Below are 72,089 nucleotides of genomic sequence, written 5' to 3'. Positions count from 1 at the left end.
AAATAAGGAATACTCCCCATTCATTCCTATGGGCCTTTTGGCCCATAGGAATGAATGGGGAGTTATTCGTTATTTGCGATTAGCAATTTGCTAATCGCAAATAAGGAATGTGTAGGAATCGCAATTCTTTTTTGCGATTCCTACATGAATCCCGTTTTGCGAGTCTGTAATAGTGATTCCTTATGATTCGCTAATATAGACTCGCAAAACGGGTCTTTGATGAATCAGGCTGAATGTCTGGTAAACCTGTGACTTTGGTGCAGTGGAGATTACTAGCATATTTTAAAAGTCGGTAAAAGTATAAGGGGCCAATGCATAATAAACCAGTTATTAGGCAGGTGAATGGACGTAAGCATATCTTCAGCAATAGAAAAATGTTTTGCGTGCTGAAACTATTTAAATAACTTTTTGGGAAAGTTCTGTGTATTCGGCAATGTCACTATCAATTACTGTACTCATAAATATCACTCTGTGCTTAGGCTTACACATACCATGTTAACACTTATATGGCTAAAGAGAACAGAAAGAAATACATGCTAATAATATAGGTGCAGAACATTGCACATTTTTGAATACATATCTATTCATAAAATACAATGTATTTTTCAAGCAAATATTCGTTCTGGAATATAAATGGGTTTCATAACGCAAGTCAGGTTTTGAATTGATGATTTGTGACATACCTAAAATATCCTTTAAATGAGAAGAATATTTATACCTGTATAAAACACTCTGTGAAAACGACTTTGAGATTACATTTAGTTCAGAGTTTCAATAGAAAGGGCATCTTTTTTTTAATTTAATGAATTTGCCACCTTTCGAAAAATCTGATTGAACCTTCATCGGATTTGGGCTCAGGACAGCAGGAAACATGCACATCCGTCAAACAGGCAGGAGGAGTGACAAAAGCAACATTTCAAATTTTAACTCCCACAGGAATCTTTGCTCTCCAATTTAGATGCTGACAGGAATTGCACCAAAGGTTGATGTCTCAGGGAAGTGATTTTAGGCCTGATTATTGGTTTGGGGGTCTTACCGCCATACCGCTGCGGTATCCCGCCTGTCTTATTATGATGGCAACGCTGGCCCAGTGGTGGTGTTTCTAACGGCAAAGAATATTTTTTCATATGTGTCGATGCAGGTGTGTATATTTTGACTGCACAAGTGTTACATTGACAAATACGCATGGCACATAAAAAAAATCCCTAGTACGAGTACTTTCCCCATTGCTGAGGTCAGGACTATATGTGCCCAGACCAAAGTGCAAATCGGACTTACCTGGATTTTGGCATCAACAGGGTTGTTTTCTTAGGGATCAATATGCTACTGTGAAGGGGTGCCCAGGAGGAAGGGATCCATGTGGAAGACTGAAAGTAAGAAAAGGAAATGGGTGAGTTTGCACCCCAATTCCTCCGATTCCTCTGACTTGAAGCAGGCAGACTCACTGCCACGGGCGGCTCGAAGGGAAGCCTGCTCATAATTCTGACAGCGGTGACCTTGTCTGTACTGCCCTTTGGCAGCTGCTTCCCCCTACCACCGTCCTGGCGGTCTGTGAATGGCTCTCACATCGGTGGGACTCCAGCGGTCTTTCTTTCAACAGACCTCCAACATCATAATTCGGCAGACGGACCGCCAACTGAGCAGCAGTGAATCAGATGTCGTTTCAATAGCAGATCCCTTACCGCTGAACTCGTAATCAGGCCCTTTGTTTGGTTTGGCATAAATCCATTTAATAGTTTTTGAGAAATAAATCAGGTTACAAATTGTTTCAGGATGGGCTTGAAGAGGTAATAAATGTAGAGATATCTGTACATGTTATTGTCAGTTGCCCAAAGCAGGGTCCACAGACCTGAAGGATCTGATTGGTTGGAAACAAGAGAAAGTTTTCTCTAGTGGGTGCATTTACAGAATGAATGAATGAATGAAATGAAATTTATAACGCGCGACGAAGCCCATAGGCATCAAGGCGCCTAACCAAAGAAAATAAAAAAAGGCAAAACCAGAGCTAAGGATAGGCTTTGGCAAATAGCCATGTCTTAAGAGCCTTTCTAAAGGCTTGCTTTGAGGGAAGGGATTTAATCTCAGACGGCAGAGAGTTTCACAACCTTGGAGCCAAAGTTGAAAAGGCTCTGCCACCCCACCTAGCTCTACGGACACAGGGGATTGATAGCAAGAATTTGTTAGCAGAGCGCAAGGATCTGGAAGGGGTATATGGAATTAAAAGATCCCTCAGGCCTCCGGATTTGTTAGTGGCCAGGGCCCCATAGATCAGACAAAGGGAATTAAAAGAAATCCTGGCCTCAATCGGAAGCCAATGCAATGCTTTCCTGGCAGCCGTGGCAGAGGCCCGCCTAGGGAGATCTAGCACAAACTTCGCGGCGGCATTCTGCACCATTTGAAGTCGCATTATCAGACTCTTGTTAATGCCAAGATATAAGGCATTACAATAATCGAGTCTTGAGCCTATTAATGCTATTACAATTTGCTTTCTGGCTTGAGGGGACAGGTAATGTTTTATCTTCCTCAGGATGTTTATTATGCCCCAGCAGGTGGAAATGGTCCTACTTACTTGCTGACCCAACCCCAAAATAGGGTCAATCATGACTCCTAGGTTCCTGGCCAGGGCAGTGGGTGTTGGGCACACGCCCAAAGATGAAGGCCACCATTCCGCCGACCAAATGTCCTCCTTACCTCCGAACACCAGAATTTCTGTCTTCTCGCCATTGAGCTTCACTGAATTGCAAATCATCCATGTCTAAAATTGGAGGCAGCCAAGATGGCAGGTTGGGCGAGAGACATCAATATCTGCGTGTCGTCGGCGTAGGAGACTACCTCCATCCCGTAAGATCTAATGAGCCTGGCAAGTGGGGTCACATAAATGTTAAAAAGGGTTGGACTTAATGCCGACCCCTGAGGGACCCCACACTGCACAGGAAGGGATGGAGATAGGAACTCCCCCAGCTTAACTCTCTGTTCCCTCTGGCCGAGGAAGGAGGTCAGCAAACTAAGTGCGGACCCCTCAACCCCTATCTCCCTAAGACGAGATGTTAACACTGAGGGAGACAGGGTATCAAACGCAGCTGTAAGATCTAGCAGGATGAGGAGCGTAGTCTAGCCCTTATCCACTCTAGTGCGGATGTTATCAAGCACGGTGGTAAGGGCCGACTCCGTACTATGCTCTCTCCGGAAGCCATGCTCCGAGTGATCTAAAAGGCCAGAGGTTTCTCTTACGCTGACGATACTCAGCTGCTGTTTCCTTTTCAAACCATTACACCTGCAGTCATGCAATCTTTCCAAGACGGCATGAGAGCGGTGGCAGGTTGGATGGCCCAGAACTTCCTCCAATGCAACGTGGCCAAAACGGAGGTCATGTTGTTTGGAGGGGCCACCCTGCTCTGGTCCCCGGAATGGTGGCCACCTGAGCTTGGACCTGTCCCAGCGCCCAAACAAACCATCAAAAACCTGGGGGTACGCCTAGACCAAACTCTGATTATGAAAGATCACGTCAGCCAGGTCACGGGAACGTGTTTCCGTACAATTGGTCTTTTACGGCGTATCTTCCCTTTCCTACCAAACATCTATAGGAAAACGCTGGTTCAGGCACTAGTCCTTGGACGGGTAGACTATTGTAATAGTCTACTCATTTCCGCCAACCAGGAACAACTGCGCAGACTGCAGGTGGTGCAGAACACCGCCGCAAGACTCATCCTAAATGCCCCTCCCTGTACCCCCTCCCGTCCTCTCCTTTCCCACCTTCACTGGCTTCCAGTGCAACAGCGGGTACATTTTAAACTCTGCTGCATCATGCATAAATGCATCTATGGGTTTGGTCCCAAATATCTGAAAGATATCTTCTTCCCCTACTCTCCCGGACGCACTCTACGCTCCAGCAACACTATGCTGCTATATGTACCTAAAGTTACCAGAGCGAGACAGGGTGGCCGTGCCCCCTCCCTTAAAGGTCCCTTGCTGTGGAATTCCCTCCCTCCTCAGCTAAGACGAACTCCCAACCTCTTCAACTTTAGGAAGAAACTAAAAACTTACTTGTTCACACAAGATTAATTTAGCCTTCCCTCTGCCACTTCTTAACTATAGTTTGTCCAACTCACACAGAAGCTACGCGCGGAGATACCCCTTCGGGGCTGATTCAGGCGCGCTATAAGATTATAAATAAATAAATAAATAAAGAAGGCAGCAAGATGCTGGTCGAGATGTGTTTCCAACATCTTTGCTGGGGCTGGGAGTAGCGAAATGGGGCGGAAGTTTTTGAGAACACCCGGGTCCAATGTAGGCTTTTTTAACAGTGGTTTCACCACCGCTCTTTTCCATTGTAGCGGGAAGGTCCCATCCCTCATTGCCCTGTTCATGATCTCTAATAACAGAGGCAGGAGAGTCTCCTTGCATTGTTTAAGAAGTTTCAGAGGGCAAGGGTCTAGGGGAGACCCCGACCTAGTCTTGAGCAGGAGAACTTCAAGTTCCTGTAGGGAAAGGGGTGGAAAGCTGGAAAAACACCCTGACGGTACCTCCTTGGAAGATGTTAATGAGGGGACAGGAAAGCACGGAGAGGAAGATAGTGCCGACCTCTGAGATTCTAAAGCATGGCAAGGTCCTCGTGTCATGAAAAAAATGACAAATGCCACATCACGGGGCAAGGAGAAAAAACATGCCTCTCTAGGCCTTACTTGGGCATTCCTCAAAGACTAACCAGCAATAGTTTAAAAATAAGCTAAAACAAGTTTTCCACGGACCACTTTAGGCACGGGCTCCATGAGTTCGAGGTCCATAGACCGTGGTCTCAGTACTGACACTACAGCCTATGGAAAAGATTCCAGCATGGATTCACAGGTTTCACAGTCTGCTGCTCCAGTACCAGGAATATGAACTATGGTTGCCATTTTGGATGTATGGGATCATGGCCTTGTTAAAGAAACTCATAAACAAGTACATGTGTATCTGCCTCCAACGCCTGGGCATTGCTGCAATGGGAGACACACGAGTACCCCTTGGAGACGATTTATTCATGAAAAGGTAATCAGGTGTGGCTTTACCTATAGCTGAAATCTCTGCAAAAATACCTTTGTGATATGAGCCAGTTGACACTATTACTGTGACCTGTTATACCTTTAGCTGGTTCAGCAATAACCTGTCAGGTTTTTTGCACAGCCACTGTTTTTTGATCCATAAATCAGGTGACTGGCATTATTTTTCAACCCTTGTAATTTGTCAGCATTACTTTTTGGGCAAAATGCACATATGCAAATGTTTCGTCCATGGTGCTTGTGCACTAAAGAAGGATTTCGCTGGATCATAAAGAGTCAATTCTCCAATCTCTCTGTAAATTTCTCCTATTGTGATTCAGTCTTTAAGCAATGGCCAACACATTCTACTGCTTAACTGCTGTGATTTGAAAGACCTTTATCCAACTTTCACTGATTTAAAATTAAAAGGGGGTATACAGATATTACATTGAGTAGAAAATCCCATCGGTGCTTTGGATGATATCATTAAACAATGCTACCAAATATCTTTCAAAATTATGTGGCACAGACACCATACCAGACAAGTAGAGAGTAGAGGAGCAGGAGAAAATAGCTAATCAGCTGCTTCTATCCACGGACACACACATCTACCCTCTTTCTCCTCAAAGCCTCCCAGAGTATGGTTGATCCTCTATCACCTGTCCCTTGTAATGTAATGTAAGGTGGATTTGGCTTCCTTGAGAGTATCCATTGGCATCCCTTCCCTCCCCAAGACTTCCTGATGCTCTCATGTGTCCCTTGTCCAGGCCCCTCAATGACCACCCCTCCCTTTACCCAGCAACACTTTTTGTTGTCCTCTCTCCATACTTCTCATCCACAGAGGTTCACAATGTCAGGCACTTCTACCCAACCACCATAAGCATGGAAGGGTATATTCAGATGTGAGTCCCTTGCTCATTGCACCATCAGGATTCAAGCAAGCCGGGCTGAAGACGGCTGAAATGCCAGAAACCGGTCCCCGGAAGCTTGTTTCCTTCCCAGTATAAGAATTGGCTTGGTAGTTTGGTCTGCCCTGTTCCCATGATGCACTGGGCCAGGGTCAGACTAATTTGCATATAGCCAAGTTCTGAGCTGGGATGGTGCAGTGAGCTAAAAAACGGTGATGGATCAAGCCCTGATCCTTGGACTGGGTAAGAGTGGTCTGCTTAATTCAGACACTCTGTTCATCACCACCCCCCCTTTTCTGAATCAACCACTGCCATAGGCACTCATGGGAATAATCCCCACCCTTAAGTCCTCACTAGAGCGCCAATCAGGATCAGCAGCGGGGTTGTGCATGGCAAACTGGAGCACCTGCATAGCTCAGATTAATAGTGGAAGACAAGTATGAAAAAAGTTAATGTTTTGTGTGTACTATGTGGTTGATTATATTTGTGAAATTGTGTGCACCATGCACATCTGTGTCAATGACTGCATTTGTGCATGTAATAGGACTGTGTAGTGCTAAGTAGTGATTGGCACCACTGCCCACCCTGTTAAAATGCAGAACCTGGCTGAATGATGGTAATTTTTGTCAACTTATGGGCATCTACGTGAGGATGACCATGGTAAGATGAGGGCCTTTGAAAAATTGCGGTATTTCTTAGCAACTTAATGGCCTATTGTTCACCTCTGGTAAAATGCTTGCCCTGGCAAAATGGTGGTAATTTCTAGCTTACTGTAGCAATCCATCGTTTAATGGCGGCTTATGAGCATCAGAATGCCAACCAATGCCTTTGGAGGCACTTCATGTCCATGCGATGGGGTATCTTCAAAATCACTAATGCACTATGGGCCAGATGTAAGTAGTGAATTAGCGATCACAAACGCTGAAATTAGCAAAATTTCCACGTTTGCGATCGCTAAAACCCCATGCGTAATGTAAAGGCAAAAACACTGAATGGCAAAATAAAGAATCGCTAAAAAGAATGGAATAAACCTAGCAATTCCTTATTTAGCAAATATCCCACATGACTCACTATTTAGCGAATCGCTAAATAAGGAATCGCTAAATAAAGTTGTCGAACAATGTACCTAAAATCGCTAATACCGATTCAATGAAAAATTGTTAAATAAGAGTCGCAAATTACCACTAACTCAAAGCAGGTGGTAACCAGGTGCAGAGCACATAAACAGCCCCAGAATGCATCTGCATGAACACAATGGCATGTATGTCAAGGAGAGAGGTAGGGAGAGTATATGACACTCTTGTTCCCCGGTCAAATATCAATAAACAAAAGAAGAGTGTCTGGGAGGAGGCTAGGCCGTTCTAGGGAGCACAGTAACAACCACACTGGGATGTTTTAGAAGGCCCTCACTCACCACCTAGTGATGACATGCTTCATCATCGGGCCCCACCAAAGAGACCGAGTGTCTCTTTGGTGTGCTGCAACGCCAGGATTACTGCGGAGCAGGTTGGTGAGTTTAGGGCGTGTTGGATGGAAATGAACATTTAGTGAGTGATGAGGGTATTTAAAATTGTCATCACTAGGTGGTGAGTGAGGGCGAAGCATGGGCGAATTTTGCGAATCTCGCGTTCGCGAATTTTGCGGATTTGCGAACTCGCAATCCGCAAAATCCGCGAATTCTCGCGAATTTGCGGATTTTTTTTTTTTGTGTTTGCACGGGTTTCTGCCAGTTCGCGAGGGTTTTGTACAATTTCGCAAATTGCGAACTTACCCGTCGGGTCGCAAGTTTCGCGAACTTGTTGTTTCTACGTGTCCAGCCTGTTTGGGACACTCTTCTTCATCACTGCCACTCTCTGTCACCACTGCCACTCTCTGACTACTCATGCCACCCTCTGGCCCACCCATGCCACCCTCTGTTTCATCACAGCACCCTCTGGTTGTCCAGTCAGTGTACATTATTGTGGCAACGCAAGCACACCTTCCCTGCCTCAAGTGACCTGAATTAATTTGGGGCTGATTAATGTGTCACAGAATATTTTTTTAGCTGGCACCGGCTTCCTTAGTGCTTCCTGATTAGTGATCTTTTGCACTTGCTAAGTGCTTTCATTGTTGCAAAATTAGTTACAACACCTGCCCTGCCCCAACTGACAATAATGAATTAGGGGCTGATTAATGGATTTGAACTTCCAGCCTGGCTCCTGCTTGTCTCCCTTAGCTGTAATTCAGGACCTTTGTGGCATATGTGTAACTATTCTGAGGTTCAGAGCAGGGTCACATAATAGTTTCAACTGGCAACTGAACTCTGGAGGGGCCCCTCAGGAAGCACTACAGGAAATGGCTACTAATGATGAGCCTGAACTTTTGAACCTGGTAAGTAGTTTCAGTTTTGCTAAGATAGTATTTCTGCAATTTTGCACTTATTCGCGGGGCGCGAACTCACGCGAACAGTGCGAACAGTGCGAGCAAAATCCGCTGCTCGCGGATTTGCGGATTTTGCGGGAGATTCGCAAATCTCGCGGATTGCGAATTTACCGAAAATCCGCAAAATCCGCGAGCGAAACGGATTTTCCGCCCATGCTTAGTGAGGGCCTTCTAAAACATCCCAGTGTGGTTGTTACTGTGCTCCCTAGAATGGCCTAGCCTCCTCCCAGACACTCTTCTTTTGTTTATTGAACACAATGGCAGCCATCTCTATGTCTTTGCAAGGCGTATATGGATTCAAGCTGCAGCTCAAAGGATCTGGAGACGACAGAAACGCGTATTCAGACTGCGCATCTCACTATTCCAACTCACAGAGGCAGAAATCCATGAGAGGTACAGGCTTTACCCAACCACCATCCTGGACCTGATACGTGACCTGCACCCACTCCTGGAGCACCAGACATCAAGGGCGCACGCAATGCCTCCACAAGTGCAGGTCCTCTGTTGCCTGCACCTACTAGCATCCAGCAGTTACCAGGGGTAATAGCTGTGGCTGGTGGTGTCTCACAGAGTTGCCTGTCACGCTTCTTCAACAAATTCCTGGATGCCATGATGCAAAGGATGCACCACTATATCCGGTTCTCCAGCTCACAGTCAGAACTGCACAAGACAAAGATGGACTTTTATCAGAAGGCCAAGCTACTGAGTACTGAGTACATCTACCGCAACCACAAATCAACACATTCAATCAACGTACAGGTCATATGTGATGTGTCCCGCATCATTGTTGCCAAATTCCCAGGGAGCACGCATGATTCCTACATCTTCAGGAACAGTGGGATCTATACCTGTCTTGCTGGAGGTAAATTTGGAGAGGGATACCTGCTAGGTAAATAAATGTGACACACCCTGATGTTTATCTTTGATGTATCTATTGCTGACTGTGAATAACCTTTCTTCCTTTAACACCTAGGTGATAGAGCATATGCGTTGCGAGCATTCTTCCTGACTCCTTACCTCAACCCATCTACCCCAAGTGAAAGGTGATTTAATGTTGCACATAAATCAACGCGGAATGTGGTGGAGCGTACATTTGGACTCCTCAAAAGCAGGTTCCGTTGCCTCCACAAAAGTGGAGGTGCACGGCAGTACAGCCCTCTGACCTGCTGCAAAATAATAGCAACATGTGCCATGCTGCATAACCTGGCTACAAGAAAAGGAACACCCGTGGAACTCACTGAATCAGAGGGTGAGGGAGAGTATTGTCCACAGCCACAGAACAGTGCAGCAGGTGTCGCAGCAGCACCAGATGGGTGACATAGATGGGCTGAGATCACACACAACTATTTCTGAGTAAGTAATGAGACAAAGTTAGAAACTGCAATAGCGTAACAGTGTTTAATTGACCTTAAGTCAGGCAATAGGAGGGCACACTCACACGCCATGATGGCCTCACAGTGCCTCAAAAACCCCAACATAGCATAGATACTCCCGATGCAATGTTCACAATCGATTTCAGTGATCTGCAGCACCTCCAGGGCACTGAAGACTGTGACCAATCCCCCTGTGACGTCATGGCTGCACTTGGCCATCTCCATCTGCATGGCCACCGAGCGCCTGCTGAGGACATGGGTGACATTGCATAGCCGGTTTGCTGCCTTTGTGTACCCATCCAATCTCTGTCTGTCCCTGCACCTTGCCTCACGGTCGCTTTTCATCTTGCTGCATAACAGCCTGACAGCCTCTGACATGTCCCGCATGCCCTCAGCCACGGTGTTGTTGAGGCAGTATATGGCCTCCTTCATGTCGCGCATGTGCTTGTTGTTGGCCACCATCTGGCATTGCATTGCCCTCATTGTTTTGCCTTGCAGGCGCTGCACTTTTATCATCTGCCCCTTCAGCCCTGCAAAGACATTGGACTCCTCTACCTCAGGATTATGTGCCCTTGGTTGTCGTGTGTTGCCAAGCTCCAAGGGGGACTGTGTTTCTGCTGTGTGTCCATCTTCATCCTGCGGGGTCTGTTGGGCTCCCATGCTCTCTTCCTCTGAGCCCTCCATCTCCTGGAGGCTAGCCACTGTGTGCCTCCTGGCTCTCGGTGGTGATGGTGGTGGTGGTGGTGATGGTGGTGATGGTGGTGTGACCTCAGCAGGTGACAGGACATCCTCCTCCAGTGTGTGGGGCTCCATGGGTGCCTCTTCTGTCTCCCCTCCTGCAGCCTGGCACGATGGCTTGCCTGTGGATACAGAATGTCCATTTACTCACTTGTCCAACAGCATTTGCCTTACAATAAATGTAATGACTGCCAATCTAACTGTCTGTCCCCCACTTGCTTATCTACTGATGTGTGTGACATGCATTTGGGTTCAGTGGACTGACTGCTATGCTATTAGTTGATTGGGACTACATCTCCCATGATGCATTACTGATTATTGGCAAAGTATGGACTGGAGTGGGATTCTTGCAGGGTAATTGGGATTGGGGTTAGGAAGGGGGGCACAGCATACTGTGCATGCATCTTACCATGTCTGTTGGCTGAACTGTCCACGTCTACAATGCCACTGACGCTCTCCGGCTGGAGGGTGGACTCAACCATTTGTTCCAAAGCAGTCGGTGCAGGCGCTGTTGATGTCCCCCCACCTGTTTTTATGGCTTGTTTTAGCCTGTCAGCCACCCTCTCATTGGAACGTTTGTGGAGATCGTACCAGCGCTTCTTAAGTTCCTCTGTCGAGCCCTGGGTGACGCCGATGGCATTTATTTTCTGCTGGATCACAAGTCATATTTTCCTTTTTTGCGATTCGGGAACGTGCAGTGATTTTTTCCCAAAAAGCTGGTCGTGATCCTTCACCACCTCCTCAATGAGTACCTCTAACTCCCTCTCACTGAACTTATGTTTTCTCTTCCTCTCTCTGGCATCCTTTCCCTTCTACTGTGTGTTCAAGGTATTTTTGGTGTGTCAGCAAGGTGGTTGCTGTGCAGCTGATGGGGTTTTGCTTCTGCTCCCTGCCTCTCCCACAGCTTCAAGATCAGTGTAACTGCATGGGTAGGGCCACTTCCTGGTTGTGAGATCATTAGGTAGCACAGGAATGGCTGATTCACATATTTACTGTATTTTGAAATACCGGATTCGCTAAATACCAAATCGGTATTAAGGAATCACTTATGCTGAATCAGTAATAAGGATTCAGTATTTATTTTAGCGGATATTACGGAATCGTTATCTTTTAGCGATTTTTTAGCTACATCGGGAATTGCGAGTTCTTAATAGCAATTCGGTAAAAATCGCTATTAAGAACTCGCAATTTGTGTTTTACCTACATCTGGCCCTATATGTTTTATTGTAACTATTTTAGCTATCCACAATTTTTTTTTCTTAAAGGTCTTTTAAAATCATTGGGACATCATAGATGTGAACTGTCTTTGCACAACCTGCAATTACTCAATACCCCAAGTATTTGTTCCAGGATGAGTTCCTTTCTTAAAGCTGCTATTTGTGCAATGAGATCTATGGAGAATAATAGCGCGTGCTTCGACAGATCACCATTATAGTCTGAGATATTTATTTTCCTTGATCAGACTACATTTTATAGATGTACTATACACTTTATATGTAAACTGTTTTTTTATTCTATTCATATGCTGTAGTTTTTCCCTCGCTGAGTGTTTGCTGCTGTGTTCTATCATCATTTTGTTATTTGTTTTTAGTGTCAAGTAGCTGTGCAGTGGACAATGACGTTATTAAAAATTATCTTTATGACTATTTAAATTGTTCTGTATTGTTCTAGTCTTTCGTGGCCATATATGGCTGAATAAACAATAAAGATTGATTCATGGTATATATATATATATCTGATATATTGCTGTTCCTGACAGCAGTGGTCATTCTCGACATGTTGTGTGCATTTGTGGCACTTTGTGGCTCGATCATGGCATAAGGAAAATCCTGGAAGTAAGGTGTAAAATGATGGCATATTGTGGGAGTCCATTGCAAATAATGTTCGCCCTGGTATTAATGTGAGCATATATGGTGCAGTGATGCTTTTGACAGTGCAGTGATAATTATTGCCATATTGTGGGCATCCATGGCAACATACCAGTAAGGCTTGACATATTGTAGGCATTATTTATTTATTTATTTATTTAAGATCTTTATTTCGGCAGGATAGCCATAAAAGACACATATATATACATACATAAAACAGGGATCAATCAATTACACACATCAGTTCATAAAATAATTCTTTTGTTTTTTTTAAATAAAGTGCAAAATCAAGATTCATCAGTCTCCTTATAACATGGTTCATTTAGCATAATTCATTTAGCAGCAGGAGTGGAATATAAAATGGACCTCCTCAAAGCATCTGACCCAATTTCTCAAAGCATCTGACCCAATTTCTTTCGAACAATAAACACTGAATGAAGGAATCTACTGATACTGAATACAATAAACTGGGCAGTATTGGTTTTAACAATCCTATATGCTGTAAGGCAAGTTCTAGTTCCTAGGAGAACACACATAGGTTTTAACCATTTTTTCCGAGCTTTCGAATACGCTTTACATACGAACAGCATGTGAACTTCGTTCTCCGTACAGGAAGCTAAACACATAGGACATTTTCCACTACTGCCAATTATACATGCCCCGTTTTTCTTTGACCAGCGTTCTAAATTAGAGTTTAACATGAGATTCCCATACCTGAATTTCAGGTAGAGAGTCTTAGCAGCAGGGGGCTCTATTTCATCCAGAAATGATTCAAAGCAGGGTTCGCCTTTGAACAATAAAAAGTCTTTAGTTAAGGTCCCAATTCTGCTCTCATGTACAAACCTATTGTTCATATAGGACCAAAAAGCTCTCTTCACCAGCAAAGGGTGGTAAGTTCTCTGGGTATTCCCATAGTGAATACAGACCCAACATTCTGAACCATTTTTGAATATGCCCAAACCATAGGATAGAGTTAAAAGAGTCAAGGTTTAATACCTCACGGAGGCTGTTCCTGTAGTCTAACAATTCTGGAGTGGCCCAAATCCTAATCCAGAACATTAGTGGTCTTATAATTGTAAAATAATCAGTTAGTTTAAAATTAAAATCAAATTGGAGGGGAATTAAAGGGGTGCTAGTTGGGACCCTTACAATTGATCTCATAAATTTATTATCCAATCCTTGGAAGCTCTCCCTGGCCCATGGACCCCATATTTCGGCCCCGTATAGGGTGGCAGATTGGATTTTAAATTTAAGGAGTTCAAGAACAGGTGTTACACTCTTGCTTGTACTAGCATTCAGTTTGTTCATTATAGGTTTAACATTTTGAGCATATAACACCTTACTTTTCTCAATTTGGGCCTTCCATGTTAACTTTGAGTCGAGTACCACCCCCAAATAAGAAAAATTATCAACAGTTCCAAGAGTTTGTCCATTCAGGGTCAATTTCCCTCTGTCCGGTCTGCTAGGGTTCAATGCCATACATTTAGTTTTGTCAATATTGATTTCTAAGCCTTTTTTTTCACAGTAGCTACTAAAGGAGTTTAAGAGTGCCTGGAGGCCCTTCTTAGTCTGGGATATTAAGATGGTATCATCCGCGAAGAGCAACGCAGGCACTCTCTCTCCATTTAGCTGGGGTGAATCGTTTTTGCAGGCATTCAGATGTTCTGGGACGTCATTAACAAATATGGAAAATAAGGTGGGGGCCAGGACACATCCTTGCCGGACGCCGCGCTCGATTGGAATATCGCGCGTCAATTCTCCATTTGGGCCCCATCTAATGTTGGCATGGTTTCTAGCATGTAGCTCAATTACCTGTATCAAGAGACTCCCTGGCATGCCGGCTTTATTTAAGGATCTCCAGAGCAAATTTCTAGGAACAAGATCAAATGCAGCTCTAAGGTCAACGAACGCTACATACAGGTGACCTTTCCTAATATGTACATACTTCCAGTAAATACAACAGAATCTGAAGACCTGATCCAAAGTACTGGTCTTGGACCTAAAGCCTGCCTGAAATTTAGAAAGTATTGTTGACTCCTCCAGCCAATCATTTATTCGGTATAGCAAATGCTTGGCATAGAGTTTTTGCAGGGTGTCCATTAGACTAATGGGTCTATAATTTGAGGGGACAGATCTATTACCTTAGGCATTATTGACAATCATACGTGCTATAATGGTGGACCCTACATTAACTGATTATTCATTGCATATTGTGAGCATGTATGGCATGATTGACACCACCCTAACATAATGCTGGGCCTGGCTTAATGGTGCTGTTGCCTAGCATATTGTGTGCAGCCAGATATACATGCGCCAGGGCAAGATTGGATACACTTTGAACTGGGTAACAACAAGGGGTATGCAGTTCATAAAGAAACTAAGAGAAAGAACAAAACAGGTCGGTGCTTAACAGCTGAGGACCCAGATGTGGGCCATCTGAATGCTCAGCAGCTGGAGCCCTCACACATGCAGATGTGTATGCTTCTCATCAAGCCAGCGCTGCAATGTCCAATGGGCACCCACAAAGGGGCTCTTTGCTGGAGATCTTTTTTTGACGTATGTGAACTGAGTGTGTACGTGTATGGGCTTTCAAGTGTAGATTGGTGTAGAAGTGAGTGAGTTCAGATAGGCCAAGGAGTACCCTAATAATGTTTTTATTTAGTGGGTCCCCTTGTCTAGGTTCAAATCCGAAGTGCTGAATATAACCAGAAATAATTGTCTGTTTCAGCTCATAGGATAGTGCATAAGTTGGTCAACATGTTTCCCGCCATAGTAGTCAAAATTGATCAAGGGCAGTTATTCAGGACCTAAATTCCTAATCTACCGCGTCATTGGGAATATGAGTAAAGTGACCCCTTACTGGAGGAAGAACCCAAAGAGGGTCATGTACATACCTTGTGGATTTCAGTGGTCTTGTATGGGCAATCACGTCTTTTAAATTACTTGTGCATTTGCAGGTATACCTAGATCTCGGAAATATCAGTCTGCCCTTCCCTAAAATAGCCTAATGTTTTCTGATGATTTTTAGTATCTTGTTAGATTTAGGTGTGAATATGGTGATGCATGTTATCACATCTTCCTGTGTGCGGGTACGTGGTTCCAGCAAGACTCACCTGTTGTTATTTCTTGCCCTCTTGCATGCTCTTTTAGACCATGTGGTGGATAGTCATGTGCCATTAGAGTCATGGCCAGAGATTGTGCTTGTATCTCTAAGTCTTGCATCGTACTGCAATTGCTGCAGAACTGCAGAAATTGACCAAACAGGAGGTAGTCCCTGAGGGATTTTGGGTGATGGCTACTATATAAGTGCAGACTGTTACTATCTGTGGGTTTTTTATATGTAGGGGTTGTCAATCTGCCCTCCCTACTGGTGAAACAAAAGATCTAAGAATGGTGGTTCATTGTCTGAGATGTTCTTCGTGAATTTTAGGTAGGGGTTGAGCGTATTCACCCAGTTTCAAAATTTTTCACACTCAATTCTGTCCCCTTTCCAGAAGATTATAATATCATCTATAATTTGCACCAAAGCAAAATATCAGCAGTATAAGGGTTGGCAGTACACAGAATATGGTCTTTCTTGAAGTTGGCCATGTAGAAAAAGGCCAAACATGGGGCAAAAGTGCGTCCCCTAGAGGTACCCTGGATTTGGTGGTCAGTTGGTATCCATTTTGAAGAAATTCTCTGTAAGAGCCAATGTAGCGCATTCCATGATAAATCTCACTGGTGTGGGGGCTGACTATTATTCAAATGGTAGGATCCTTTCAACCACATCCAGGGTGGCGAGCTGAGGAATATTGGTTTACAGGGCCTCTACATCTAAGGTCACCAAAAGGGCAATCTGGTTAGTGTTATTGGTCTGTTCAATCAAATTCAGTATGTCCCTAGTATCTTTAAGGAATGAGGGAGTTTTGGTTATTAATGGCTGAAAAATATTATCACAACATTTTTAGAATGGTTCCAAAAGTGAACCTATCCCCAATATAATGGGTCTGCCCCGAGTAGAGATTATTCATTTGTGGATTTTATGGAGGATATAGAAGTATGGGATTTGGGACTTGTATTCACCAGCAAATCAGCCTAATTTTTACTAGTCCACCCATTGGCTTACGCAGAGGATACCATTACAGTGATCTGTGCACTCAATCCTCCTGTGGGATCAAGGTTGATCACTGTGTAGTAGGTCCGATCAGCTACCTGAGAGAGGCATTTGGTATTGTAATCTGCTGTGGACATGATTACAACTGCTCCCCCCTTATCTGCTTGCTTGGTCATGATCTGGATATCATTGGCAAGTGATTTCATTGCTTGTAACTCACAGTTAGATATGTTGTGAAACGTGGGTTCCTCAGTGCATTTTTCAACGTCTGTAAGTACCGTCTGTTCCAAGGTCAGGAATTTGTGAAGTATCATCCCAGCTGAGGGTGTAAACCGAGATGGGTTACGTAAATCAGAATCCCATTGTTCCATTGAAGGTTTATCATGAAAAAAAGCTCTTCAGCACATTTTCCTGAAAAAACGTGTAACTCGCAATTCATACTGTATTTATTGTTCTTTCTTAAGGACCTTGGTTTCTATGTTGGAGAGAGGTCTTTGAGATAGGTTTACAATCAATTTGTCTCTGTCTCCTCAATTGTATTGGTGGCGTTGGTACCTGTCAATGCACTCTTTTTGACCACTTCTCCTTCTTCCTCTGCCTTTACCCCAGCCTCTGCCAATAAAAGTGGGGTTTTTAGGCCGTGGGTAGAACTGCTAAAGAGAGGGTATTGTTGGTGCAACATCGGGTGTGGACCCTGAAAAGGGGGATGCTGTATCCGAACATCGGAGTGGCGGGCCCCTTTTACTATCATTGCTACCACAGCTGTCTGAAATAGAGTTACTATTAAATGATGTATTTCTTGTCCGTGTGGGTTGACTTTCGTCAGAGGAGGTCTCACCTCCTGTGATCACAAAATCTTCCTTGAGACAGGGGTACAGTTTTTCTTTATCTAATGTTTTAATGTCTTTTTGAAGCTTAGAGATCTTTAGCTTCATAAGGTAATCCTTATTTTCAGTAATCATACCGTTAATTTCTGCCAGCCTAGTACACTTCCAGGCCACCTGGGACCATTAACGTTTGAAAATGGCATCTTCAAGGAAAATGCGTGGCATGTTGGATACTATAAAGCCATTTGGTGATATGTTGGCTCTTAGATTTTACATCATTAGGGCTCATTGGAGTGTTATTTTTACTAGTTGTTTGTTCATAGCTATTGAAGAGTTCCAGTCATTCCCCTGGCTACCCGATTGGGTAGTTCCATTTGACCCTAACAAGGAAGGAGTTTTTAGGATTTCTGTCACAATGTCGTCTCCGAACCTCAATTCCTGGCTGTCAGCCATTGTAGGAGCCCTAGGTGTGTCAATCTGTCAGGAGTGGTGAGTGATCAGATGGGTCACACAAAAAACAAAGAGAAGGAAACAACTGTAATAGTAAAAACTGCTATTTCTGAAGAGTCTTTGAGACTGGCATGACTGGCATACATGAAGCTACCTACAAAGGAGGGACAAGTAGCACATGAAGGTCCAGCATACATGCTCTAATTTATATTTGGGTAACAACAAGGGGTATGCAGTTCCTTAAGAAATGAAGAGAAAGAACAAAAACAGGTCAGTGCTTAAGAGTTGAGGACCCAGATGGGAGGCATCTGAAAGCTCAGGAACAAGATCCCTCACACACCACAATGGGTATCATGCTTCGTCATAGGGCATGCTCCTCATCAGGCGCTGGTACTGCACTGCTCGAAGGGCACCTACGAGGAGGGACTTTGCGGGAGATATTTTGTTTTTTGCCTTTTGTGAATTGAGGGTGTACCTGTATGGGCTCTCAAGTGTAGATTGGTGTCGATATTTGTGTTTAGTGGGTTCCCTTTGTTTAGGTTAAATTCAGAAATGATGACTGTGACCAGAAGTAAAGGTCTGTATCAGCTAGGATAGTGCATAAGTTGTTTGACATCTTTCTTGCCATAGTAGTCAAAATTGATTCAGGGCAATTCATCAGGACCTAAATTCATAATCTACACAGTGATTGGGAATATTATCATGATAATTGCGTATGTATCCAATCACTGTCATCAAATTGTAGAAGAAAAATCATGCCTTCAAAAGTGGTAAAACAAAGATCTGTAAGAGAAATATAAAAAGAACTAAACAACTACCATATAGTTGAATCATAGTCATATGTAGCCGAGGAAGTATAAGTGCTACCAATGAAACATAAGTACTTGCAAGCCAGCCCTGAATAGTGAATGTGCAAACATCGCAAGAGTGAAGACCAATTAAAACCACAGAAACAAACTAACATACATGAAGACACCACATGATAGTTTAAACAAGCACTGCATCCGTTAGTTACACTCACCCAATTACGGAAAGCAGAGGGCCCCCCTCGGGTGGATGCAGAGACCAAGCTAAATTTTATCTGGCTGGAGTCACAACTCTAAAAAGTACTGCAAATGTATTCATTAGCTTGGGACAAATGTCTCGGGTGCGGCTGGGCAGAGTCTTCCAGGAGGAGAGAAGCAATTGTACTCATTGTGTCCTGCCGCAAAGTGAGGATGTGAATCTACCCCGTCTCTGCTACCTCGCAGGTGAGGGGCCGGCGATCGGTGCAGGAATAAGAATTTGCAAATCATGGTAACAAGTGTCCAATTACACCTGCCCATAACTGCGTGTGGAGCGTAACTGAAGAAGCGCTGGTGCAATGAAAAGGTCAAAATACATTGATTGCCATGCCTCGCAATCAGACCCAAACGGGGTGGTGAGTGGTGAGGGCACCACCTTGAACATACTGAAGAACAAGCATGCGCAGAGAAGAGACTAACCAAGACATATGAACATATGTAACATGCACATTAGTGTGCATTCTTAGCCAGGCTTCTCTCCACAACCCAAGTATTTACCTTTAACAGTCCCAAAGTTTTGGAGAGAAGGCTAGGCAGGACAAAACCTATTGCTCTTGAAATACCCGTTTATATAAGGGCCTTTATAAAGGGATAGCACATCACGTTTTCGACACTTCAGAGCAATTAATGCTAGTTCGTCACAGAATTTGATGAATAGCACTGCAATGAAGGGGCTACAACCTAACCCTGTTGGTCCTAGTAAGTGATCAGGAAAGATTTAGGCATCATGCAAGGATTTAAAGAAGTAAGTAGGATGTACAAGTCATGGTGTGCTTGAATAGGTCATTGGCTGATGGTCAAACAAATGCCATCTTAATGCTCTCTTTTCCATATGTTCCCTGTGACCAACAATTACCCCATGGAGTTGATTGATGGTTTAAAAAAAGTTAGTTTTGAGAGTTTATTCTCAGTGTTAGCTGGTCCCAGCTCAAAATATTTAGCTGCCTTCAACCTGCCACCAATGAAACTGTTTACTTAGGAGGAGTTGCAGGGAAGCAAATGTGAGAACATTTATTTCCAAAAGAATAATTATAATGAAGGTAAATAGTTGCATTGCAGCAAAATGTGAAGAACAATTTATATTAATCCTACCTGGGATCAGGCTATTGGCCTTTGTCTGTCTATTTGCAGTTCTTTGTTGTCACTCAAAGTCACTCTTGCATGAATTTGTATGAGATCTCATCTCTCACAAAAACTGGATGTTCATTTTAGCTGCATAACTATTTTAACCCAACCATTGATGGTATAACCACTTTTCTTTGTGGTTGTAGAAATGGCTGGAGCAATGTAGTGCTCATCCAGAGAATCAAAACCACGAAGATGTAGTCATATCATGATTGTGGGGTCTAGCTAAACGTTTGGCTGGAAATGATCAGAGTGCAGATTAAGCTAGTCAACAACACTACAGACAGTGTTGCTTTAATCAGATACAGAGTCTCAAAATGGTATTAAAGAAGGCTATTCAAAGGGCCAGAATTAACCCTCCATGAGACAAATGTATTAGATCAACAGCGAGTGCAAACTGTGAGCTTAATCGGGCAGCTATTTTAGACTATGGAAATTTCCAGTTCGCTAATCAAAGTTTATTGATACAACTGGTATAGAAATTCACTGGCAATTGAGTACCAATCTTTCAACTAAGTACTATATGAACAGTGGGGCTGATTCACAGAATTAAGTTACGACAAAATCCTAGACTTACTACTTTTGGTATTCACAGAAGTCATTTAGTAGTCTTAAATTAGGATTTTGTCTTAAAATGGGATTTTGTCCTAAATTAGGATTTTGTCTTAAATTAGGATTTTGTCCTAAATTAGGATTTTGTCTTAAATTAGGATTTTGTCTTAAGTTAGGATTTTGTCTTAAATTAGGATTTTGTCTTAAGTAAGGATGTTGTCTTAAGTTGAATTTAAGACAAACTTAAGTTAAATTTATGTTTAATTTAAGACAACATCCTAATTTAGGACAAAATCCTAATTCAAGACAAAATCCTAATTTAAGACAAAATCCTAATTCAGGACAAAATCCTAACTTTAGACAAAATCCTAACTTAAGACTACTATATGCCTTCTGTGAATGCCAAAAGTAGTAAGTTTAGGATTTTGTTGTAAGTTAGTACTGTGAATCCGGCCCAGTCATATCAATACCTATGAATAATGCCAGATCTCACAGGAAAATATATAAAGCACTAATTACACTGTACAAGAATTTTTCACAGAAAACTGATATGTTACTTTGATACTACCTTTGGAGTTACCTTCTTACTACCTTCCGTTGTATGTCAAAATATTGAATACAGAAATATCTGCCCCAAACTATGTCTTAATTATTGATTACCAAAATATATTTCAATTTGGGATAGCTTTTCTTTTTTTGTTTAAATGTTTTTATTGACATTTTAATTTTCATGTACAATACATATGATGCAGTGACATCATATCTCATAGCAGTATTTAGCTAATGTAGTTTTTGGTACAGTGTTTGGGTGAGATATCTTTTTAGTTATAAACATTTTGTCATCAAATCTCATGGTATCGAATTATATGTGGAATTGGTTTCAGTTCAAGTGATGATCAAGATTGAGTGCCGCAATCCTCTCTCTGGATAAACATCTATTTTGCACTTAATATAATTGTTTTGGTAACTAATGTCAACCTTAAACTAGGGGAAAAAACCGGGGTAGTAATCTGTGGACTTTGGGCATGCTGGACTGACGGGATACCAGAGCTATTGTATTACTGTTGGTAGATATGATAGAGGTCTGCTAGAGGGGGTCTGCCCAGTAGTCGTTATCCGTCTAGCTGTCTTGCGTGGTATTAGATCGCCGTGTTGTGTTGCGTTAAGTGTCTATTGCTACTTATGTGGCAATATGTGTACTTCCAGTTTGGGTTTGCAAGTGCAAGTCTACTGGTGCTTGTGTGGAGTTGGCTGACTCTGTATGTGTGGGATGTTATTTGAATTGATGCCATAGTAAGGCCCCCACCATGGATATGAGGTGTTTGCACATCCCTTTTACCTCCTCTTCCCTGAGTGTTTCCTCCTCTGCTGCTGCCCACTTGTGTACTGCTCCCACCCATGCCGCTATCGGGGGACCCGTGGGGGATCGCCAGTGCATTGCTATGTCTTCGGGAGACTCCCAGTGCGCACACAGCTCAAGTGTCCATGTGTGGTAGCCCCGTAATATTCCTGAGCATCACGTGGATCGTTTGTCAGTATGATTGTAGTGTAGGGCAACTCCAGAACATATGTTGGAAGTTGGCATCTGGTGACGGACATCTGGGACATAGGAATTGGGTGTCGGGTAAAACCGTGGGAGACAAGTGGGTGTTTGGTATGCTCTGTGTAGGATATAAAATTGGATATTTTTGAAACAAGCATTTCTAGATACCTTTTTAGGGTATTCAAGGCTATTTCCCATTCTTTGTTGTGCAATTGACGCCCCAACTCTTCCTCCCATGTGACCTGCAGGGCATCTAGGGGTTTGTGTAGGAGTTCCCATATGGCTTCATAAAGCCAGGTGATTAGGTGTCGTCCACCCCCATGCGTAGGATTGTGTGAACGACAGGATGTGTGGCTGGCTCCCATGATGATAGATCATGGTATGGCAGAAAGCTTTCTATGAGCTGTCTGTGGAGCAAAAATTATCCGGGCGGGAGGTCATATTCGTTTATTTTTTGAGGAAATTGTCTTAGATGTCCATACTCAAACAAGGACTCTATCTCAGTCAGAGAGTTGTCTGTCCAAAGGTGCAGCATGCCTGGTGTGTAGTACATTTCTCGTTTGGGCCAGCGAACATGTGGTAGTAGAGGAGAGTATAGTGGCATCCCCACCGATATCCAATGTATCCTCAACATACATCTGCAGGGCTACCTACACTTGTATTGGGTATGTGCTTTGCGGTTTGGTACTTAGTAGTAGTAGACAGCCGATTTCCGGGATGGGAGTCCGACTGAATGTTGTATGCATCTTAACCATGTATCTGCCAGCTGTCCAGGAGGACAACCACTGCAATTGTGCCGCCAGGAAGTATGCCTCAAAAGAGGGTGTGCCTGGTCCTCCCGGTGCGGTGGGTAATTGAAGTTTAGCGAGTGCTATCCTGTGTCTGCCTGCTCCCCATATTAGTGTATGGATGAGTGAGTCTAGCTCACGGAAGAATGCTCTGGATGGGATTACCGGCAGGTTCGTGAAGTGATACAGTAGCCGTGGGACTATTATCATCTTGGCTAACGCCACTCGACCAATCAGGTCTAGTGGGAGGTTCTTCAAGAACCCAACCTCCGTTCTGATTCCAGCCAACACCCTTCGATGATTGCCCTCAAATATTTTGGATGGGGAATGGCACAGGCATACCCCGAGGTAGCGGGGGCATACATACTCCAGTGTAGGCACTGCTCGCCCATCCTAACGTCCTGTGGAGCAGGGTCGTGGTGCAGCGGATAGACTGTGGACTTGTCCCAGTTTACCCTGAGGCCAGATGCTTCTGCAAATTCCTCCAGTGACGTCAGGTCTGTGGTGATGTCCCGGATATATAATAATAGGTCGTCCGTGTGCATGGTGTCCACTATGAGAATGCCCCAATGTTCCCCTTCTTGGCACAGTCGTATGGCCAGGGGCTCTAGTGTTAGGGCAAATAGCAGGGGCGAGAGTGGGCAGTCCTGCCTCCTGCCCCTCTCCACCGCAAAGGGTGATGATATTTATCGTCCCAAGCGGATACGCGAGGTAGGTTTAGGGTATAGGAGCCCCATATATGCTAAGAGGTTGGGACCTATCCCCGTCCGGTTTAGGGCTGAGAAAAGGTATGGCCACGTGAGAGTGTCGAAGGCCTTCTCAAGGTCTCAGATGAGACCGGACGCTCTAGGGAACAAGGCACTTACTTGATCTTGGATGTAGAATAATCGGCGTATATTTTGAGACGTGCTTCTGCCTGGAACAAAACCACACTGATCCGGGTGGACCAGGGGTCGTAGAATTTGCATGTACCGGTCTGCTAGTATCTTTCCTAGCACCTTACAATAGGTTGATAGCAGTGTGATGGGGCAGTAGGAGGCTAGCTGGCGTGGGTCACGGTTGAGTTGGGCATGTTACGATAACTAAATCTCGAAGGGATCTTGGCAATTCACCCTTCTTTAGCGTGGCTGCAAACATTTCTGAGAGGCAGGGAACCAACAGGGGGGAGAAGGTTGTGTAGTATTCTAAGGGGAAGCCATCAAATCCTGGTGCTTTGTTGCACGCCAATGGGCGGTGTGCTTGGGTGATATCAGTAGCTTGTATCACTGAATCTAGCACAGTTTGCTCTGTCTTAGTGATTTGTGGGATTGTAAGTAGGTGAAGGAAGTGATCAATTGCTTCTAGTCCGGCTGGTTCTGGTGTGCGGTATATCTTTGTGTAATACTGTTGGAATGCTAGTAGGATTTCTGTTTGTGAGCGTAATACATTTCTGAGGGGATCTAGCACTTCGGTGATGGGTTTTACTTCTGTATTTTGTTTTGCCAGCCAAGCGAGCAATGTGCCTGTTTTATCTCTCTCTTTGTGCACCCAGGTTGCATACGCCTTAAAATTGTACCTACGTAAGTCTGTGACAGCCGCTTGGTGGTCTGTCCTTGCCTTTGCTACTTGAGCGACAGTCGCCTCATTTATATCTTCCTGTTTGGTGAGTGTGGCTAACGTCATTTCAGCTAGTGTGGGCGCACGTTCCAACGTCCGCTTTACCCCTACTATTTGTTGGATACATTCTCCCCGGGCCACTACTTCAAACGCGTCCCACTCTATTAGTTTAGACGTCATCGTGCCCGTGTTATGAGCGAAATATTCCTGTATGCTTAGCTCTTGCTCGTGTTGAAAAACATGATCTGTCAAGCAGAGTGCGGTAGTCTGCATGTGGGAATGGCGGGGTGGGAGGGCCTCTAGTGTAGGCATATTATGTGACCGTCATGATCTTAGATAACCCGGCCGAGGTAATCTGCATGCTGAATTGTGGGTATTAGTGACGCTGTGCAGAAGAATCTGTCTAGCCTGACTCGTAAGTTGTGTGGGATGGAGTGGAACAAGTATAGCCGGGCTTGTGGGTGGTGTGCTCTCCACGCATCTATTAGTGCCCAGTGTGTGACCCAGTTTTGGAAGCGTTCTGTTTGCGTATGGGCAGGAGAATGTGAGGATGGGGGTGAGATCGGTCTATGGCGAGATTTAGTGTACAGTTATAATCGCCCCCCAATATCCATGGCATGGATGCTAAATGGGCCAATATTCCTCTGAGGCAGTCCCAGCACCTGTCTTGCTCGACGTTTGGGGCGTATATGCTACCTAAGAGAATTGGTTGCCCGTCTACGAGCCCTTCCACTAGGGCATACCTTCCCTCCTTGTCTATCACTCTCCTCATCTCCTGGAATGGGGTGCCAGGTCTAATCCAGATCAGCGCTACTCGTGCATATGCGGAGTAGGACGTGGCATATATGGTTCCACGCCATTTGGCCCGCAGCTTTTCTATTTCCGGTGTAGTTAAATGTGTCTCTTGTAAGAGTACGAATTACGCGTCCTGGCGTTTTGTGTAGGAGTATACAGCATAACGTTTGCTTGGTGTATGAAGGGCTCTAACATTTATTGTAAGAATACTGACATCAGTGTGCTGTGTTCTGACGGACTTTTTGTGTTATCTATGCAGACTGAAATCATGAGTCCTGACTGGAGAAGAGTGCCCGTGGAGTGCACAGTAGTGTAGCAGTCATAGGTGTAGCTCGGTGTCGCCTGTCCGTGTGATATAGTAACCTTGTTGTGTTTACGTCCATGGGGGAAGGGGAGTGAAGGCATCTAGGAAAGTGAACAAACAACAGGGGTTGGGAAATAGTCTCAATACCAAGGACCTATCGCTCGGGGCGATACGGCCAAACTGACTCCTAGAATAGAGGGGAGTGGTAATACATTATGTGGAGGTGTTGGGGTATGGCTGCGAGGTGGGTCCACACAAGGGCTTTTGCAGGATCAGTGTTTGTGGTCTGGGCTGTGTACAAGCGGGTATATGTTATGTGTACTGTGGTAGTGTGTGTGGTAGTGCAGGGTTGCATGGGATTGCCGGCCGGGCTGCCGTATTTCGAGAGGCAATTAGTGTCTTCATCAGTTCATCTGATGATGGTGTCTGCAGTCTGGGAGTTAACCAGGGGGGAGTGATTGAGTCCACCCTCAAAGGAGATCCTTCGCTGTCACCGTCACCGTCCCCATGACGTAAATAATTAATTTACTCTCTTAATTTCTATGCAGGTAAGTACTTAATCAATAATAACTCAATCAGAATGAAAAAAAACAGAGTCCGTGGTGTTAGAGTTTCTAAGGGTTTTATTCCTCATAAAGGAATCAGGATATCATGTTCTGACCACCACAGGGGTGTCAGAAGGGATAGATGAGCGCGCTCTCGTTTATTGACATTACATAGCTTATATACTTGATTTACATCATAAGTTTCAATGTGAGAGGCGTAACAGCTGAGAGAAGACAAGATAACAGTATACACGTGGTACCAATACATCATCAAGAGGCGTAAACTAGGCGTGAACTAGAGGTGTGTGCTAGAAACGTCACTGATAGGTGACGCAAGTGGGTGGCACCAAGGGGTGGCGCTAACAGAATGTTGCAATGTCAGCAGAAATCGGAAGCTTGGATGCGCGCGCAGCTGCATGACGTGTGACTGACGGGGTGCAGGGGTCTTGACATTTACACTGACGGAAAGAGACAGAAGTCTGGCATGTCAGATCAACTTGTACTTCTATCATATCTGGTATCTGATGTTTAGGAATTATACTATCTGGGCGGAAAGGTCTCTAGGGTAGAGGCTATTCTATGCTAACTGTGGATGCGTGTATAAGCGCCTGAGTGTCTACATGTGAAGCGTGGGGGCACGGGGCCTTCCATGGAAGCATGGCAACGGAGGCTATGAATTACTTGCATTAAGACAGATCGGCCTTTTGGCTCTGCAGCTGGAGAGGATGTTTACAGGATCTAGTAGGCAGGAATGTATTCTCGGGGAGCGGAACAGATAACTCGAAGGTTATAGTCAGTCTTGGCAGAAAGCAGGCTTGAGCTGAGCGCGAGAGGCCGCGCTGAATATAGGGCATAGTTCATGAGTACAGAGGTAGCCTGGGCAGAGCCAGGAGCCACAAAAGAGGTTCAGATGGCAGGAATTCAGGGCCTACTCTGGCTAGAGCAGGAAAAAGTAAAAAGTGTACTACAAAAAGACGTTGGCATAGCATACTTAGGAACGGACTATATAATCCATTCATGGTGCATCTGAAAGAGGACAAGTTGACGGTGGACGCAAATGTATTTGCGTCTTCATAACTGGCACAGGAGGGAAGTTACATGCACTTTAAGCTGGTACATGGAGTCGGTGGGGTACGCGCTAGGGAACACAACATGGCCAAAATTTAATTTTCCTCATTCCCTCCTTGTTCCCTACGGACCCTTCATGAAATATCGATCCTCATGAATCGATCAGTCTGTTCTTGTAACATCATTTGTTCTTCTTTCTTTCGGTTACGTTTTGAGTGGAAACTGGAATGCTCAATACAAGAAGTGGCACATAGTCCACAAATCGCTGGCCCACACTGTAGGCACAAGCAGCAACTGAATACTAGGACTAGGCCAATGCCTAGGAAGGATAGGATCTTCCATCCCCAAGCTGTTAACTTTGTCCAGAACCAACCGGACCAAGTCCAGGTGCCTGGATTCTGATGTATCTGATTTGCAATTTTATGAAGACGGGTGATAGCTTGATATACAGATGGTGCATTCTGTGGAATGAAAACACAGCAGCTTGACCCGATGACCTTACAAGCTCCACCTCTATCTGCCAAGATGACGTCAATTACAAGACGATTCTGAAGGACAACAACCCGCATAGCGGACTGCTCCTCTGTTAAGTTTCCTAAGGCGGAGGTAGTTTCATTTACTACAGCTTCAAGTGTTCTAGTTAATCTGCGTATTAATTTACTATTCTGGACAGGGCCTAAGAAGAAAAAGAATCCTTTATTAAAGTCGGTGTACTGTTCCCATGCTGTTTCTGTGTAGTCGACAAGGGGGGCATCTCTTCTGGGTCTATTCTTTACTAGATTGCTATTTCTATGGTAATCGGAAGGAGCTAGAAAAACGGGTGGCAGAAGGAATGCAATGTAACAGGTACCATCCCAATCTGGAGGTAGACGAATGTATGCGGCATGACCACACACAAAGTAAGAATGACTGATAGTTTTGAAGGATGACTTTCCATCATCACTGAATTCGACCACAGTAGTGCATTTACTATGACCTAAGTGTACTGAACCTTTTTTCTTGATACATAATTCACCAGTGACTGGCAGTACTGACATAATTGGTAGGACTGGTGCGGCTTCGGATTCGACAGTAAGAATCATAAGGCTAATTGTGTAATTACCTAATCCATATACTTCATTTTCTAGATCAGTTCCTATTCTAATGGGGAGTCCCTTCTTATCCGGGTAACAGACGTCTAGTAGGACCAAGTTCAGGTTTCCCCAAACCCAACCCCCATCGAAAACAGCAATGTCGGGATCTAGAGAATTAATTATCTTAAACCATGCTCCGCAGGAGCCATTGTGAGTGAACGGATACGGAAAGAGAGGCAGTGCTCCTTTGTAATTCTGGTAGGGAGGGAGTCGGCCACATATCCAGCAATCTGTAGCATTGTTAGTTTGATGAGAATGATGTAGCATACTAATGAATGTATTGTTGCGCAGCGCCAGTCTGTAGGAAAGCTCATGAGGAGGTAACTCACTAAAAGTGTGTTCAGCAGAGACATTGTAGGCAGATTGTTCACGCTTGAAGATAGGAAAGTATATAGATAACAAGATACTAGCAATGATTATTAATATACTGATAATAAACATAATTATTAATGTCACTATGCAGTGACTACGAAGTGATTTGCAATATGTTCTTTTCTTTTCCTCTCTCTCTCTAACTCGATCTAGGGGATACATGTCAGAAACTATTTAACCGATTCACCTAGGGGAGGACTTAAACAATTAAACTGTCTGACTTGCTAGATCGTAACTTCATACGATATTGTTCTTGAGGAGTTTTTTCTCGTTTGCATTCGGAAAAGTCTTTGATATCAGAGTCTTTGGTGGGGGTGGGTGTGTCTTGTTCCGGTTTCAGTCCTGGGAATGTTTTGATATGGCTTAGGTGGACCCACCCCTTTCTTCCTTCCAATTTGACTGCAGTCTTTGTTGTTAGAAGAACGGTCTTCGGAGACTTCCAGCGAGGCTCCAACGGACTTTTCCTGTCGAAGTTTCGGACTAAAACAACGTCACCGGGGCGGACATCATGCTCCTTCACATCGGTGTTGTCAGGGAAGGCAGCGGCAACCTGTGAACGACATGATTGGAGTGCAGACATCAAGGAGGCAAGGTAATCTGTCAACATATTAGAATCAACATCGGTTATCTTTTTAGGAATGGGCGTCCCCCACATATTCGGTGGTCTGCCAAAGACCACTTCGTACGGAGATAGCCCTGATCTCGAATGGGCGACCATTCTCATATAGAATAGTGCCACCGGCAGGGCGACTATCCAGTCGACCCCTTTGTCCTGACATATTTTGGCAAGGCGAATCTTTAATGTCTGATTATGCCTTTCTACAAGGCCTGCTGCTTCTGGATGTCGGACACAATGGAACTTCCACTGGTATCCCAATAATAAGGAAACGTCTTTCATTAGGGCAGACGAGAACGGCTGACCGTTATCAGAGTACACGACACGAGGCAAGCCGTACCGTGGGAAAAATTCACGAACCAACTGTTTGGCAGTGGTCGGAGCAGTATAGTCTGGGACTGGATATGCTTCGGTCCAGCGGGACAGAGCACAGACAACTACGAGAACATATTTAAATCCTCGACAACGGTCCATCTGGATATAATCCATCTGGAGGACTTCAAAAGGGTGATCGGGAGGATGAAATCCACCTTGCTCTACAGGGACGCTTTTACCTGGATTGAACTGACAACAGATCATGCAAGTACGCACTTTCTGTTTTGCGGCTGCTCGTAAGTGTTTATTGTTCCAGATATTTTGCAAACTGTCTAGCATTGCTTTCTCTCCTAAATGGGCAGGACTATGTGCTGTATTTATCATGACTTGAACCATAGAGTCAGGGAGAAACCATGTAGATTTTCCCTTCGTCATCCAACCCTGATCTGTCTGGACCCCTCCTAGTTCGATCCATTTCTTTATTTCGTCTGCAGTAGCATGTGTCTGAATGTCAATAACATCTAGTGTGGGATCTCTAACTGTCATGCAGTTTGTCGGGTCTGTTGTCTTTATCGTATCAGTTGTCTGAGTGTGGGTCAGTGCTGTATGTTTTGCTGTCTTATCTGCCAGGTCGTTACCCTGGGAAACAGAATCTGTGGCTTTAGTATGGGCTTTACACTTCATGACTGATATGGCTGAAGGCAGATGTATTGCTTCTAACAGTGCTTGAATGAGAGGTCCATGCTGGATCTTGGTACCATGAGAGGTCAGGAAACCTCGTTCCTGCCAGAGCATACCGAAGTCGTGTACGACTCCAAACGCATAACGGGAATCTGTGTATATGTTAACATTTCTGTTCTTTGCTAGAATACAGGCTTGGGTCAGAGCGATGAGCTCTGCCGCTTGAGCAGACAGTGTATCAATACGATGTGTTTCTTTAACTTCAGTTTCAGTGGTCACGGCATATGCGGCCACTAATTCTCCTGTACTTGTTCTCATGCATGAACCATCTACATAAAGTGTCAGGTCTGGATTTGTCAATGGAACATCTGTTAAATCTCGTCTGGGTTTCGTTACTGCATTAATAATCTCGATACAATCATGTGGGGCTGGATCTGTCATAACTGTAGGTAACAATGTTGCTGGGTTCAAGATACTGCAACGTCTGATTTCTATGTGTGGCTGGAATAATGTCAATTCGTAACCTGTCAATCGTGCTATAGTCAAGTGTTGAGTCTGGGTTCTGTTTAACAGAACCTCTACAGAATGTGGAACTTGTACTGTTAACTGATGACCTAAAACAATTGAATCGCTTTGTCTGATTGCTAACGCTGTTGCTGCTACTGACTTTAAGCATGCAGGGAGTGCCTGTGCTACTGAATCCAATGTACTTGAAAAATAAGCGCAAGGCTTATGTGAACCTGCTTGATCTTGAGTGAGGACAGACAATGCTGTACCATCACGTTCTGTAACAAAAAGTGTAAACGGTTTACTGTAACATGGTGTCGCTAAAACTGGTGCTTGGCATAAAGCTTTCTTTAATTCCTCAAAGGCTTGTGTGTGTTCCTGAGTCCAAGGAAGGACAGTCGAAGTCGCTGCCTCCTGTGTCGTTAACTGGATGAGTGGTTTAGCTAGAAATGCATATTGAGGAATCCATTGTCTGCAGTACGAGGTGAGGCCTATGAAGGCCCGCACTTCTTTTTGTGTCTGGGGTCGGGACATGTTTACTATTAACTGAATGCGATCGGGAGTGAGCTGTCTCCCCACTTTGGACAGCAAGTGACCCAAGTACACAACTTGCTGAACACAGAATTGTAGCTTCGAAGGAGACACCTTGTGTCCCTTGTCGGCCAGAAAATGCAAAACTATCAGAGATGCTTGTTCACATTCGGGCTCACTTCGTGCGGTGATCAGCAGATCATCGACGTACTGTAGTAAAGCTGTATTAACTGGCATTTGAATACAATCTAGCTGTCTTTTCAGTGCTTGACTATAGATGCTGGGGCTTTCTGTAAATCCTTGAGGTGCGCGGGAAAATTTGAAACTTCGTCCATTTAAACTGAATCCGAAGAGATATTGGCTCTCCGGGTCAATGGGTACACTGAAGAAGGCGTTCTTGAGATCGATTACAGTAAAGAACGTTGCTTCTGAATCAATAGCAGTTAACAGGGTGGAGATATCGGGGACCACAGGATACTGTGGTACAATGCATTTGTTCAGTTCTCGAAGATCAATCACCAGCCGGTATACTGGCGGTGCATTGCGGTCTGTACGTTTAAGAATTGGAATGATAGGCGAATTACAGATATTGGAGTCGGTCTCTACGACCACTCCTTGGGCGATAAGCTCTTCAATTATTTTCAGTAAAGCCACTACAGCATCGGGTGGTAACTTGTATTGTCTGATTCTGGGTAGAACAACTCCTGTCTTGAGTGTAACACGGTATGGTGTGATATGCATACAACCTACATCAGCTGGGCCTTTTGCCCATAAGTGATCTGGTACATTTTTCAATCTGACATCAAAGTCACGTAGAACATAATGACCCTTGAAATCTCGTAGAAAGAGTCTGACTCCCTCCGGGGAACAACAAATTATAGCTCCTAAAGCCTTTAGTGTTTTAATTCCTAACAGATTTTCGGGACATGATTTCGTAAGTAACAAATCTGTAACTCGAGATAATGGACCCACAGCTAGTGGTACTGGTTCTGATACCTCATTTACAATAGGCTGTCCTGAAAAACCAAGGGAAACATTCTGTGAGCCTGAGAGGGGTGCCCCTGGAACTTCATTATGACTTATAGTAGTGCGACTTGCCCCTGTGTCAATTAAAAACTTTCTGTCTTTTCCTAATACGTGACTATGTACATATGGACCTTCTTGATCTACAGGAATTTCAATAAGAGGCAAATCACTTTCCCTCCCTAGGCTGTTTCATGTATAACGCTGATAATCTGGATATGCCGACTGGGCATACTGGTACATTTGTTGTGATACTTCTCTAGTTGCAGCAGTGGGCTGTGTCTGAGCATGCTGTGGCTGCGGTACTGCTACTGTCTGTACTGTATGGGACTGATCATGCATAGGCTGTGTATTCTGCATTGGTTGTTCGTTCTGTGAGGTCTGTTGATGACCCTGTTCATGTCTAGGCGGACGCGGTCTTTCTTTAGTTTTACCTGTCTCGATGTTATGTTTCAGGACTGGACATTCATGGACGTAGTGACCTGGCTGCTTGCAATAATTACATGTCCCTTTAACGGGAGCGGCAGAATGATTTGTCTGTGCCCCACCTTTTCTATGACCCTCGGCTGGAATTGTCTGAGCTACTAACATTTTCATTTTCGTGTCTTTCATACGTTTCTGTTCCTGCTCTTGTTCTTCCCTAATTCTATTCTGGTGATATTGTAACATTTGTAACATCTGTGATGGCGTATTTGCCTGCCAAGTACTTTCAACCTTGTACACTCTATTTTTAACTAGGGGTAGGGCGTTCTCTACTAATTTTGTCACAAAAAGGTGTGGATATGACTCGCTACTAGTTTTTAGGCCACTATTGATAATGAAACATTTCTCAAATCTTGAATAAAAGTCACTAGTATCTTCATCTTGTTTCTGTTTACAGGACGAGATTGCGTCCCAATCTTCCTTTCTAGTTGTCAATAATCTTGGCAGAACCTGTACTATTAAACCTGGTAATGCTTTAGTCAGATCCCCAGGGCCTAACCCTGGGACTCGTTTCTTTTCTTCGTCTTCTATCTCCGCCCATGCTATCTTTGACTCTCCCACTTCCCAATCCTTCTCCTTTAATTTCTCGTAAATGCCCGTGGGCAACAGTACTTTTAACATTTTCATAATATCATCATACGTGTAATCTCCCATCAATAACATGTCTTTAAGCTCTCTGTGAAAACCTGCAGGGTCTTTATCATGGCACGGAACTAATTTCTTCATTTCTAATAGTTCTAACTTAGTCAGTGGTGTGTGAACATACACACGTTTCAGGATATGATCCTCACCCATAACTGGATGTACTTCTCGTAAGGGATTCTGACTTTCAATGCCACCACCGCATTGCATGTGGTACGTTTTTCTTTCTGGAGGCGGGGCGGGAACATATTCAGAGCTCAGGAAGGTGTTATACTTACGTCGTTGTTCTAGAATTATTTGTATTAATTTGGTACTAAAGCCTCTCCATCTATCCATGATTAGTGCTTCTAATGTTTCGTGTAAGGGGCCTGGATCAGAATGATGGTTTCTGAACTTGATAAGGAGGTGCTGAATCATGTATACACCTGCTATTTTCTGCTCTTCCGGGGAAAGGTTCAAGAATGTCTGCACTAACGTGTCATCATTATATATATCTGGGTTTTCGGCCCACAACACGGCGGACCGGGCTAGTTCCTGTTCATCCATAGAATTGAGTATATGATACCCTACTCGATCTCGAAGCCTTTTATCAGTTTCTTGGAACTGATGTTCTGTAGAATTCGGATTTGTTAAAGCGGAGAAAAGAACTCTCTTGCTCTCCGGACGGACACCTTTCCTAAGGTAGTTTCCCCTACCTACATACGCTATGATATCTGTAGACTTTTCTGATGTTTCATCTTCATCTTCCTCCCCGGAGGAAGTTTTATCTGTTTCTTCCTGATGTGCAGCTAATACTGCCTTTCTAATTTTCTGGGACATAGTGGCTATGCTGGTCGCCTTGTCATGTTTTGCTTCTGCTATATTTTGGCCCCACTTGTTCAATGCGTCTAATTCACTCTGATCTGTCCCGGGCCTGTCTCGTTCTCTTATCACACAATTAATGAAGAATCGTAATATCTGTTTCTGAACGTCAACTTTCTGTTTATACATGGCAGCTTTAACACTGTCGGGGTCTTTCCCTGTCTGTATGAATTTGTATATTCTGTCAAGAGCTTCCTGCATTCCTACACAGCATAGCAAGCTATCGGTAGCAGATCTTAAGCGTAGTGATGCTAATACCATTAGATCGTCTGTTCCGGGTACTGGATCATATCTGCAGAATGACATCCTATCTTTCAATGCGTCAAGCCGGGCTGAATAAGGAGACTGGAAAGGATTCTGAGTGTCCTTTAAATGCAATCTGTGTGTCGGTGGCGGGGTCTGTAGACCCGCTGTCGCACCTCCTGATGCGGATGTTTGGGCATTATCTCTCCGTGGAGTCTGTATCTGGACTTGAATTTGTCTTTTAGTAAGATCAGGTAGTACTGGTTTCGGTAGGTCTGTCTTAAGTACGAGGGGTGGCGGAGCTGGCGGAACGGGAGAGGTCGGTTGCGGTACCGGCGGGGCTGGATCTGGGGGCGTAGTGCCACCTCCATCCCTGTCAGTAGGCAGGGCACGAACAGGCAGATTGGTGTAAGCTGGTGCTACATCCTCTAGATATGAATTCAGGAATATGTCTTTAGTAGTTTTATGCATTACTTTAGTTGGAACTAATGGTGTCGGTAAGTTTTTCGGTATCTCTGATTCAGTTTCGGATGGGCCATCTGCTGCGAGGTACATACCGTTTACAAGATTATTTCGGGCACGGTCTATTTGTTCTGTTTTTACTCGGATCCCTTCAGTAACTAATTCGTTTTCTCGCTCTTTATCTGATTCTTTAAGTCTGTCTTCTCTACGGAGTGCTTTGTCCGCACGCTTACGTGATTCCTTACGCCAGAATTCTATGGCGTCTTTCTGAGATTGCCTAGCTTTCTTTTTCCGTAATGCTTCTTCTACCCTCATGATGCACTCGGCATCCCACGTTCCGGTAACAGGCCATCTGTGTCTCTCGTCTAGGTGTTTGGTGTAATCGGCCCATAAATCTAGATATAATATGGCATCTATGCCGTGCTTTTGGTACATAAAATTACCTGGAGTGTCCCTAGGGGGGATAGGAATTTCTTCCTCTAGTAACCCTTTCCTAGTTCCGATCTGTTTTAACTTACTAAGAAACGGCATCCTGCTTACTTATTTTACTGAACGCTAGATCTTTATTCCTTAATACTTGTTGACAGCTATATTATATGGGAAAAAACACAATAATACACGTTTAAACAGTCACATTCATACCACGACATTAATTACATGAAAACATTGAAAACATAGCTAACTACCCCCTACACTGAATGTACCGCTCAACGGTACGGATACACTGCTGTAACAGTGCAGAAATTCGGAATCCTAGATATACTGCTAAACAGTACAGATACACTGCCTAAAAACAGCGCAGACCGGACTTGCGTACCCAAACCCGTCTAGATACGACCCAGCAATGGTACTCACCGGGAAGCACGGAAACAGAAGGCCTCGGAAAACTCGACTGGACTCGACTCGGGACTTCGGAAAACTTCGGAAAACTTCGGAAAACTTCGGAAAACTTCGGAAAACTTCGGAAAACTTCGGAAAACTGGTGGGCCTCTTCACACCTCGGACCTTGCTTCTTTCGGCTGGGCTCTGGTCGGGATCCTCCGCACTCCTCACCGCCTCGTCTGGGCACTGATCGCAGTCTTCGTCACCTCCGTGCGTCAGAGGGGGATGCAGGAAATCCTGCCAGTACACGTGTTGTCCGTCTAACTGATGGCAGGGGACACGGATTGCAACGCACCTTCCGGCGCGTGAGGTGGGGGAGGGGTCCCTATTCGGGCGCCAAAATGACGTAAATAATTAATTTACTCTCTTAATTTCTATGCAGGTAAGTACTTAATCAATAATAACTCAATCAGAATGAAAAAAAACAGAGTCCGTGGTGTTAGAGTTTCTAAGGGTTTTATTCCTCATAAAGGAATCAGGATATCATGTTCTGACCACCACAGGGGTGTCAGAAGGGATAGATGAGCGCGCTCTCGTTTATTGACATTACATAGCTTATATACTTGATTTACATCATAAGTTTCAATGTGAGAGGCGTAACAGCTGAGAGAAGACAAGATAACAGTATACACGTGGTACCAATACATCATCAAGAGGCGTAAACTAGGCGTGAACTAGAGGTGTGTGCTAGAAACGTCACTGATAGGTGACGCAAGTGGGTGGCACCAAGGGGTGGCGCTAACAGAATGTTGCAATGTCAGCAGAAATCGGAAGCTTGGATGCGCGCGCAGCTGCATGACGTGTGACTGACGGGGTGCAGGGGTCTTGACATTTACACTGACGGAAAGAGACAGAAGTCTGGCATGTCAGATCAACTTGTACTTCTATCATATCTGGTATCTGATGTTTAGGAATTATACTATCTGGGCGGAAAGGTCTCTAGGGTAGAGGCTATTCTATGCTAACTGTGGATGCGTGTATAAGCGCCTGAGTGTCTACATGTGAAGCGTGGGGGCACGGGGCCTTCCATGGAAGCATGGCAACGGAGGCTATGAATTACTTGCATTAAGACAGATCGGCCTTTTGGCTCTGCAGCTGGAGAGGATGTTTACAGGATCTAGTAGGCAGGAATGTATTCTCGGGGAGCGGAACAGATAACTCGAAGGTTATAGTCAGTCTTGGCAGAAAGCAGGCTTGAGCTGAGCGCGAGAGGCCGCGCTGAATATAGGGCATAGTTCATGAGTACAGAGGTAGCCTGGGCAGAGCCAGGAGCCACAAAAGAGGTTCAGATGGCAGGAATTCAGGGCCTACTCTGGCTAGAGCAGGAAAAAGTAAAAAGTGTACTACAAAAAGACGTTGGCATAGCATACTTAGGAACGGACTATATAATCCATTCATGGTGCATCTGAAAGAGGACAAGTTGACGGTGGACGCAAATGTATTTGCGTCTTCATAACTGGCACAGGAGGGAAGTTACATGCACTTTAAGCTGGTACATGGAGTCGGTGGGGTACGCGCTAGGGAACACAACATGGCCAAAATTTAATTTTCCTCACCCATCCGAAGAGAAGAGGTGCGGGACTTGGTCTATGTCTTTGGTGGATGGGGAGGTCTGCAGGTTCGACACTGCCTGCAAGACCTAGCGTTGCTCCTGCATTATTAGTTCCAGGTCAGGGGAGTCCATGGTGTGAATCGCTGCTGTCGTGTTCCCCCTGCTGCATGACTGATATGATCCATGCCTCCTCCTGGGCTGTGGCAGTCCCGATCTGAGATCTTGTGTGTTCTCAGCTCTGGAGAGTTGTGTGCAGTGCAGATCAGCCCAATCGTGTGCCTCTTCAGGGTCTTCGAAGAAGATGGTGGAGCCGTTATGTATAATTTTGAGTCAAGCTGGGAACAGGAGTATTGTACATTATTAGGCCGTAGCCATCTTTTCACTGTTAGAAATTATGATTTTTGCTTCTGCACTGCTCGTGCGTAGTTGGGGAAAATCATGATCTGTTTGTTTTCAACCTGTTTTGGGCCTGATTGTCTGGTGGCCCTCAGCACAGCGTCGCGATCCCGGAAGTGCAGAAATTTCGCCTGCAATGGTCAGGGTGGTGCTCTGCCCTGAGGTTTACGGGTTGAGACTCGCTGGGCGCGTTCAATAGAGAAGTAGGCCGAGCGGTCTGTCGCTGGAGTGAAGGATTTCACCCATGTTTCTATGTGCTCTACTAGATCTGCATCTTCAATTCCCTCGTGAAGTCCCAGCACCCGAATGTTGCAGCTCTTCGAGGGCCCTTCGAGATCGTTCACATCCTCCTCCATAGTGGTAAGACCGCCCGGAATGGTCTAGAAGGCTTTTTGATGGGCATTCACAGCCGGTTGCACATCTGCCATGGCCTTCTCCCAATCTTTTACTCTGTCGGCCAGTTTGCAATGGTCATCTCGGAGGAGACTTATGTCCGTTGTTAGAGTGGCAAGATGTTTTTCCATGGATGTCCTAGAGAGTTCAATAGCGGCAAGCACCGGGTCAAGTTTATCTGATATGGATTGACCTGATTGTGTTGTGGTTGGCTTGGTCACTATACAGGAGTTTGGCTGATTCTCCAGTGCTGTCTCAGGGACAGTCACATTCTATGTGGAACGGGGTTTTCCAACTGTGTTGACTGGGGTGGGCCTCCTTGCGTGACGGGTGTTGTTAGCCGCTAGGGTACTTGCCGTGAAGCCCCCGCCCTAGAAATGTCCTGGTCTTCTAGTTCCTATGTGGGGCTATCCGTGCCGCTGTTGTCAGGGGGGGCACAGGTGGCAGCAAGCTTTGTTAGGAGGAATCCCTAGTTTGTGAGGCAGTTGGTCTGGTTGTTGGTGACAGGTTTAGCCCTTAGGATAGGTGTCGGGGAATTTCAGGTGCGCGCCATCGGTGGTGAATGTAGTACACATGTTCAGTCTGCCATGTTAGGGTCAGTCAGTGACTGTCTACGTTATGCCCGGCCAGCCCTAGTAGCAGTGCGGGGGCATTTGAGACACACCAGGCAGTTCAAAGGGGTCAGTTGCCTACCTCCTACCATCCGCCACTGTGTTTCGTTGTCGGGTTCTGCTTTTTTGTGCCATTAATATCGGCCTCGTCCTTCCAAGGGTGCCATTTTGGAACCAGACAGGCAGCCCCATAGTCGAAGGCAGTGGGGGGGGGGGGGGGGGGCTAGAGATGGACGGCCTCACCTCCGCCTAGCCACAGGTACCAGATCGCCGCCCCGTAACGCTGTCCGCAGATGCTCCGCAGTGAGACCAGAAAGCAGTGCAGGGAGCCCCCTGATCGCCGACGCGGTCCCCAGCGTCCCCCCCCAGCCGCACACCAACGGTCAGCCACATTCAGTGCTGGGCGGTCATCTGCCCACTCCACAGGACTTGCCAGCACGCCCTACGGAGCACGCCGTCGGGGCCAGCCTGCAGGTATGGGCTCATTGCGGGTGGGCGTCATCTTGTTGGTGCCTGTTGGGGTCAGTAATGTCGGGTTGCCTCTCCGAAAATCCACGTGATGGTGGAATGCAGTGGATGAATTGAGATATACTAAATAGTATATAGCCTCTGTCCAGCCGGACAGGAATTTATTAATTCGGATTCTTATAATAGTTCATTATTTCACATTAATACAAAAAGTGGGCACGACCTGTGACCCACAGAAAACAAGACAAAACAAGTGACAAGAATTCATGTAGAAAACGCATCAGGTGGTCTGCACTATTATTCATTAATACAGACTAGATTCATTTCTAGCAACCCATTGTTGGCAACATTATTGTGAATTCATGGCAACATATGGGGCCCGATGTAGGTAGGGCTTTACCGATCGGTATCGGCCGAAAATACCGATTTTTGGCCCTTACCGATCGGTAAACAGCCATCGAGATGTAGGGAACCAAAAACAGAACGAATCGGATAGAAAACCGATTCGGAATGTGTACCGAATGTGAAAGAATCCGATACGTACATACCGAAAATCGGATATGTAACGAATCGGAAAAACACCGATTCGGTTACAAAGACCGAATCGGTCCATGTACCGAATCGTTAGTGACACCGAATCGGAAAATCACCGATTCGGTCCCACTACCGATTCGTTACTGACACCGAATCGGAAAATCACCGATTCGGTCCCACTACCGATTCGTTACTGACACCGAATCGGAAAATCACCGATTCGGTCCTACTACCGATTCGTTAGTGACACCGATTCGGAAAATCACCGATTCGGTCCATGTACCGAATCGGAAAAAATACCGATTCGGACATGATCCGAATCGGAAAACATGCCGATTCGTATGAATCTCCGATCGGGAAATTCCCCGATTCCGACAGTTGGGGAGATGTAGGGAGGCACAGAAACACCGAAATCGGCTCAAAATCGGTAGAATTCACTCGGTATTTACCATGGATTGCAATCAGGTGGTAACCAACTCCAACCCATATAAACAGTCCCAAAATGCATTGCAACTTGCAGGATGGCAGCTTTCTATGTCATTGCGAGGCGGCTACGGCTACAGCAGGAAGGACAGAGGGAATGGCTAAGAAATGAACAGGTCTACAGACAGAGGATAACCCTGTTCATGCTCACTGAGGCTGAGATCCTACAGAGATACAGGCTGGACTCTGACACCATACTTGAGCTCATCAGGGACCTTAAGCCATACTTGGACCACCACACCCCAAGGGCACACGCCATCCCTGCGCACGTCCAGGTGCTATGCAGCCTACACCTGGTAGCGTCTGGCAGCTATCAAAGTGGAGTAGCAGCAGCAGGAGGGGTGAGCCAGAGCAGCCTGTCAAGGTTCTTCCACATATTCCTTGACGCCATGATAGACAGGATGGACCAATACATCTCATTCCCTGCAACCCACGCAGAACTGCTACAAACCAAAGCGGACTTCTACCAGATGGCACACTTTCCCCAAGTCATCGGTTGCATAGATGGCACGCATATTCCGATTTGCCCACCAGCGGACACCGAATACATATACCGCAATCGGAAATCGACACACACCATCAACGTGCAGGTGATCTGCAATGCCAAGTGCACCATCACAGACCTGGTAGCAAAATTTCCAGGGAGTACCCATGACTCCTATATATTCCAACAGAGCGGCATATATGCACGGCTGATGGCTGGCGATTTTGGAGAAGGATACCTCCTAGGTGAGCCACATCATCAGACCCCCATAACACATAGTAGGTAGGTGTAATACATGTATGCATGTGTCTAATGTGACCCCTTTCTCTTCCAGGCGACAGTGCATATGCCCTCCGCTCATTCATACTCACCCCCTACCTCAACCCCTCCACACCCAGCCAAAGGAGGTATAACCGGGCCCACATACGCACCAGGAATGTTGTTGAACGGACCTTTGGCATCTGGAAAAGTAGATTCAGATGCCTGCACAAGAGTGGAGGTGCAAGGCAGTATACCCCCATCACCTGCTGCAAGATCATAGCTGTATGTGCAATGTTACACAACCTTGCGGTCAAGAAGGGCACTGAGGTGGAGTTGTCTGACTACGAGGACTATGACGACGACGAAGCTGTGCCACTGACACAGCCAGCTGGGGTGTGTACGCCATGTGATGGCAGATACAGACGTGAGGAGATCACTGAGAACTATTTCTGACTGAGTACAGATGCAAAGACAGCTAAATGTTGCTTGGAAAATAAAAATTTTAATAGTGATGCACCACAGTTACATCACTGAAGTGCATCAAAAAATGGAGTCTGTGAAAACAAATAAACTCCAGGGTCCTGGTTTGCACATCCCCCCTTGCCAGCCTATTTTTTGGCCCGCTTTCCAGACCCACTGGGGTGTCCCTCGGCCCCCTCCGAATGGCCTGCAGCATCAGCGGATCGCCTGGTGCTCCTCCTTGGCTCTGATGCAGCGCTGGCCGGGCTGCTGCGGCTGCTGCTGTCTCCAGCATCACCCAGGTCCAGGGCAGGATTGGAGGCGGCGTTTGATATTAACATGGCCTCCATGGCCGTGGTGATCCTGGCCATCCCCCTGGTCAGCTCAGCCGTATGCTGACTGAGCACCGACTCCTGATTTGAGCTTCGATGGCACAGCTGTGCGGTCGCCGCTGCAAGGCGGGCCATGGCCCGGTTGAGCACCCGGGCATCCCTCCTGCGCGCAACCTCATGCTCCTCCTGCCTGGCAGAGGAGTGGGTGATGGCAGTGGTCAGCCTGCCCAACCCTGCTGCCACCTCCTTGTTGCTGTCCACAACAGCCTGGAACCCCTTCACCAACTCCCCCATCTGCAGGTTGTGCTGCAGGAGCTGGCGTTGGCAGGCCATGGTGGATCTGGCCTGTTGGCGCTGGATTTTGACCATCTGGCCCTCCAGGCCCAGGAACACACTGCCCTCCCGTGCTGGTGCAGCAGTGGTGGTGGTGGTGGTGGTGGCACGGCGTCTGGCACTGCTGCCTCCGGCCTGCTGAGTGGGCTGGGGTGCCACTGGTGGTGGTGTGGTGCTGGCCGGTCCCGGAGCCCCTGCTCCCAGGACAGGTAGGACGGGTGGCAAGGCCACGGTTGTGGCAGGAGCTGTTGGCGGCGGAATGGTCTGCCTTGTAGGGGAGTTGTATGGTGAAAATTGCAAGGGGGGTGAGCTGGGCAGTACTGGGGAGTGCACTGCCTGGAAATCAATCACCAGGACTCCCTCCATTCCAAGCCCTGGGGTGTCTCCTTCCTCATCCTCATCCTCCTCCTCCTGGCCAGGCTGGCTGGTGCTCGGCCCTGCCACTGCAGTATGTGATGTCGAAGCTCCCTCTGCTGCCACAGTGGTGCCGCCTGATGGTGCCCCTAGGTACAAAGAAGCATTTGTAAACTGAGTGCCGATGTATTACAGTCAGTACAATTATGGCATTCCACATGTCCTTGCATCTCCTTACACCGTGTCACACTGTTTCCTGTCTTGTGATTCTGCACTGACATATTTGGCTAACTTCTGCTGACTACATGTACCATGATGCTTGTCTCTTGTATGTTGGTGACAGTACAGTGCTGGTGTTTGCCTATGCATTGTGTCTAATGGGAGGTGTCTGGTAGGGTGTGTCATGATGTGCATGCTTCTTACCTGTAGCTGTGGCCATCGCAGTGCTGTCCAGGGTCCCGATCCCTACGATGCTCTCCCTCTCGATGGTGCTGGAGACAATTTCCTCCAGCTCGGTGAGGGGTGGCGCCGGGTTCTTGCCTCCTCCGGTGTGTCCAGCCTGCCTTTGGAGGTCGGCCAGCTTCCTCTTCGTGAGGCTGCGGAGGTCGTAAAACCTTTTCTTAAGTTCCTCAATGGACCTGGGGGTGACTCCAGCAGCATTGACCTTCTGGGCGATGTCGGCCCACAATCTCCTCTTGGTGCTGTCTGGCACGTTGAGGGACAGCTTGCCAAAGAGCTGGCGGTGCACCCTCACCACCTCCTCAACCAGCACCTGTAGTTCTGTGGTGGTGAATTTGGGCTTCCTCTTTTGGGAGGACTTCTGGCTTCCTGCCTGATCTGCCATATTCTCCTGCTCCTGCTCAGTCTGCAACCTCCTTCTCCCACTGCTGCTAACTGTGTGTTGGGCTCAGGCAGGCTTTCCAGAAACTTCTAGAAACTTCTTAATTGGCTGCACCTGCCAGGGTTGCCACTCCCTGTTTGGGTGGGGGAGGGGGAGCCACCTCATTGGCTGAATCGCCTATTGCCGAGTCGGCTTTTACCGATTCGGTAAAATCCGAATCGGTAAAATCCGATTCGGTATTATCCGATTCGGTAATAGCCGAATCGGTTCATGCAATGCATTCCTATGGGCTTTTTCGCCATGGGTCTATGATTGCCGATTCGGTTTTTACCGAATCGGCTTTTACCGAATCGGTATTCGCCGAATCGGAAATATCCGATTCGGTGTTAGCCGATTCGGTGTTTTCCGATTCGTTGTTGGCCGATTCGGTAATTTCCGATTCGGACCGAGCTGAATCGGAACGTACCGAATCTCATTACCGATGCCGACCGAATCGGTTTTCATTCGGTATTTTTTTCCTACATCTCGTTTTCCGATTTCAGAATACCGATTCGGCCCGCCTCGGTATTTTGAAATCGGAAAATCCCGTTTACCTACATCGGGCCCATGGTGCTTTAAAGTCGACGACGTTTCGATGCAATTCAAAGATACATGCATCATCTTCAGGACAAAACTATTTAAGTCATGTTTGTCTTAGAGTTAATTTACACATAGTACATAACCTCTTGGTCGGCTAAGGCAGCCCTGGTTGGGCTGCACTGGGTTGATTACAAGTGAGCGTGAATGGGCTCGGGAATTTTACATGGCATCTAGGGTCGGTCAGCACAAGGAGTTAACTGCAATTGGTAACTTGCGTGGCTCGTTTTCCAACGTGGTGCTGCCGGGTTTTCAAGAGATCGATCGTTTAGCAGGTCCTGCTTGATGGCTGGCCGACTGGGGTTCTGGCGGTCCTGACCCAGAATACTTAAGGTTTTCTTTCTAATGTTGCTAGCAGGCTGCATAACTCCTTTGCCCCCCACAACATTAAAAACAAATTGCTGATGTCCTTGCCCCTTTTGGGACATCACCAAAAACAAAATATATGTAAGTATACCTCCCAATCCATTATGGGGCACTCCTTGTAGGAGCAGTGGATAATAAATGAACAGCTCTGGCTGCTTACTTAATATTCACTTTTGTTTCTAAGTGTCCTGGTCCTACCCAGGACACCCACTGTGTTTATTTTTAATAGAGGGCTGCAGGGGAGCCCCAAGGACCCCCTAGGCCCACCAGCTTGCGGCAAGTGGACCCATTTCAGAGGGGTCATGTTTTATTATTTATGGGGTGCCCCAGTACCCTCCTGAGGCACCCACATCATTATAATTCTTTGAGGCTATGGTGCGACCCCAGAACCACCGTGGACCCACTGGCTCCCTGCTTCTTTTTAAGTCAGGTGAACCAGTGCACACTCAGGGCATCTTGTTGGGGGTAAAAATTATAATTAGCTCTGCTAACTATAACTGCTCTATTTTTCAATTCAAAGCGTTAATGTTGTTACTGGCATATTCACCTGACTATAACGTTACTTTTACTTTTCATTTTTAACAGTGAAGTTCTAGTTTTTTTAACTAAAACACATTTTCTTCACACCTAACTATAATGTTACTTTAATCTTTGTTTTTTCAGTGAACTGCTTGTTTTTTCAATGTAAAGTAATATATTATCACCATACATAAAGCCAACCCTCAGTGCAAGGCTAGGGGTTGTGTGTCGGGGTTTTTCACACAGTAAATCCCACACAGGTAGCTAACCCCTTGCTGTGCACAGCCTTTGGACATGCATAGCAGGAGGTTGGCTATAGGACCTGGCCAGTGCAACCAGAGGCTGTTGACCCATCCACAGGCAGTCAACATCAAGCTGTATATGGCCTTTTGCCATGCGCTTACAGCCAGGGCCTGCATTTAACTTCCCACAGGCAGCCACCCAGAGGCAGCTGACCTCACGCCATGCACAGTTTTTGTTGTGCATGGTATGGAGTTAGCCACAGGGGTTGTCATTCAGCCAGGCTCTACGTCCAACTCCCTGCAGGCTGCCAACCCTAAACTGCTTACAGACTATGGACATGCGCAGCAGGGGAGTGGCCATGGCTTGGACAGGCCCTGTGGCTAAACCCCCAGCAGGCTGCCAACCCCAAACTGCGCACAGCATTTTGCCGTGCACAGCATAGGATTGGCCTTCGGGCCCAGGGGACCCATTCCCTGAGCTCAGAACATATGTAACAAGCATTGGTATAGCCAATAGGTCTCACCTTTGGGAGCTTATAAGTGTTTAGCCAAAGGCAAGACCTATTGACTAAGCCAATGCTTGTTACATATGTTCTGAGCTCAGGGAATGGGTCCCCTGGGCCCGAAGGCCAATGTGGTGATATCAGGGAAAGCAACAGTAAAAGCAACCATCAGACCACGAGACACCACATACAGCCACAAACCAGCCGAACACTGACCTGTGGGCCTGGCCCTTCTGGCACCGCCAGATTGCCCTGCAGGCCAGTCCGTCCCCGTCAACCCCACAGCAGGAAGCCCCCACATCAGAGGTATTATTAACTATTAAACTGTTGGTCAGGAACACTTTCAGGTTCACTTGTCTGGCTTGAACGCACTTGTTTCCCAAAAAAGTGTACATGGTGGGGTCTCGTGCTGGAATAAAGTGATTGAAAGGCCTGAGTGCAGCAGCCCGAAGGCTCAGTACACACCTTATCCAGGGCTCTGTTGGCAGCTCCTTCTATGGCCCCCAGCACTTGCCTCTTTCGGGGGGGGGGGGGGGGCTCAGTCCTTGGGCACCAGTGAATAGCTGCATTCTAACCCCGACCCTGGCTGAGGGCAGGTTAGGACATCGAAGTCAGAGCCGTCACAGGTAGCGCTATAGCGCTCCAGGGGCCCTGTATACAGTGGAAGTGCACAGGAGGTGTGTCTTCTCCCCGCGTCCCCGACACTTGTCCCCCGTGCCGCCCCTATTCACAATCTGGTGGGGGTGGAATGAACCCCCACACTTCCTACCCTCATGGCTGCCAGAATAGGCGAGCATCTGCAGGGATATCTTTTTTTATTTATTTATCTATGCATTATTCTATAGTGCTGACATTACCCGAAGGTGCTGCAGCGCTTTACAAGAGGAATATTGGGTTAGAAGAGAAAGAAGGGGTTTCAGGTCCGTGGGACGAGGCTGCGCGGATCTGGAGGGAACGAGAGCCAGAGTCTGGCTTGTCCTAGGGGTGGGGGGGCAAAAAAGTATACCCCCCACAGGAGCTGGGAGAGACTGAATCTGCAGGGGGAGGGGGAAGAACAGAGCCTGGCAGGAGAATAGCTCCAGGGGTGGAGGGAAGAAGGAAGAGTCTGTACTGCAGCAGTCCGAGGGGTGCAGCCAAGCTAGGTGGTGCAAGCACGAGAGGGGGGTGTTCAGGACAGGAAGGTATTTCACAACCTTACAGGAGGCTGTGCCATGATGTGTGTGTATGGAGGAGGGGCATTTATTGTGTAACCAGGAGAGGAATGCGTAGGCTCCGTCCCATATCCGTCCAATATCGTCCCGTCCTGCAACCTCCCCCAGCTGACCACGCTTACTGAATGAAGGTTTTCTAATGTCACTGGTAATGGCGGGGTGACCACATAAGCCCTGGATGCCAGACTCAGACAGTCGATTTACTTTCCCCCCGAACTGCCGTGCGAAGTAAGTCCGCCCTGTGATCTGCTGCAGGTGAGTTGTCGGTGTGAAAGGCCCGAGTCGGGGAAGGTACTGAGTAAAGGGGTTTTGTTCCCTCCTTCTCTTTGTGGTGTAATTGTGGCGTAAGGGCTTGACCTGCCAACTCTGGAGCTGGCAAACCAGGTTGGAGTCTCGGCGTCTGTCCATCTCCTGTGATTCTGGGCAAATCACTTACTAGCAGCCGCGGCCCGTGGAGGGAGTTCCGTGGGACAGACAGGCGGGCGGGGGAGGGGCAGGGTGGGGGGTGGTAAACACTGGAATATGGATGATTGCAGGTAAGTAAACAATTTAATTAAAAAAACTAGTTTTGTTGCTTGCCCTGCATCGCAATATGCAATGCAGGGCGCGCTACGAAATTCATTTTATTTATTTATATGTTTACTTACCTGCAATTATCTATATTCTGGTGTTTACCACCCCCCACCCTGCCCCTCCCGCGCCCCACCTTTCTGCCCCACGGAACTTCCTCCACGGGCCGCGGCTGCTTACTAGTTCGTGCCTGCCACAAACAAGCGCTCGTGCCTTACGCTGCAAGTTAAAGCGGCCGCGAGCAGGTAGCAGTAGATTCAGCATTTCAAATCACACAGGCAAAGGGATGGTATGATTACTGGCCAGCCTGATCGCACAAACAGCAGTGACAGCAGAGCCTGTGCCACGTTCATGCGATCACCTGGCAACAATACACGCACTAGAAATTGTATTTCTAGTGAATATATTGTTGCGAGTTCATCGCATGAGCAGGGCACAGGATCTGCTGTCACTGACTAATTCTGCTTGTATAAAAAGGATGATCAGCAGCGCTTTCCACAGGCACCAGTTACATTATACAATCATATTTTTTTGTAGACACAGGAAGATAATCGGCAGCTGTATCAAAGGCTGTAAAGGCATTAAAGTAATGTCCTGAAAAGCTGATTACTTTCCACATGTCTACAAACATATGAAACTTTAATCGTTTAATGTAACTGGTGCTCGTGGAACGTACTACGAAAATTAAACAAAAAGTTGCCAAAGTATATGGATTCATATAGGCCTATTTCACTACTGAACTGTGACTATAAGCTTTTTGCAAAGATCATGGCAGATAGGTTGAGCAAAGTTATCTCCCAGTTAGTTCATGAAGATCAAAAAGGTTTTATTAAGGGCAGATATTTGAAGGAACTAACTTTCTCCCTTATTGGAAGCATAGATGTGGCTTCTGCTCACGATCTTCCCTTGGCGGTCATCGCATTGGATGCCGCCAAAGCGTTTGATCGGGTGAACTGGGTGTATCTACAGGCCTTGATAAAGCACATTATGCTGGGTTCAAACTTTAGTACCGCTCTTGCATTACTATACCACTCTCCTACGTCCCTGGTGTTAGTTAATGGGATATTAAACCAGCCAGTGCCAATTATGAGAGGCACCAGACAAGGGAGTCCGCTCTCCCCCCTTTTATTTGATCTTCACAATTAGCCCTAAGACTGTATTATTAGAGCAGCAGAGAGGATTGCCCTGTTTGAATTTGAGGGTTGGTCTAGGAAGATCGGGCTATACGCCGATGATATAATTATTTTAACCCCCAAGCTACAGCAGTCAATGGGCTGCTTAGTTGAATTAAAGAAGGAGTTTGGGGCCGTATCAGGATATCTTATAAATGAGGATAAGACAGAGGTTATGTCTTGGAACCTAAATCCTGAGGGTATAGCCTGTAAATTGGAGATGCGATATGTAGGGGTGAGGATAACACAAGACATACGGGAGCTTACCAAAGTCAACTTTCTTAGAGTGAGGAAGGAGATTACTGCTGCTCTGCGAGGTTGGGTACATCTGCCGTTAACGCTGTTCGGGCGTGTGAATCTGGTGAAGATGATGATTTTACCAAAGATAACTTTTTTGTTTGATTCACTGCCGTTAATATTTGAGAAAGACTGGTTTGCAAGACTTCAGAGCGAGATTGGCTAGTTTATATTGGCTTCAAGAGGGTTCCGTCTTTCGTGGAAGAAGATCAGGAGGAAACTTCTGAACGGAGGGCTAGCGGCTCCGGACTTTCAGATCTATTCATGGGCTTATTTGTTGAAAAACTGTCGAATGCTGTTGGGTACTCCAGGGAGTTCAGTTATTGGGAAATTGTTGGCTGCGCTGCTTAGAATGGCGAATTTTAATGAGCATGGCTTTATGTATACATTTGCTGATCCAAAATACTTCAAGAAGATTAGATTAAGAGTTTTAAGAGACCTAGTGGAGGTCTGGTTAAAAATCAGGAGGGTATTAAAAATTCCTTATTACAGCTTTATGGCCCCGATTTGGGACACACCAGGGTCCCCTCTCTTGTCTAAGGATGACCTGGCAAAAGCATTGAGAGTGGACGGGCCTCAGAGGTGAAAAGATTTATTTCCGGAGGGCAAGCTGGTTCCATGGGGATATTGTGAACAGGAATGGGGTCGGAGATTCTCCAGTTTTAAATAGTTGCGGATACAGAGCTGGGCAACAGGAAAGGAAAATTTAATTGGTCTCCACAATGATTTTGAAGAGAAGCTGATGTCAGAAACGGAGTTTAAAAAAGAAGTTGCGTTGTGGTATTGGCTAGTACTGGAGATGGAGGATGGTCCATTTACGTTGTCAGAGACCTTGTGGGGAGAGTGCTTGCCCGAGATTGCTACAGTAGACCAATGGCAAGTAACAATGTCTATGCTATATAAAATAGTTAAACCTGCAAATTTAAGAAGGAACCATCTGTTTATGATTCACAGGGCATATTGGTCTCCTAGGAGACTTTCAAAATTCAATCGCGATGGTATGGTGATGTGCCCTAAACGCAAGAGTCCTAATGAGGATGATCTCCACATGTTCGTGTATTGCCCAGCGGTAAAAGAATTCTGGGAGGCTGTAAGTACAAGTCTGTCAACAACTCTTGGTCTGCAGATCAAGGTAAGCCCTGAACTTGTCATGTTGGGGAGACTGGATTTGCAAGGTAAGGGCACAGAGGACAATGCTAAACTTTTGTTTTATGCTATACTGCAGGCTCGGAGAGAGATTTGTAAACATTGGGTTTCTGCGGTCTCCCCATCAGAATTGGACTGGATAAGATCTATGAGAGCCATTGCCAAGTTAGATATTTTGGATCAGCGTAAAAAAAGATATCGATTTTGGACTCCCTTTTTGTTACGTTTTGGGTGAAGGGGATGGTGGTAAATTCTTGATATAAGTCCTATCATTAAGCTCTCTCTTTTCTCGGTTGGCTTTTAGTCCTCCCTGGTTAGGGGAAGACCTGAGGAAGGGTGGTTACGGCTTCGAAATGGTCCCTTTGTCGAACCTACTTAAGGGGCGAAGCCCGGAGGAGGTGTCCAGATTCTAATCAGTCTGGCAAAATGCCCCTCCTCTATAGCAGAGTCAACATATGAGTTTAACAGCCCAAGGGTGGTATCGTTGAGTGCTGGGCGGTGAGAAGGCAAATGAGGACAAAAAAAAAAAAATATGCAGTGAGCTGCTGCTCATGTGTTTTTTTATTACTTTATTTTCCAGTTTTGACATACAGGCGTTGGAAAGGTGGTACATTGCAGAATGCAACAATCAATCAATCAATCAATCAATGACATTTATAGAGCGCACTACATACCCGTAGGGTCTCAAGGTGCTGGGGGACGGGGGGTGCCGCTACTGCTCGAACAGCCAGGTCTTCAGCTTCTTCCTGAAGGAGAGGTGGTCTTGGGTCAGGCGCAGGTCGGTCGGGAGGGAGTTCCAGGTCTTGGCGGCCAGGTAGGAGAAGGACCTTCCTCCTGTAGTCGCTCTTCGGATGCGGGGGACGGCGGCGAGGGCGTGGTTGGCTGATCGGAGGTGGCGTTTGGGAGCGTAGAAGTTGATTCGGCTGTTGAGGTAGCTCGGGCCTTGGTCGTGTAGGGCTTTGTGTGCGTGGGTGAGGAGGGGGAAGGTGATTCTTTTGTTGACGGGGAGCCAGTGAAGGTCTCTCAGATGTCCGGAGATGTGGCTGGTTCGTGGGATGTCGAGGATGAGTCTGGCAGAGGCGTTCTGGATCCGCTGGAGTCTCTTCTGGAGCTTGGCGGTGGTACCGGCGTAGAGGGCGTTGCCGTAGTCCAGTCGGCTAGTGACGAGGGCCTGGGTGACGGTCTTCCTGGTCTCGGTGGGGATCCACCAGAAGATCTTCCGTAGCATGCGTAGGATGTTGAAGCACGCCGAGGAGACGTTGTTGACTTGCCTGGTCATGGAGAGGGAGGAGTCCAGGATGAAGCCCAGGTTGCGTGCATGGTCTGTTGGTTTGGGTGCGGTGCCCAGGGCGGGAGGCCACCAGGAGTCGTCCCAGGCGGAGGGTGAAGAGCCCAGGATGAGGACCTCCGTCTTGTCCGAGTTCAGTTTCAGGCGACTGGTCGTCATCCACTCGGCTACCTCTTTCATCCCTTCGTGCAGGTTGGCTCTGGCGGCGGCGGGGTCGTTGGTCAGGGAGAGGATCAGCTGGGTGTCGTCGGCGTAGGAGATTATGCTGAGGTTGTGTTGGCGTGCGATGGCCGCGAGGGGGCTCATGTAGACGTTGAAGAGGGTGGGGCTCAGAGAGGATCCTTGAGGGACGCCGCAGATGACTTCGGAGGCCTCTGACTTGTACGGTGGTAGGCGGACTCTCTGTGTTCTTCCCACAACATTGATAGTAACAAGTCTCATGTATAGTAAACCAGTCTTGGCATGTTCACATACATCAGTGGAAGTGAGCGGTGCAGTATGGTCATATATGGAAGACATATATTTTAAAAAACCAAGCAATATAGCGGTTCATAATGAAAGGGGACAACAACTGGCACAGCAGTCAAAATCAACCAGACAACAGTATAGTAATAATGGTAATAAGCAAAGTCAGACGTTTCCCACAATATGCATCTAAAAGTGCACACCTAGCCGACCCACTCATGGACCGCTTGTCACCTGTGACTCCTGTGCCGATTTGCGTCTGGCTATGTAATCCCTGTATGGGCCCAATGTGTCCACTGGCCTTGATGAGCTTGGGGTTAGAGTGGAAAACTCCTCACAGTTTACATTGCAAAAAGCCAAGCTCCAGAGCTATGCCTGCAGAGTTGGGACTCTCCTGCTACCCCACAACAACGCGATCTCTCGATTTGCCAACAGTAACCCCAGGGCCGCCAGCTTCCTGACCTTCCGGGGGAAGTTGGTCATATGACCCAACAGTGCAATCTCAGGGGTGGGTAAAAGCTGCATGGATAGCATGTCTCCCAGTGTTGAGTGGACGAGGGACCAGTACTGGTGTATCTGAGAACATGTCCAAGCAAGGTGAGCAAAATGGGCAAAAGGAGACAGGCATTTCTGACAGTGGTGGGGCCTGGTGTGATCTAGTCTATGGGAGCTCGCGGGAGTGTGGTACATTCTGCGAAGGAACTTAAAATGGAGCACTTTGTGTCTGCTGTTCAATGAGACCTCCTTGGTGGCTCTACAACACTGCTCCCACTGGTCGTCGGTGATGGGCTTACCCAGGTCCAACTCCCAAGCCGCCCGCACCTTTGCGTCCGACCCTGGCCGGAGCGCACCACACTGTTTGTATAGTTTCGAGACCAAATGCGCGCCCGTAGAGATCTGTATCAGCAGCGTCAGTGGTGAGGTTGGCTCGGGGGCAGAAGGGAATGAAGGAAAAGTGGCCCTAAGCATGGAGCATAAACGCCTCATAACAAAGGTGTCCATAAAGGAGAGTTCACTGAATCGGGTCTCTTCCGACACCAATAAGGCATGTCCCTCAGAGAACAGGTCTCCTATTGTACGAATGTGGAATTTCTCCAGTGTGCGTTGGACCAAAGTATCCCCGGTTATTGGGAGCAGAGAAGGGTTAGGCAGAGGCAACTCTGGGGAGTACAACAACTCGAGCCCCAGCACCCTATGCAGTCTGTCCCACGCCCAACATGTGGTAGAGGCAGTTTGAATATCTTGCGGATCCCGAGGGAATCACGTAGGTAGGATAGTAGAAAGCTGGCGTGGGAGTACCAGCTCCGCCTCCAGTTTTAAATACGGGACGCGCGCGTCTGGGTGAAACCAGACAAGTGCGTAGCAGCATTGTGCTATTAGGTAATACAAATACAAATCTGAGACCCCGAAACCCCCCCTCTCATACGGCAGAGTCAGGGTCTACCAGCAGACCCGAGGAGTCCTATCTCCCCACACGAGGCGTAGGAGCAACGTACGCAGCTGGAAGAAAAAGATCTTCGTAAGAGAGATGGGGATATTATTAAAAAGATAGAGAAATCTGGGCAGGACCACAAGTTTAATTATAGCAACTCTCCCAGCCATAGACAGCGGAAGTCGTAGCCATTTCACGATCTGGGATTCTAGGGAGCTTATCGCCCTACCGTAGTTAAGTCTAATCATTGTAGCAGTATCAATATGGACATAAACACCAAGATATTTAACTGCGTCACTGCACCACTCTAGCGTTAACTCGCAAGTCCAGGCAGTCGTGCTAGCTGTGAGAGGGAAAATAACTGACTTATGCCAGTTGAGGCTGAGCCCAGAAAACTTGCCGATCCGAATGATTTCCAAAATCAGGGGTTCCAAAATTGATATGGGGCATCCGAACTTAGAAGTCAGTGTCATCTGCATACAGTAAAATTAAAAGGGGGCTCGTACGAAAGTGGAGGCCAAGGTGCAAATGGTTCTTATGAAAGTGGCTCACTGAAGGGTCCATGGCCAGAATAAAAAGCAGTGGGGATAAAAGGCACCCTTTCCTCGTACCACAGGATAAAGTGAAAGAGTCGGATAGAGTGCAGTTCAGGCGCAATCTAGCGGTTGAACTGGTGTACAGAAGAGCCACTGTAGAGACAAAGCATTCCGGCATGCCCATACGGCGCATGACGGACAGGAAAAAAGGCCACTCGAGAGAGTCGAATACCTTTTCCGCATCCAGGAGCGGCAGCAGGAGTGGCAGGACCAATCTTGTGCAAAACAGTGTATAAGGTCTTCAGATTAAGGGAGCTGCTGCTCATGTGTGACTTTAGGCGAACAAAGGGAGACTCCAACATGGATCCCCAGAGTGAGAGAAGATGGCGCAGCAGTTACAGCTACAGACTTTGGAGCTGGGGATCCGTGTTCGAGCCCCAGCCTCGAATCAACATCCTGTGAATAATTGCCCCCGCTAATAAAAAAAAATAATATTGGAGAGAGGAAAAGCCATCACAAGCAGTACAGTGTGATAGCCAAAAAAGCAAGCCCTCGCGCTGAAAGTAAAAAATAAAATTTGGACGCAGCAGGGGGAGGGGAGAGAGGAGGGGTTCTGCGCCTGTTTCCCTTGTGGAAGCGCGCTTTGATACCATCTGTTAATTACAAACAGATGGTTCCAAAGTGCGCTGCCGCAAGGGAATCGCCAATCGTGCACGCATTGCCATTCAAAGCAATACAATGCGTGCACGTTTTTGGCAGCAAAACCAAATCGATTCCTAAAGGTCTCCTCCTATGCAGCGCATGCGCGCTTCGTAGGCAAGATCTAACAAGGGGTCCGAAAAGTGTTTACCCCATGTTATGTACATGGAAATTTTTTATATTTATTTGCACACAACTACAGCCCGTACCACTGTACGGCATTACACCAAATTTGGCAGAAAGCTATATACTGGTCCAAAAAGCTTTATTTTTGGGATTTGGTGTAAATCCGTTCAGGAGTTTCAGAGATATTTAAGGTAAAAAAATATAGATATCTAGGAGCCGAACACCCTAGTGAAATCCTACTGAAATTGAAATGGCTGCCAAAACTTCAAACCAGAAAGTGTTGCCAGCCATATTAGGGCACGGTTGAGACAAGTTCCAGACAAAAAGTAAAATAAAATGGAAAGGGGGCATCGTGAAAACACCCTGACTCCTTGGGGTTGTACTACAGGGACCCCACACAGCCCCACAAGCTTTTTAAAAAAGAAAATGGTGGAAGGCTGCAACTCCTACCGGAGTTTTTTAAAAAACGCAGTGTCCAGTGCTTTGTTTCTAATTGGCCGCCGGGTGGCCAATGAGAAAGAAGTGTGTATATCTGTGCGGAGCCTAAGCACATATCTCATCATGAGATCTGATTGGCTGTCAGTACTTCTACCCGGAAGAGCTGGCAGCCATCTTGGGACCAATATATATGATAGCATGCAATTGAAATAAATTGTTGTGAATAGCAGGTTTTGAGCATCACAAAAAGAAGAATGTAAAAAGGGTGATAATTTAGTGACAACATAAATTATTTGTTGATGGTACCCTACTAATTTTAGGAATTGTGGTGTTCTAAGGTGATTTTAACGTCTGTAAAAACCTACTGCTGGGATTTTATGAATCATGTTTGAACGAAAACTATTTTCTCATGATATTCCAATAGAGGTTATCTATCAAACGTGCTCAAGAAGCTAAAATAAGAGCATATTTTCTGTAAATTCACACTATCTTTCTCAGGTATATGAGAAGTCAGCTCTTGGTAGAAAAAGAGTCCTTTTGTGATTTGGTGTAAATCTGTTCAGTTGAGTTTTGAGGTATTAACAGAGACAGAAATGTACATATCTACGCTGAGCCTAAGCATAGATCTCATGGTTAGGCGTGGGCGGAAAATCCGTTCCGCTCGCGGATTTTGCGGATTTTTGGGAAATCCGCAATCCGCGAGATTTGCGAATTTCCCGCAAAATCCGCAAATCCGCGAGCAGCGGATTTTGCTCGCACTGCTCGCACTGTTCGCGTGAGTTCGCGCCCCGCGAATAAGTGCAAAATTGCAGAAATACGATCTTAGCAAAACTGAAAGTAACTACTTACCAGGTTCAAAAGTTCAGGCTCATCATTAGTAGCCATTTCCTGGAGTGCTTCCTGAGGGGCCCCTCCAGAGTTCAGTTGCCAGTTGAAACTAGTATGTGACCCTGCTCTGAACCTCAGAATAGTTACACATATGCCACAAAGGTCCTGAATTACAGCTAAGGGAGACAAGCAGGAGCCAGGCTGGAAGTTAAAATCCATTAATCAGCCCCTAATTCATTATTGTCAGTTGGGGCAGGGCAGGTGTTGTAACTAATTTTGCAACAATGAAAGCACTTAGCAAGTGCAAAAGATCACTAATCAGGGCGCACTAAGGAAGCAGGTGCCAGCTAAAAAAATATTCTGTGACACATGAATCAGCCCCAAATTAATTCAGGTCACTTGAGGCAGGGAAGGTGTGCTTTGCTTTGCCGAAAATAATGTACACTGGACAACCAGAGGGTGTGGTGATGAAACAGAGGGTGGCATGGGTGGGCCAGAGGGTGGCATGAGTAGTCAGAGAGTGGCAGTGGTGACAGAGAGTGGCAGTGATGAAGAAGAGTGTCCCAAACAGGCTGGACACGTAGAAACAACAAGTTCGCGAAACTTGCGACCCGACAGGTAAGTTCGCAATTTGCGAAAGTGTACAAAACCCTCGCGAACTGGCAGAAACACGGGCGAACACAAAAAAAAAAATCCGCAAATTCGCGGGAATTCGCGGATTTTGCGGATTGCGAATCCGCAAATCCGCAAAATTCGCGAACGCGAGATCCGCAAAATTCGCTCATGCTTACTCATGGTGAGATCTGATTGGCTGTCAAGACTTCTACCAGGAAGCACAGGCAGTCATCTCGGGACCAAAATACATGATAGCCCTCTAGTGAAATGCATTGTAGTGAATGGCAGGTTTCGAGTAAAGGTGGGTGGTTAACTCTGCTCAGCCAGAGGAGTTTGCAGAGTTTTGCACTTGCAGCGGAGAGGAGTTTACCAGTGCTGAGGAGTCTAAGACTAACATCCCAAATTGTGTCCTGCTGCTGGCTGCACTCCTATCAGTGACCCTATCATGGGATTTCATCGGATCTGGCATGCCTTTGCACAATACGCCATGCACTGCAGTTCTTGCTGTTAATTGAATTCTCCGAGCCAGAACAGCGGAAGCGGAGTGTAGCCAGCAGCAGGAGCAGGAACCAGGAAGGAAGGCAGTGGCCACGAGGAGACTGGCAGACTGGCTCCACTGCCATGGACAGCCGGCACCACCATACCCACCCACCAAGGAAGAGGCTCAGGACAGGTAAGATCAGGCCTTACTGCAGGGGGATACAGGGGAAGGTGGGGTGGGGGTTCAGGAGGGGGGTTCGAGGGGGCAATGAATGGTGCAAGTAACTCCACCAGGCCATGGAACTCTACAGAATTTCACTGAGTTTTCCAGTAATTCTGTGAAATTCAGCCGAGTACAACTTCGCAAGCTCTGCCCAGGCTTAGTTTTGAGGGTCACAAAAAGGAGAAAGTAAAATAGGTGATATTTTAGCTTCAATATAAATCATTTGTTGATGGTACCATACTAATGAAAGGAATTTTGGTGTGTTCTAGGGTGGGTTTACCCTGTAAAAAAACCTTCTCCTGGAATGTCATGAATCATGTTCGAGAGAAAACTGTTTTCTCATGATATTCCCATAGAGGGTATCTATCAAAGGTGCTCAAGAAGGTAAAATATGAGCATATTTTTTGTAAATTCATACTATCTTTTTTAGCCATTTGAGAATGAAGTATGACTTTCTCGGTCAAACATGTACTTTCAAGAGGAGCAGCCAGTCATGTGCAAATATGTTGGAGAGGGTTGCATGGGGTCCCCTCCTAGAATCCTTAAAGCGCAAGGGACCACCACCTCCCCAGGGCATATTTGATCATTCATGTGGGAGTTGCCCTTTAGGCAACCCCCACTACCTGGGGACCACCACCTCCACAGGGCATGTTTTTTAACAATGCAGGGCGGCCCTCGCTGTCCCCCGCAGCCCCTGGGACTGTCATCTTGCTGGGGCTAAACATAACAGGAATGTGGGGGGCCTTGTGGCACCCCCGCATCCCCAGAGAACACCACTTCCCCTGGGCTAAATATAATATTAATGCTGACGGCCCACAGCCCTGGGGACCAACACCTCCCCGGGGTTGAAACAAAGGAAAGGGGGGCCGTGCTGCTCCCTTGATGGCCCTGGGAACTGCCACACCCCACGGCCAGCTCCAGTAACATCCCAGGGTACCCTCCCCAAGGGCACTGCAGTTTACTATTGCTTGGTGAGAGCACCACTCTTACCAAGCCATAGCAAACAGAGTTCTGCTTTTAGCAAGCGAGAGCATAAAGTGCTCTTGCTTGCTGAAAGCAATGCCTGTCTGTTTCCCTGCCTGCTGTCAAGTGAGCAGGGAAAGAAACAAATTGCTTTGAGATCCAGAGTGCATGTTAGCAGCTCCCTGGGTCTCAAGCAATGCCAGCTCCCGTAGGAGGTAGTGAGCCTTCAGGGACCATGGAGGTCTTCAGGCTCTCCCTGAGGTCCTCAATGTTTAAAATGTGGAACCAGGGTACCCAGACTACAGGCCAGGCCCCGGGGATGGGGTCCCAGAGGCCAAAATTGGCCCAGGAAGGGGGCGTGCTGCCCCCTTCTCTTTAAAAAAATATATATATAAAAAAAGGGGCAGGCCCCAGGGGGATAGGGTCCAGGGGGCTAAAAATAAACCTGGGAAGGGGAGCTACATGGCCCCCTTCATTTATATAATAAAACATTTAAATAAAGAAATGCCCAGCCATGTGGATGGGGTCCCCAGGGCTGAAATAGGCTTGGTAGGGGGGACTCACAGCCCCCTCCCCATTCTTAACATGCCTGGCCATGGGGGCTGGAGTATCTGGGACAGAAATCGGCCCAGGGAAGGAGGGCTTTGAAATAAAACCCAACAAAAATAACCCAGCAACTCACTGTAGGCCCTGCCCCCTTTCTCCACCACTCTGCAAACACGCCTGCTGGTTGGAAGATGTAGCCTTCATTGCTGAGTGTCCCTAGGGGCCAACAAGACCTCCTATTTCCTCCAGTAAGCCCCTCACAGTGGAATTGCTGAGAGGTGGTCAGAAGCCATGACCCCTTTCTCCACCACTGAGCAAACACACCTCTCTGCACGCTGCTGGTGGGGTGGGTAGGTCCCCTTGCCTCCTCAGGCCTGTGGTCCTAAGGACTAAAGTGGACTTCTTCCCCCATGCAGCAGTGCACCAGGAGGGACGTTTGCAGAGTGGTGGAGAAAGGGAGCGTGGCCTCTGAAGACCTCTCAGCGATCCAGCAATGTGGGTCTTACTGGAGGTAACAGGAGGGCTATAGCAATTTGAGATGTCATCAGTGATGTAATATGTGAGGTCATAATCAGTGCATTTCAGGGGTGCGGGTTATAGTTAGCTCACTAACCATAATTTCCCCCTCCTGGAGCCCTTGACGGCCCTGGGGAACGCCACCTCCCTGTGCCGGCTCGTGCAATGTCCCGGGGTGCCCACCCTGGGAAATTGCCGTTTGCTATGGCAGGGCCGGAGCAGGCTCCCGCCCTGCCATAGCAAACTCTGCTTTGCTTCATTGAGGCGAGAGCAGTAAAAATTACTCTTGCTTCAATGAAGCAAAGCAGAATTGCTTTTGAGCAAGTGGAGCTGCATGTCAGCAGCTCACCTTGCTCAAAAGCAATATCGGCACCCGCAGGATGCGGGGAGTGGGCGTGGCCATGGGGGCATTGGGGTCCTTCCACAGTCCCCAATGGAAAGGGCAGGCCCTGAGGGATGGGGTCTCCGGGGCCAGGAGTGGCCTGGGGAGGAGGGCCGCGCACCCTCTCCTCAATTTTTTTTTTTTAATAATGGCCAAGCCCTGGGGGATGGGATCCCCGGGGCCAATAGTGGCCCTGGGAAGGGGGGGCAGGTGGCCCCCTTCCCTTTATATATATGAAACAAAGGAGGCCATGCCCTGGGGCATGGGTTCAACAGGGCCCCAAAAATAGCAAAAGACGGGGGGCCACACAGCCCCCCTTCTAAAAAAAATAAAAAAAATGGCATCATGCCGGAGGCCCCGCACCCTCCATTCACCACTGTGCAAACACGCCCCCTGGCATGTTGTAAGTTGGGAAATTAAGTCTCAATGAATACTAAGGGTCCCTTGGGGCCAACTAGCCCACCAGGTACCTCCAGTATGCGCCACAGAGATGCGTTGCAGAAAGGTGATCCAATGCCGTTTTTTACACCACTCTGCAAATGCACCTCTTAGTGCACTAGCGGTGGGGCGATGAGGTCCTCTTGCGTCCTGAGGACCCTAGTACACAAGGGGACTCCATCCCCCAAGCAACAATGCGTCAGGAGGTACGTTTGCAGAGTGGTGTAAAAAGGGGGCATAGCCTCGGACCACCTCGCTGCAATCCAGCTGTGTGGTGCTTACTGGAGGTACCTGGTGGGCTAGTTGGCTGCCAGGGACCCTCAGTATTCAAGCGGACTTAATACCCCAACTTAGAACGTGCCAAGGGGACACGTTTGCATCGTGATGGAGAAAGGGGGCGTGGCCTTTTTCCACTTTGCGGCAATCCCACTGTGTGGGGCTTACCGGAGGTATGCGGTAGGCTAATTGGCCCCTTAAGGACCCTCAGCAGTAAACTGGACTTAAATCTCCATCCAAGAGCACACCAGGGAGCGTGTTTGTAGAGTGGTGGGCAAAGGGGGTGTGGCCTGCTCTGAGAACTTCTAAATCCTGCTGTGTGGTACTTACTGGAGGTAATAGGAGGGGTAGTTCGACCCCAAAGATGTCCATGGGAGCCAACTACCCCTCTTGTTACCTCCAGTAAGTCCAGCAGAGTGGGATTCTTAAGACATCTTCAGAGGCCATGACCTCCTTTCTCCAAACTCTGCAAACGTGCCGCCTGGCAGACTACGGGATGGCAGAAGAAGTCCAATTTACTCCTTTGGGACTTTGGGGGCCAAGAAGCCCTCCAGGTACCTCCTTTAAGTCCTACGCAGGGGAATTCCTGAGCGCTGGTCGGAGGCCCAGCACAGTTTCTCCACCACTCTGTGAACACGACTACTAGTTAAAGAAGTGTTTGCAATGGTATAGGTTTCGCATTTGTGAGAGTGAGAGCTATTAGCAATGTAAATGTAAAAATTTTGTTATGTTTTTCAAAGTGGAGTGGATGTATGTTGTGTGTAGTGGAATTAGGTGGTAAGTTGTGCAGTGAAATATGTGGATAGAAAGTATGTGGTATTTATTTTATAGGAATAATGTAGAGTGTGATTATGTGTTATGGAGAGTAATTAAGTGGTATGGTAGTCTGTGGTGTGGAGTGGTAGTGTCAAGTTTAGTCTTCCTCGTTTCCATAGAAGTTCAACTGTAAACTCAATGAGACAAAAAAATTCTTGCTTCTTTCTGCACCTTATTTGCCTATTTCTGCACTTCTCTTGCTTCTTTCTACATCTCTGTCGCTTCTTTCAGCAATTCTCTTGCCTCTTTCTCCACTTCTCCTGCTTGTTTCTACACCTTTTGTAAATGTTTGTATCCCTCTTGCCTCTTTCTGCACCCTCTTCCCTATTTCTCCACATTGTTTGCTTCTTTCTGCACTGCCCTTGCTTCTTTCTATACCTCTGTTGCTTCTTACAGCAATTCTCTTGCCTCTTTCTGCACTTTTCTTACTTCTTTCTACACCTCTATTGCTTCTTGTAGCAATTCTACTGCCTCTTTGTGCACTTCACTCCCTTATTTTTGCATCCCTCTTGCCTCTTTTTGCATCTCTGTTTGTTTATTCTGCACTGCTCCTGCTTCTTTCTGCACCTCACTTGCCTCTTTCTGCACTTCTCTTGCTTGTTTCTGCACCTCTTTTGCAAATTTCTGTATCCCTCTTTCCTATTTTTGCACCTCTTACTTAGAGGTAGTTTTAATTCCCCTGCCCTATTATGTACTAGGGCCTTACAGGGGAGGTCACGCCAATCACAGGGGTTCCCCAACACATAGTGTACCCTAGTGTATGTAGGCGTTAGCACCAGTAACAGTCAACATAACATTGTGGGCACAGGCTGACTTTGCAACAATGCCTCTTTCTGCACCTCTGTTGGTTATTTGTGCCTACAATTGTCTTTCAGCGCTGGGAAACCCTTACGGGTAGCTGTCGCGCTATATAAACTTAATAAATAAATAAATAAATGACATCATCCATGTGATAATCTGATGCACCTCCTCACACCCTAATATAACCTTTGATAAACCCACTCTAAAATACAGACTACAGTTTCGAAACCATAGACACACCAATACCAGTTACTACATACCCACTCACTTATTCCTAGGTCTCCACACACGTCCACTCATTCACTCATATATCCAGTCACTTATCAATACAGCCCTATCATTTGCACTCATATACCTATACAGACACTCACGCATCGCCACTCATCCATAGTTACTCACACACCTAGTCAATCATGCAAAGATTCATTCACACTCCCATTTACTCACCTATACAGTTATACACACACCATCTCACTCATTCATGCAGATACTAAAACATACTCTTATACGATCACTGATACAAGCAAACACTCATCCATACAGCCATTCTCACTTTCACTCACTCTCACATATAGCGAGTGATTTATGTACCCGAAAACTCACATATACTGCCATTCACATATATAGTCACTCACTCATGTACTACTGAGATTACCATTCACTCACCAACACATCCCTACACATACTGGCCGACCCCTACAGCCCTTCACATATGCACTCTTGATCCCATACACCCAGTGAATTACCCACTCACACATCTATGCATAGAGTCACACAACCATGTGAAACACTGATACAAACATTTAAATATTTAAACAATATTCGCTAATATATGTATTCACTAAGATACACTTAATAAGCCAGTTAACCAATCAATTTTTTTATATAAAACATCCATTAACACCCTTATTTAAACATTTATTTGTCCATTGACCTATACAAATACATATATAAAACATATTGATTTTTCAGAAAGACACACATTCACTGGATGGTGTCATCAGTGATGTCATGAGTGATGTCACTGACCATGTCATGAGTGATGTAATATGTGATGTCATCAGCAGTGCATTACACACGCAAGTTATAGTGAGTCCAACTAACTATAACGTGGGAATTTCAATGGTTTTATGTCAGTAAAATTTCCAGCTAACTATAACTGGTGTCAAACCCATGGTTTTTTCAGTGAATTTAATAGGTTTTTTAAATGTTAATTCCTAACTATAACTGGTGTGAAACCTATGGTTTTTTCAGTGAATTTCAATGTTTTTTAATAGCATTTCTCTATAGGTATAAAAAGTAAAACATTTCATAACCAATTTTATATTGTATAATTATGTAATATTTTTTTTATTTTTTTTATTTTTTTTGCCCCGGAGCGCTCCCGGGGCGCGCACCAGTGAACGCACGGGTAAGCGCCCCGTGGCGCGTACCGGTGAGCGACCCGTTAGCGCTATTCTCACGTACGAAAACAACATCATGACATTTCGCGTAACCGTGTGATGCATCATATGACGCACTGCGTAAGCGCACATGAGAGCACGCGAGCACATACGATCGCGCAACGTCCTGACGCGCTAACGCTACGCGCCCGTAGTCGCGCCCCGGAGCGCGGCCCGGGGCGCGTAGCGTAAGCGCGTCGGGTCATGTGACCTGAAAATAAAACTTTTTATTGGTTCATTTCACTTTTGGTTTCCTAATGATGTAAGGCCAGGCCATGTGACCTAAAAATAACACTTTTCATTGGTTCAAAACAGTTTTCTTTTCCAAATGATGAAAGACCCCACCTTTTTTCCTCATTCTACCTTTGTGCTTTGAGAGAGATAGACCTGCAGTTATTTAAGTACAAAATGGCTACATTAGCTGCAGCTGCTGGATCTTCTGGACCACCACCACCACCACCACAAGGACCACCACAACTTCACAGTGGTGGAGATCAAGAAGAGGAGGAGGATGAGGAGGAGGAGGAGAGGAGATTCGTCCCAGAGGACATTATTACCTACAAACTTAAAGAGCACATCATCTGGCAATTTTTTTCAATCCCCAATGACAAAAAAAAGTAAACGCGCCTAAGGCAACCTGCTTAATATGTCATCAGGAGCTGTCAAGGGGGAATCCCAACAAAATATACTCCTTTGGCAACCACACCATGATCAGGCATATGCAACGGAAGCATCCAAATAACTATGCTAGGGCAGAGGTCAGGGAACTGGCCAGAAACCCTGTCCAATCTTCTGCCAGCACCTCCCAAACTAATGTTTCCACCCCATCAGGACCGAAAGTTAGGGAGATGTTCTCCACCATACAAACAAAGTTTGCCAATTTTAAAATGGTTTGTATTTTTTGTGGACAAACAATATGCTATGGAGAGAAATGCATCACACTTATTAACCGTGCTTGGGATAACCACAAGTGCCCAAGGAAACATTACTTTTTTCTGCTTTTTTTTTTGCTCCTGTTGAGCCCTTTAGAATTCCCTGTTTTTTGTTTCTCCCCTTAAAAAATACAAAAACAAACAAAAAATGTTCAGAAAACTCAAAAAAAGTAAAAAATGTTCAAAAAAACAATAAAAAAAATATAAAACAACAAAAAGAATAAAAACAAGTTTTTTTTAGAACTACCTCTAATGTATAAAAAAAGCAACTTTTTGGGGAAACTCTGTCATGCTTTTTTCTCCACGGTACGCTCCCCGCGTACCGGGGCACGTACCGGTCGCTCCCCCCCGCAAAAATAGATTTTATTTTTTTTTCAGCGCCGAGGCCCTTTTATGTCCCCCACATCAAACCTAGGGGGTCAGGGGGGGTCGACCCTGCCCCCTTTTGGTTATTTCCCCCTTTTTTTTGCCCCTCTTGTGTCTCTATACTACCGAGACACAAGATGGCGGCCGCTCCGGAATGTTTACAGACACCCGAGAGCCAATCAGCTTTCCGTGCGCAAGTCGTGTAGCACGCCCGGTGCGCTCCCCAGTGCGCGTACCGGGGCGCGCTTACAGATATATATATTTTTTTGAACCTAAATTACTCACAAACCACTGGAGCACATATCTTGAGACATAGCAAAGGCACATCGGGCTACCAGTCCCTACAATTTTGCCAAGTTTGGTGGAAATCCAGTCAGCCATTCGGGCTAAAAGTGAGTTTGACGCCCTATGGAAATTAACATGGGGAAAACACGTTTTGGGACCCCCCTTTTATCTCGGCCCCCGCTTGACGAATCCCCCCACATTTTCAGGGAAGGAGCGGAGGGGAGCGGGCCACGAAGTTTGAGAAATTCGCGAAGATTCGTCCACTGGCGCCAAAGTTATTCCCAAAAGAATGTTGCAGATTTCCTATGGAAAGTAGATCCTAACTATAACTACCTACTGGCGACCGCCAGTAGGTTATATATATATATATATATAGTTAGGACCTAGTTACCATAGGATATCCCCAACATTCTATTGGGAATAACTTTGGTGCCGATTGAGGAATCTGCTTGTAATTTTCCTTAAAATTGCTTTGCTCTGCTACGCTCCTTCCCTTAAAGTTTTGGGGGGATTCGTCAAGCGGGGGCCGAGAAAAAAGGGGGTCCCAAAACGTGTTTTCCCATGTTAATTTCCATAGGGACCTTTAGATATGGCTACAGCCAGAATGGCTGAATGGAATTACACCAAACTTGGCAAAATGGTAGGGCCTGGTATGCAGATGTGCCTTTGCTATGTTTGGTGAAAATCCCTCCAGTAGTTCTTGCGAAAATTGAATTTGAAATTTTTCAAATGGCATTTTCTATGGGATCTTTAGACACGGCTACAGCCCGAACGGCTGAACGGAATTACACCAAACTTGGCAAATGGTAGGGACAGGTATGCAGTGGTGCCTTTTCTATATTTGGTGAAAATCCCTCCAGTAGTTGTTGAGAAAATTGAATTTGAGCAAATTTTATATCTATATGCGCTCAACATTCTATTGGGAATAACTTTGGCGCCGATTGAGGAATCTGTGTGTAATTTTCCAGAATTTTGGTCAGCTCTGCTTCGCTCCTTCCCTGAAAGTTTCCGGGGGATTTGTCAAGCGGGGGCCGAAAGTGGGGTCCCAAAACGTGTTTTCCCCATGTTAATTTCCATAGGGACATTTAGACACCGCTAAAGCCCGAACGGCTGAATGGAATTACACCAAACTTGGCAAAATGGTAGGGCCTGGTATGCAGATGTGCCTTTGCTATGTTTGGTGAAAATCCCTCCAGTAGTACTTGCGAAAATGGAATTTGAAATTTTTCAAATGGCATTTTCTATGGGATCTTTAGACACGGCTACAGCCCGAACGGCTGAACGGAATTACACCAAACTTGGCAAATGGTAGGGACAGGTATGCAGTGGTGCCTTTTCTATATTTGGTGAAAATCCCTCCAGTAGTTGTTGAGAAAATTAAATTTGAGCAAATTTTATATCTATATGCGCTCACCGTACGCGCACCGTAAGCGTACGGTACGCGTACTGTACGCGTACGTGCGTGTACCCTTACGTGCGCGTGCGAGTTTCTGATTGGCTGGCAGCCGACTGTCAACATTCCAAACTGTCCAAACCAGGAAGTGTTGGCCACCATCTTGTTTTTCAGGAGAACTGAGGCACAAGAGAGCCCAAAACAAGAGTGGAAAACACAAAAGGGGGCAGGGTAGAGACCCCCCAACCCTCTAGCCCTTCTCAGGGGGTCCCAAAAGGACCCCCAAGGGCAAAAAAAAAAAATCAAAAAAATCGCGGAGTACATGCACCGTACGCGTACCGTGCGCGTACCCCATGATTTTTAAAAAAAACATTTTTTTTTGCACTTGGTGGTCCTTCTGGGACCCCCTGAGAAGGGATAGGGGGTCAGGGGGTCTCAACCCTGCCCCCTTTTCGCGTTTCCCTGTCTTGTTTTGTGCTCTCTTGTGCCTCACTTCTCCTGAGAACAAGATGGCTGCTCAGGTGGTCCCAGAAGGATAACATATATAAACGTTATCCGCTGATAGAATTAGCATTTACAAAACCTTTGAAATTTATTGAAAGAAAATATAGGTTTCATGCCTGATATAGTTAGGAATTAGCATTTAAAAAACCTTGCAAATTCACTGAAAAAACCATAGGTTTCAAGCCTTATATAGTTAGGAATTAGCATTTAAAAAACCTTGCAAATTCACTTAAAAAACCATAGGTTTCAGGCCTTATATAGTCAGGAATTAGCATTTTAAAAACCTTGCAAATTCACTTAAAAAACCATAGGTTTCAGGCCTTATATAGTTAGGAATTAGCATTTAAAAAACCATTGAAATTGCTCCTATATAGTTAGTTGTACTAACTATATTTCGCGCACCCGCAATCCACTGCTGATGATGTCACATATTACGTCATTCATGACATGGTCAGTGACATCACTGATGACATCACTGATGGCATCTCAAATGACATCACTGATGACATTACTGATGACATCTCATTTGACATCACTGATCACATCACTGATGATATCATTCATGTGATAATACGATGCATCTCCTCACACTCTAATATAACCTTTGATACACCCAGTGTTAAATACAGACTACCATTCTTGAAACCATTGACACACCAATACCAGTTACTACATACGCACTCACTGATCCCTAGGTCTACACACACATTCACTCATTCACCCATAGAATCACTCATAGATACAGTCACTCATCAATACAAAACTATCATATGCACTCATACACCTATACAGACACTCACACACTGCCATTCGTCCATGGAGGTACTCACACACCTAGTCAGCCATGCAAAGAATCAATCACACTTCCATTTCCTCAACTATACAGTTATACACACAACACCTTACTTATTCAAACATATACTAACACATACTTACTCTCTTATACAATCACTGATACAAGTACACAATGATCCATACAGCCACTCGCACATTCACTGGCTCTCATGTATAGTCATTTATATATGCCAACTCTCACATGCACTATGTTTTACATATGTACTTACTTGGACATGTAGCACTGAGATATCCATTCACTCACCAACACACCCATGCACACAGTCAACCGCCATATAGCTGTTTCCACATGCACTCTTGAACTCATACACCTAGTGAATCAACTGCTCACATATCTATGCACAGAGTCACACACACCTCCCAGCCACCCACACACAGACTCAGTCTCCCATTCAAATTCTTGGGCAAACAATCAATAACCCATATAGCCAGTTATATAGCTACTGATCAACACATTCAGCAGCTTACACAACAACAGACATACTGATGCACACATTCAGACAGTTTAGTCACTAACCCATGCATTTAGTAAGACACATTTAATCACTCACTCATACAGTCAGTCACGCACCTACTAAATCCTTCATCCAGACACTTGTACATCCACTCATTCTTCAATATGTAAAACATATTTAAAATTTACAGAAACACACAGTCACTGGATGATGTCATCAGTGCTGTCATCTGCGATGTCAAATGAGATGTCATCAGTGATGTCATCAGTGATGTCATTTGAGATGTCATCAGTGATGTCATCAGTGATGTCACTGACCATGTCATGAATGATGTAATATGTGACATCATCAGCAGTGGATTGCGGGAGTGCGAAATATAGTTAGTACAACTAACTATATAGGAGCAATTTCAATGTTTTTTTAAATGCTAATTCCTAACTATTTAACTCCTTAGCTGCTATGGAACGTCCAGCTCCAGTGCTGAACGTTCCATTGCGCAGGTGCAACTGGAACGTCCAACGGCCGACGGCAGCACTCCTGAGTTAGTGGTGCCGTCGGCCGTTGGACTGGGCGCAGCACTTATGAGGATAAGCTATATAAACCTATGGTTTTTTAAGTGAATATATATATGATCAGTGATGTCATTTCAGATGTCATAAATGATATCATGAGTGATATCACTGATCATGTCACAGGTGATGATGTAATATGGGAGGTCATAAGGAGTGCATTGGAGAGGATTAATTTATAGTTAGCTCAGGTAGCCATAACTGCAGACTTTCACTGGTGTTGTATGAGTGAAATTTGACCCTAACTGTAACATCACTGTAATTCTTGTTTTTTAAAGTTATTATATATATATATATATATATATATATATATATATATATATATATATATATATATATATATATATATATATATATATATATATATATATCGTGTTTTCCCTAATTTACTCCCTGCTGGAAAAATTAAGAGGCAGCACACCAGGAAACTGCACAACATATTTATTGTGCACCAAAACTTTTAAGGACTACGCGTTTCGGCGTTTGCTTTTGTCAAGACCCTATATATAAAACATATATGTAGTTACAGTTAGGACCTAGTTTCAATAGGCAAAGTGTTTGTTGACTTGCTTATAACTTTGGTGCTGTTTGACAAATCTTCACAAAATTTTCTATAAAAAGTATTTTCCTGATTCTAGTTATGCATGGAAGGTTTCAGGCTGATCCATCAAGTGGGGAACGAGAAAAAAGGGGGTCAAACAAAGTACATTTCCTCTGTTAGTTCCCATAGAGATTTTGAACTAGACTACAGCCTGAACTGCTGAACGGAATTATACCAAAAGAGTCCTTTTTGTAATTTGGTGTAAATCTGTTTAGTTGTATTTGAGGTATTAAAGGAGAAAGAAATATGTATATCTGGGTGGAGCCTAAGCACAGATCTCATCGTGAGATTTGATTGGCTGTCAGTACTTCTACCCAAAAGACCTGGCAGCCATCTTGGGACTAATATACATGATAGCACGCTATTGAAATAAATTGTAGCGAAAAGTAGGTTTTGAGTGTTACAAAAAGTAGAACGTAAAAAGAGTGATAATTTAGCTACAATATAAATTATTTGTTGATGGTACCATACTAATTTTAGGAATTGCGGTGTTCTAAGGTGATTTTAATGTCTGAAAAAACCTTATGCTGGGATTTCATGAATCATGCTTTAGCAAAAACTGTTTTCTCTTGATATTCCCATAGAGGTTATCTATCAAAGTATATTTTCTGTAAATTCACACTATCTTTCGCAGCCATATGAGAAGCGCCCTTTTGTGATTTGATGTAAATCTGTTCATTTGTGTTTTGAGGTATTAACAGAGACAGAAATTTACATATCTGGCCTGAGCCTAAGCATAGATTTCATGGTGAGATCTGATTGGCTGTCAAGACTTCTACTAGGAAGCACTGGCAGCAATCTAGGGACCAATATACAAAATAGCCCTCTAGTGAAATGCATTGTAGTGAATGGCAGGTTTTGAGTAAAGGTGGGTGGTTAACTCCGCTCAGCCAGCAGAGTTTGCGGAGTTTTAGAACTCCGCAATTGCAGTGGAGAGGAGTTTACTGTTGCTGAGGAGTCAAGGTCTAACCTCCTAAACTGTGTCCTGCTCCTGCTGCTGGCTGCACTCCTATCAGTGACCCTATCATGGGATTTCATCGAGTCTAGCATGCCTTTACACAATACGCCATGTGCTGCAGTTCCTGCTGGTAATTGAATTCTCCGAGCCACAGCAGCGGATTTGGAGTGTAGCCAACAGCAACAGCAGGAGCAGGAACAAGGAACGAAGGCAGTGGCCACAAGTAGACTGGCAGATGGGCTGCACTGCCATGGACAGTCGGCACCACCATACCCACCCACCAAGGAAGAGGCTCAGGACACGTAAGGTCAGGCCTTACTACAGGGGGATGCGGGGGAAGGTGGGGTGGTGGTTTAGAAGGGGGCGGGGAGGCTTAGGGAGCAATGAATGGTGCAAGGAACTCCGCCAGGCCATGGAACTCTGCAAAATTTCACTGAATTTTCTAATAACTCCATGAAATGCAGCGTAGTACAACTCTGCAAGCACTGCACAGGCTTAGTTTTGAGGGTCAGAAAAAAGAAGAAAGTAAAACGGTGATGTTTTAGCTTCAATATGAATCCTTTGTTGATGGTTCCATACTAATGGAAGGAATTTTGGTGTGTTCTAAGGTGATTTTTCCGAAACCAGATTCAGGGGGAAACTTAAAACCTACCTCTTTATCCGCTAGTCTGGCACTGCTACTAGCCGCCTGAGTCTGTCACTTCCACGTGTTACAGAGCGGGGACACGCCGGCGTGCGTAACCAGGCGCTCTACAAATCGCCCTATTATTATTATTATTATTATTTTACCCTGTGAAAAAACCTTCTCCTGGGATTTCATAAATCATGTTTGAGAAAAAACTGTTTGCTCATGATATTCCCATAGAGGTTATCTATCAAAGGTGCTCAAGAAGGTAAAATATGAGCATATTTTCTGTAAATTCACACTATCTTTTTTAGCCATTTGAGAATGAAGTCTGACTTTCTCAGTCAAACATGTACCTTCAAAAGGAGCAGCCAGTCAGTTGATTTACTTGTGTTCTACTGCAGCCCCCAGAGTGTTCTGAAGAACAACTACAGCTCTAGCAGTCTTACTTATGACAAAAGTATGTCACACCTATGGCCATCTTTATTGAATTAAACCAGTAAAACATAAACATTTGATTTAAAAAGACCCAAAATATAGTGGTTCATTTTGTCATAGAAATTATGGTTAGTGCTGTAGAAAGAAAAATTAGAACACAGTTTAAGTGAGTTCTCAAATATCTTCCTCTTCTATTTCATTAAAACATTCTAACATCCTGACTAAAACATGCACTTTCAACACCAACAGTTGACTACCAGTTAACTCCCTGATGATCAGCAGATTTACTAGTGTTCTAATGAGCAACTAGAGTGCTAAATGTATTCCAAAAGTGTAACACTTCTGAATGTCATTTTGATGGAATCAAAGTGGAAAACTGAAAGCATTTTCTACTGAGGATACTGGAATAAATGAGGACATTAGGGAGCTTCATAACAAATAAATCTCCCAAGATGACCACAAGAGAAGAAATAGCCCTAATGTAACACAAATATCAACCACATGTAGCCCAAGTAAAGTCCAATGACAGAAGTGTGCAAAACACTTAAGGCCTGATTATGAATACGGCTGTATGATGAACACCAGATTCGCGGGGGTGACTCGGTGGTGGTCCAGCCACTGCCACACTGGTGGTCTGACCGATCAATTATGAGTTGGGCGGGCAGACCACCATGAGTCCGCTGCTGCCAACATTGAACCGCTGTTCCCTGGTGGTTTTGAGGTGAGCAAAGGCTGCAATATGCTTGGTGAGACGCCATCTGCCCATCTGGTGGGTGGTGATTCTCAACTATATAGGGGAGCGGTA

The sequence above is a fragment of the Lissotriton vulgaris genome, chromosome 8 (assembly GCF_964263255.1).
Source record: "Lissotriton vulgaris chromosome 8, aLisVul1.2, whole genome shotgun sequence".
NCBI lineage: Eukaryota > Metazoa > Chordata > Amphibia > Caudata > Salamandridae > Lissotriton > Lissotriton vulgaris.
Note: the sequence above shows the minus strand (reverse complement) of the source record.